Here is a 72,089-nt window from a genome sequence, read left to right on the forward strand (position 1 = left end):
ATCTATTTGTATCTGTTAAAGTATCCGATTGTTCTAAGTTTAGAAGTTATTTAGTTATTAAGTTTAAGAGGTATGACTGCTGGGATCCCTTCCCAGTCCTCCTATTCTAATGAAGCGACAGGCATCCCTGGACATAGCTGACTACAGATCTCCCACCAATCATGAAGTTATCCCCTTTCCTATTGAAACTTGTTACAACCACTTTAAAGATAGGCATTTCTGTCCTTTGTTTAAATATAAACATTATCATGGGTGTATCATATCCACTGATATATGAATCGTACATGATAATACAGTGATAGAGTAAAGCCCCTTACACAGTTATTCGTACCTTTCGCGTCCTGTGTTGGCCCTGTCTTCTGTAGCTGCAGATTTCATCTCACTGTGGGTCTGTACCGGTTTGTCTTACCTATCTTCTATTTAACTCAAGGATTTTAAGAATTCAGCAACACTACGGACAACGCTTTTAAGATTCTTTAGCTGCTAAGACACACCCAATGGACTTTCCCACAGCATCAACTATGTGCACCTGATAGGCTTGGTCCTGTTGCCCTACAACACAACAACAGTCTCCAGGATATAAGGATGTAATAACTTACGGATTGCAATTTCAAAATACAGTGTTGGCCAAAAGTATTGTCACCCCTGCAATTCTGTCAGATAATACTCATTTTCTTCCAGAAAATGAATGCAATCACAAATTCTTTGGTATTAATATCTTCATTTAATTTATCTTCAATGGAAAACCACAAAAAGAATTGTCAAAAAGCCAAATTGGATATAATTCCACACCAAACATAAAAAAGGGGGTGGACAAAAGTATTGGCACTGTTTGAAAAATCATGTGATGCTTCTCTAATTTATGTAATTAACAGCACCTGTTACTTACCTGAGGCACCTACCCTGTTTCCCCGAAAATAAGACAGTTTCTTATATTAAATTATCTAACGAAATATATGACCTTTCTTATTTTCGGGGGATGTCTTATGCAGCGGCTCGAGCGGGGAACAATCGGCAGTCATGCTGATGCTTCCTTAGCGGAGCGCCGGCATGACTGCTGGTTGTATGTGATCCAGAAGGTGAAGGGGGTGTCTTATTTTCGGGGAAACAGGGTAACAGGTGGTGACAATAACTAAATCACACTTGCAGCCAGTTGAAACGGATTAAAGTTGACTCAACCTCTGTCCTGTGTCCTTGTGTGTACCACATTGAGCATGGAGAAAAGAAAGAAGACCAAAGTACTGTCTGAGGACTTGAGAAGCAAAATTGTGAGGAAGCATGAGCAATCTCAAGGCTACAAGTCCATCTCCAAAGACCTGAATGTTCTTGTGTCTACCGTGCGCAGTGTCATCAAGAAGTTTAAAGCCCATAGCACTGTGGCTAACCTCCCTAGATGTGGACGGAAAAGAAAAATTGACGAGAGATTTCAATGCAAGATTGTGCGGATGGTGGATAAAGAACCTCGACTAACATCCAAACAAGTTTAAACAAGTTTAAGCTGCCCTGCAGGCTGGAGTTTGCCAAAACTTACCTGAGAAAGCCAAAAACGTTTTGGAAAAATATTCTCTGGTCAGATGAGACAAAAGTAGAGCTTTTTGGGAAAAGGCATCAACATAGAGTTTACAGGAAGAAAAAAGAGGCCTTCAAAGAAAAGAACACGGTCCCTACAGTTAAACATGGCGGAGGGTCCCTGATGTTTTGCGGTTGCTTTGCTGCCTCTGGCACTGGACTGCTTGACCATTTGCATGGCATTATGAAGTCTGAAGACTATCAACACATTCTGCAGCATAATGTAGGGTCCAGTGTGAGAAAGCTGGGTCTCCCTCAGAGGTCATGGGTCTTCCAGCAGGGCAATGACCCAAAACACACTTCCAAAAGCACTAGAAAATGGTTTGAGAGAAAGCACTGGAGACTTCTAAAGTGGCCAGCAATGAGTCCAGCCCTGAATCCCATAGAACACCTGTGGAGAGATCTCTTGATGGCAGTTTGGAGAAGGCCCCCTTCACATCTCAGGGACCTGGAGCAGTTTGCCAAAGAAGAATGGTCTAAAATTCCAGCAGTGCATTGTAAGAAACTCATTGATGGTTACCGGAAGCGGTTGTTCGCAGCTATTTTGTCTAAAGGTTGTGCTACCAAGTATTAGGCTGAGGGGGCCAATACTTTTGTCGGGCCCATTTTTGGAGTTTTGTGTAAAATGATCAATGATTTGACTTTTTTTCATTCTCTTTTGTGTTTTTTCATTGCAAGCAAAATAAATGAAGATATTAATACCAAAGAGTTTGTGCTCACAATCATTTTCTGGAAGAAACGGAGTATTATCTGACAGAATTGCAGGGGTGCCAATACTTTTGTCCAACACTGTATAAGCTCAAATTTTATCCAAATACGATAATAGATGAATGAAGTATGAAAAACCTCTCACTGGACATGACACAAAACAGACGTGAACTAGATTTTTGGATGAGATCACATATACCCTCATATCACGTATCAGATATATTAGATCTGCTTACATTTTATAAAAGGATAACCTTGTTTTCAACTTTTGACTTTCATGCTCCATATATTATCATTTTATAGACAGTCATCTTGGCTCTTTCAAACATAAATGTGACTTGCAACTATTCAGCATATGATTAGTTATGCAAATTCTTGTCATGTAAAATTAAAATTTATATTATTTTGGTAGTATTTTGTAAATCCACCTTTGGCTTTCAACTCTGACTGAATCCATCTGGATATACTCTTCATCAGATTTAAACATGTCTCGACCAAAATCTGATCCCAGGTCTGTTCTACATGTTCCCAATGTTGTTTCATACTGGTCGACTCACTTGGGTAAGAAAACAGCTTATGTTTGAACTCTACCATCAAGTGTTCGATTGAGTTGAGACTGTGGGGGCCAATCCAGAATCCCTATTATATTGTCTTTGAACCATTTGTTCTCTAATCTCGATGTATGTTTTGGTTCGTTGTCCTACTGGAACATTATTGGATACATGAGCATCGATCCTGGTCAAGTATCCAATGCCTTTGGCTGTGAAACAACCTTAGATCATTAGGCTTCCTCCACCAAACTTGACAGTTCCTTCAATTTCATGATCCCATAGCCCCCTTTTCTCTTGTTCCTTCCAAACCCATTTGTACACATCAGAGTCCAGTCTATTGGCTTTCTTCTCATTCATTTCTAATCTTGTACTATCCACTACTGTTGTAGTAGTTGCAGGCAATGTTCCCTCTAAGCCCTGGAAGCTGCTGAGCGGAACAGCTAGTGAGCTGGGCAAGGCTCCGTCAATGATGGGCGACCTGATGGCCAAACAGTACCACCAGTAGTAAACAAGAAAACGCTAATCTAGTGTATAGATAGTATAATGATCCTTCCTTAGTCACCCCTCCCCCACACACAGATTGGTGCTGAGGAAAGTGACGGGCCGACCCGGCACTCAGGGCTCAGGAGGACAGACAGCAATATGGCGGGTGCCAAATTAAACAACCGTTGGTTGCTGCCTGTCCTCCTGAGTGCATACCTCCCAACTTTTGAAAAGTCGAAAGAGGGGCAAATTTAGTTCTGCTACTTTTATGTTGACTCTGCCCATTCTCATTCATTTTTCACGTGCTCCCACACAGTATAATCCTCCTACAGTCACCCGTAAATTATATGTCCCCCCTCTATCTCTCCCCCAGTTTCATATACACCCTTCATCTGCCCCCAGTTTCATGTCCCCCTCCATCTCTGCCCCCAGATTCATGTCCCCCCATCTCTGCCCCCAGATTCATGTCCCCCCATCTCTGCCCCCAGATTCATGTCCCCCATCTCTGCCCCCAGATTCATGTCCCCCATCTCTGCCCCCAGATTCATGTCCCCCCATCTCTGCCCCCCAGATTCATGTCCCCCCATCTCTGCCCCCAGATTCATGTCCCCCATCTCTGCCCCCAGATTCATGTCCCCCATCTCTGCCCCCAGATTCATGTCCCCCCATCTCTGCCCCCAGATTCATGTCCCCCCATCTCTGCCCCCAGATTCATGTCCCCTCCATCTCTGCCCCCAGATTCATGTCCCTTCATCTCTGCCCCCAGATTTATGTCCCCCCATCTCTGCCCCCAGATTCATGTCCCCTCATCTCTGCCCCCAGATTCATGTCCCTGCCATCTCTGCCCCAGATTCATGTCCCTCCATCTCTGCCCCCAGATTCATGTCCCCCCATCTCTGCCCCCAGATTCATGTCCCCTCCATCTCTGCCCCCAGATTCATGTCTCCCCATCTCTGCCCCCAGAATCATTAAACTTACCTTCTCTTCGCTCCCCCACCGCTCTCTCCGCACCTCTCTCTCTCTCGCACACAGTTGTAGGCGCGATGTGACGTCATCACATCGCATCTACAGAGCGACTAGCCGTAATGCAGCGGCAAAGCAAGGAGCTGAGCTGTGACAGCTCCTTGCTTTAGTTGCGTCTGTATTCAACTCCTCCGGACGCAGATCTGAGTTGTGTGCGCGGGCATTAATTCTGGCTGAGCGGGGCGGCTGCAATAGGTGAGCGGCTGCCCACACGCGCACGCTATTGGGAACAGTGGTTGCAGGAGCCAACCTGTTCCTATGGCAGCTGGGAGCCTACTGAAGGATCCCATGCATATCTTAGGAATATTATTTTCGAGAATGGTCTATGACCAGGCTCAATAGTAACATAGCAAAAGTCTCAGAGTCCCAATACAGTTGTATTGCAGTCTATGAGACCTGCAATCAAAAGATTACAGGTTCAAGCCCCCGTGAGGTTCTAATGAAAAAATTAAAAAAAATCAATAAAATACTAAAAGTTCAAATCATCCCACCTTTCCCTAGAATACATAGAAAACTAAAAATTTACTGTGAAACACATCTTATCCTTTTGTTCATCAATGTAAATTGCAAATATATGCAGGCAAGCTGGATGAACGCTGCCTAACAACAGGGAGTGAAAATTACTTACAGGAGAGACACCTATTGGCAGTAACGAGAATAAGAGAGGTTTGTCAGGCAGAAAGCAGCCACATTTTTAATTAAAGTGCATTACATACTGGTTCAGAATCACATGTTCTATGAAATAAGACTAAGAAAAGTTAGTGACTATTTGCATTTAATTTAAAATCTGACGCTGAGAAGTGTATACTTCTGCATCAAACTCACATTTATACAGCACTGTTGTCAACGTACAGTATGTATCCAAGTAAGATTATTAATTTCAGACAAATTTCTATTTAAATTGAATGAAAACATTGCTGAGTGTGTCACTGCCTGCTGGTTTATTGTTCAGAATCAAACGTGTACTTATATAGTGCTACTGTATGTAACTTCAGTCCTTGTCCAAGTGACATTTTATTCATATACCCAGCACAGAGAATAAGCCGTGGACACTCAGGCACAAATGTAGGAGCTATGGCTCTCTTTCTGCACCTGAAGTGCCCTACCAGCTCATGTGACATAATTACTAGCCAATTTAAGGAACTCTCTCCTTTTCTTCTGGCCATTCTAGTAGCCAGGCCACAGTAGTACATGGTCTTTGTCATCATCACTGTCTGCTTCTTCTCCACTCCATCTATAACAGAATGTCTGGGACACTATGTCTTTTACGACCCACTGGATCAATGTTTCCCAAGGCTAAGGACTAAAGATTAGTGTTGAGCAAACCAGTTAAAGTTCGCGTTCGATGAGTTCGGACAAACTTTGCCCAAAAGTTTGGTTCAGGTATTTGAACTTGACCTGAACCCAAACCTCCATTGAAATCAATGTAGACCTGAACTTGGTGACCCAAAAATGGCTGTAAAATGGGAATAGTAAGGAGTAGAGGGCTACAAAATGGGGGCAATAACAGAGTAAGTGCCCTGCAAAAAATGGGGTAGGGAAAGTACTTAAGATAACAACATAAAAAAATAAATAAATTAAAAACAAATAAATAAAATAATTATTTTGAAACAGGTGGTAGAAGTGGAGGAGGAGGTGGAGGTGGAGGAGGATGTGGTGGTGTAAGTGGAAGAGGCGGAGATAGTCAAAACTTTAAACACTCACTCAGGCACTGGCACAGCCAAGTCGTGTAGGATCCATGCCTGGTTCATCTTAATGAATGTATGTCCACATTGGCTGTGGATAGGCGGATCCTATTGTGGGTGAAGATATCTGCTGCAGTGCTGAACACACCTTCTGATAGGACAATGAACCAAATAGATAGGAAATAGGAAGGGCACTCACCCATTAAGGATCTTCTTCTAAAAAAAACGTCCTTTATTAGGGTAACCGAGTACAATTAAAAAACACACAACCTTCTGGGAGGGAAAGACAGCATATATGGCGACAAGAAAAGGCAACAGCTGTTTCACGCTCCTCTGAGCGCTTTTTCAAGCCTCCAATGCGAACACAAAATGCATAAGAATGCAGGTTTTTATACATACAGGACATAATCATCCAAATTTGAAAACGCTGACCCGGCTTCACCGACAACCAATCCCAATTGCAAAGCCTCCTTCTACCGACCTCATCTCTCCTCCCCCTGCCCTTCCTCTCCCCTCCCCCACTGGACCAGAATGGAAAAAGCTCGGCACGTCGGCCGGTCTGTGATAGGTTATACACACTAAAAGCCGGTTCTATCGTGTTGCCTGATACATAATGGTGTCGTTCATCATTCGATAGGCTATACATATGGATTGCTGTTTCCATTCTGGTCCACGGGGGGGGGGGGAGAGGAAGGGCAGGGGGAGGAGAGATGAGGTCGGTAGAAGGAGGCTTTGCAATTGGGATTGGTTGTCGGTGAAGCCGGCTCAGCGTTTTCAAATTTGGATGATTATGTCCTGTATGTATAAAAACCTGCATTCTTGTGCATTTTGTGTTTGCATTGGAGGCTTGAAAAAGCGCTCAGAGGAGAGCGAAACAGCTGTTGCCTTTTCTCGTCGCCATATATGCTGTCTTTCCCTCCCAGAAGGTTGTGTGTTTTTTAATTGTACTCGGTTACCCTAATAAAGGACGTTTTAATAGAAGAAGATCCTTAATGGGTGAGTGCCCTTCCTATTTACTATCTATTTGGTTCATTCTCCACATGATGCTTTTTGGATGTTGAGCACCGCTGGGACTTCTAAAATCAGTCATTTCTCTGTGGACCTGGGTTCTAAATACAATCATATAAATTTATAAATATGCAAACAGAATCAGCAGTGCCATCCTAATCCTTTCTACTACATATTTTTTGGACTTCTGATAGGACACTTATCACAGGCAGGCCAGCACAGTATACAACCCCGTTTTCTGTCCTTCTCCCCACAGTATATGGCACCCCCTCCCCCTCACAGTATATGACCCTCACAGTAAATGACCCCCATTTTGCCTCCTCCCCACAATATGTGACCCCCTTTTCTTGGCCAACCCCCACTGAAATATGACCCTCTTTTTTGTTTACCTCCCCACAGTATCTGGCACCAGTTTCTTAGCCCTCTTAGCAGTATCCCCAGTTTATCCCTTGAAGCGCCACCTGAGGCCTTCACTGATGCATCACTTCTATGCCAGTTATGGCATACATCGCAGTGTAGATTCCCTCTTTTACTTGATAGAAGAGAATAATTTTAGCGCTTATTGTTGGGTATTTTTTCAGGTGTTAATAATGTTATTTCATGTATAAATAATAAGAGGATTATGTAATAAAAACGCAAAAATATTTTATTATAAATAAATAAAAAAAATAATATTGTGTCCCTTCCTGAGGATATACAGTATTTACCATCATTAAACTAAGAATATTCTGTACATATAGTAAATTAATTTATACATATTCACATATAATATAGTACAGAGAAGAAGCTTTATATGATGTGGTAGCTGAAAAGATAAATTATACAAAGAAGAATACATGTACTGAGCGGTTAACATGTATTATTATTTAGCTTTCATTACTAGTCATGTGATTTATTGTTTTTTATTAGAATTTTCCATTCACCTGTTTCACAATATTCTGTGCAAATGTGCCAAACCCATATAAATGTTATTTTTATGCACATTAGATACCTATCTGCCAATCAGCTACTATACAGTTAGGGCCAGAAATATTTGGACAGTGACACAATTTTCGCGAGTTGGGCTCTGCATGCCACCACATTGGTTTTGAAATGAAACCTCTACAACAGAATTCAAGTGCAGATTGTAACGTTTAATTTGAAGGGTTGAACAAAAATATCTGATAGAAAATGTAGGAATTGTACACATTGCTTTACAAACACTCCACATTTTAGGAGCTCAAAAGTAATTGGACAAATAAACATAACCCAAACAAAATATTATTTTTTTCAATATTTTGTTGTGAATCCTTTGGAGGCAATCACTGCCTTAAGTCTGGAACCCATGGACATCACCAAACGCTGGGTTTCCTCCTTCTTAATGCTTTGCCAGGCCTTTACAGCCGCAGCCTTCAGGTCTTGCTTGTTTGTGGGTCTTTCCGCCTTAAGTCTGGATTTGAGCAAGTGAAATGCATGCTCAATTGGGTTAAGATCTGGTGATTGACTTGGCCATTGCAGAATGTTCCACTTTTTTGCACTCATGAACTCCTGGGTAGCTTTGGCTGTATGCTTGGGGTCATTGTCCATCTGTACTATGAAGCGCCGTCCGATCAACTTGGCAGCATTTGGCGGAATCTGGGCTGAAAGTATATCCCGGTACACTTCAGAATTCATCCGGCTACTCTTGTCTGCTGTTATGTCATCAATAAACACAAGTGACCCAGTGCCATTGAAAGCCATGCATGCTCATGCCATCACGTTGCCTCCACCATGTTTTACAGAGGATGTGGTGTGCCTTGGATCATGTGCCGTTCCCTTTCTTCTCCAAACTTTTTTCTTCCCATCATTCTGGTACAGGTTGATCTTTGTCTCATCTGTCCATAGATTACTTTTCCAGAACTGAGCTGGCTTCTTGAGATGTTTTTCAGCAAATTTAACTCTGGCCTGTCTATTTTTGGAATTGATGAATGGTTTGCACCTAGATGTGAACCCTTTGTATTTACTTTCATGGAGTCTTCTCTTTACTGTTGACTTAGAGACAGATACACCTACTTCACTGAGAGTGTTCTGGACTTCAGTTGATGTTGTGAACGGGTTCTTCTTGACCAAAGAAAGTATGCGGCGATCATCCACCACTGTTGTCATCCGTGGACGCCCAGGCCTTTTTGAGTTCCCAAGCTCACCAATCAATTCCTTTTTTCTTAGAATGTACCCGACTGTTGATTTTGCTACTCCAAGCATGTCTGCTATCTCTCTGATGGATTTTTTCTTTTTTTTCAGCCTCAGGATGTTCTGCTTCACCTCAATTGAGAGTTCCTTTGACCGCATGTTGTCTGGTCACAGCAACAGCTTCCAAATGCAAAACCACACACCTGGAATCAACCCCAGACCTTTTAACTACTTCATTGATTACAGGTTTACGAGGGAGACACCTTCAGAGTTAATTGCAGCCCTTAGAGTCCATTGTCCAATTACTTTTGGTCCCTTGAAAAAGAGGAGGCTATGCATTACAGAGCTATGATTCCTAAACCTTTCTCCGATTTGGATGTGGAAACTCTCATATTGCAGCTGGGAGTGTGCACTTTCAGCCCATATTATATATATAATTGTATTTCTGAATATGTTTTAGTAAACAGCTAAAATAACAAAACTTGTGTCACTGTCCAAATATTTCTGGCCCTAACTGTATATCTTCTGATAAGGCTGTACATTTATAGTAGTTTCAGCAAACTTATTATTATTTTTTATTTTTTTTTTAATGTAGATTGTGAGCCCCACATAGAGCTCACAATGTACATTTTTCCCTATCAGTATGTCTTTTTTTGGAATATGGGATGGAAATCCATGCAAACACGGGGAGAACATACAAACTCCTTGCAGATGGTTTTTTGCCAAATCTCAGGATTTGAACTCCAGGACTCCAACGCTGCAAGACTGCAGTGCTAACCACTGAGCCACCGTGTGGCCCCCAGCAAACTTATTATTGGTAGGGGTAGTTTCATTTCCAAATTGGATTGGTCATTTTCAGCACAAGACATAGCAACATAAGAGCGCTCCATAGCAAAGATTATAATGGTGCCCAATTACGTTGTTGGGTTCTGTTTTCCCTAACAAAAGGGACCATTGTTTTTATTTATGGACTTTGGGTCAATTCTTAACCCTATTGTTCGTTAAAAGGAACCTGTCCGAACGATTTGGGAATGGTGTCCCAAATTTCCCTGCTGTGATGTCCCCTGTACCCAAATTAAAAATAAAAACATATACTCCCAGCGGGTGTACTCCCAGTACTTTTGCAGTTCTTCAGTAATGATGGAGTAGTACACCATAGGTTCAGTGCACATGGGCCAGACCTTCGCTAAGCCCCACCCCCTTTCGAGGTACCACGCCCCTCCGCTAAGCCACGCCCCCGCTCCGCCCCCTCATGCCGGCGGGGGGGGGGGCGGCTTTCTGTACTTCGCTCAGGCGGCGAAAAGGAGCAGGTTCACCCCTGCCTTGGGTTCATGGTCAGTGAAAATGGAGTGCAAAGCAAGACTATTTGGGTGGTTTTGTGTCTCAACAGGCACCCTTTAACAATGAAGTTTCTGTGGAGAGGGTCTCAAAGAAACCACATGACTTAGATCTATGGTATGTACACTTTTGGCCTAAAAAGTTCGATATAAAACCATGAGTATCTACTTATCTTATCTACTGAAGTATGATACATTTCTTAGTATAATTGCTCATAAAATTAGATAGAAGTCTACAATTAGATGTAATTTGTACTTTCCATCGTATCTATATCTATCCACAGTAGAAGACATGGATTGCAGAGGACCCTCATACAAGGACAGTATTTGGGGCCCTTGATCTTGCATAGCTCAGCACAAGGCATTCCCCATAATGTCTCTCTCACCATCCACCAGTAATGATGATTGTATGAAATGCTTTACCTCAGTCCATAAATCCATTCTAATAGACTCTAAGAAACTTATTTTTACTTTTTAAAATGTTTGGTCCACAATAGTTCACTATACTGGAGTTCTGGAAGGACCAGCCTGTGACACAGTTGTTGGTCTTCTCTTTTTAGCCCTGATTTCAGGTTGTACCCAAGAATTCTAGCTGAAAAAGGCTGATATGGAACCATTGATTTATCTCTTAGTTGATATGGCTCCACATGGTCATCCAGACATTTCTCAGAAACCTGTGCTCTCCTTCTTCTTAGTTCCTCTACTTCCTTCTCCATACGTTCCTTCCCAAACCTCTCCACACGATTCCAAAATGAATTATTAAAGTACATATACAGCTGCCAGTCCAGCTGGTTCCAGCTTTTTATCTTCTCTTCAGTCTCAACAGAAAGAACACGTCTACTCCTGTCACTTCTGGTATTAAGTGGGATTGATAAGACGTCATCTAAAGTCCAGCAGAGGGCATCTTTAAGGAGCACCAAGGACTCATCAAAGTATTCTGCTATCAAGACCAGATTAAACATGGTGTCTACTGCTCGCCAAAGCAGCTTAAATTGCTTCTCTGACTCAGGTCCATTGTGGTTGAATCCAAGATCAAATGTCATGAGATTCCTGGCATAACCACCATCATAGTTCATATTTTGATAATAACTGTTGGTGTTATTTAAAAAGGTTTCTATATTTTTAGCTCTAATGAAGGAAGACGAGTCCCTGTAGTAGGCAAAGGAAGATTCCATAAGGGTGACTGGATTTCTCAGGATGGTAAAATAAAATGTATCACTGGGCATGACATTTTCCACCTGTAAAAGAGAAAGATATTATTTTACCTGTTATGACAACAAATTCATTTCTCAATTCTATTCCTTTTAGTAACATTTGTAGCCATAGATTTTACATATGAGTGAACCAGTTTGGAATAAGGGTTGGTTCACACTAGCACTTGTATTCCGTCCAGAAGGAGTCCGCATGGACACCCCCATGAATCATTCGTGCGGGCAGTGCGCGGCAAGCACACAGAGCCCATTACAGTCTATGCGATCCATGTGCTTTGACAGCACATCGCTTCCAATTGCGATTGTATTCTGTTCAGGGGGTGTCCATGCGGACTCCTTCCGGACAGAATACAAGTGCTAATGTGAACCAACCCTAACAAGGGTAAACCCAAACTTTCCAAAACTTTCCAGTGCGACCTTTCTAAAATGGTGATCATCATATGAAAGCAAAGAAGAATCATCACATGTTAGTCCTGACTCCAACTCACTTGATGACATAATGAAAGGTCCTAGGCTAGAACCATTCATTTATTTTTGATACTGCCAAAGCTGAAGGCTTTTGAGGATCGGCTACATAGAAAGAATTCTTACACAGTCCTCTCCATGCTGAAAAGTAAAATGCTTGCTCAGTTTCATTGTTTTCACAGGTTAGTATCAGACAGGGAGGAAGAGTGATTGGACAAAGCACTTTATCAGAACAAATCATTAAAATAGTGGTCAAGGGGGCCTGGCACTAAAGGAACTTCCAGTCTGCACAATGTAAGAAACAGGCACTGATTTGTTCTTAATATAAAGTGTGTCTTATAATCAGAAAAATACAGTAAGGGCTCATGCCCATGCATCCGACTTGAGAGCCAAGTTTATCACGGAAAGCTGTTGGATGACACTTGGAGTGATATCTGAGTGCATTCTGTGACTCATTCACATCTATGGGTAGTTGGAATCTATTCCGTTCCAATAACATGGAGCTCAATAGGAGCTGTTTTATAATTATCCGCATTATAGGAACGGCATGGAGACAGGAGGATTGGAAACAGCCTACATCCACAGAAGATCTGTGCTTAGTTCTACAAGATGTTTGGAATAACCTTCCTGACTTCAAAAACTGTCTGCAAGTGTACCTAGAAGAATTGATGGAAGGCAAAGGGCAGTCACACCAAACATTGATGGATTTAGTTCTATTGTTCCTTCACTTAAACTATTAGCAATTCTATTCTTAAAATCATTCTTACTTTGCAGCATTTTTTCCACACTTGCCTAAACATTTGCACAGTACAGTATATTTGTAACACAAGTATAAATACCTCAGCCAGATAGAAGCGCATGTGGTGGCACATGATATTGTATTTCGGCTTATTTTTTGCAGAAAAACCAAAAACACTCCGGGTTGAAAAATAACTTGGGTAGTCAAAGTGGTATTTAATGACGGGAAATGCAAATTTCAGGTTATGAAATTCTCCATAGCGGAACAGGATATTCACTATGGTACTGCTGGCTGTTTTGTGTGTTTTCAGGAAGAAGATGTTTGTGCGAGGTTTACAAGAGCGCCATTTGCTTTCCTGAGCTTTTATGCTGAAATCCAATTTTTGTTGGCGCCACAAGTCCAGCATTTGCTGCAGTTCCCTCCAGTCTGTTTCTGGTAGCTGCATACTGATTTTTTTTGCCAGCCATGATAAAGCAGGAAATTCATCTTCATTGTATCTGTGTAAGGGAGACAGACTTATTAAAATTGTACACAATATTCTCGATAAGTATATTGTGGATATAACTAGGTAGTAGAAAAAATATGACACGTCTTTGGCGCATTGTGGTGCAATGAGGAACTTCTTGGCACATCTAATTTGGGCTATAATTTTTCAATATACTAGACATGTGGATGTGGATTGTCAGAAAAAGGGGCATCATTGCCAAAAAAAAAAGAGCCAAAATAGTGCCTGCCATAAAGTAAGCCAACTATAAATAGTATAAATGCAGTCTATACAATCTGAAGATATGCCAAATTTATCATCCTCTATCAGTCACTGTGATAAATCTGAACTATTTTCAGACTGTCTTAGGGTCCATTCACACGGAGGAAACGGGAAAAGTATTATCAATGTCCTTTTATCATATGTCTGTTTTACAGTCACTAACCTCTGTTGTATATGGATACTGTGAAATTGCAAGGTGATCAGCAATATTCCAAAGAGAATGACAGCACCGTATCCCAGCTTCACATAGTAAATATTTCTGATGGAGAAAAAACTATGGTTTAAGAAAATTGTGCATCAAATTCTAAAAGCATTAAAAGCACCTGTCTAGTTTAGATTTCATGTTTGGTTAAAAATGCAATTTTTTAATCCTGGTCCATCAGATCTTGTGACATAGCATAGTAAATATCTAACCCACATGGCTATAGCATATACATGCAAACCCAACTGGATTGTATTTACTCTTGGGGGTGTAATGGTTTTCCTATATGTCTGGATAATTTGTTACAACTACCTTGTCAATTCCATTGTCTTAAATGTGACAGGTAGAGACAGACTGCAGCCATGATGTAAAATCATCCAGCACCTGTGGAGTTAAAGCTCTAACAAAAGAGACAGGAAGTGGTCACTGACACAGCAGGGTGTGCTGGGAGGGAGACAGTGATCCAGAGGAGTAAAATAGGAAAAAGGAAAGAGACACCATGTTGGTCCTGAAGCAAAGCTAGAAACTCAGGACTGTAGAACAGAACAGTGAGAACAGAAGGGAGTTTAGCTGAGCTGCTGAAGGCCAGAACTGATTGAGACATCCATCTTTCCCAGTGATAAGTACAACTGCCAGTATACATGAGTCCCCCTGCGAACTTCCGGTTGGCACATGCGCAATGGAAGGGCGGCAAGAAGACTTCCTGTTCCTTAGTGAATTAACCAGGGCTGGGTATGTACTTCAGGGTATGGTCCTCGGGTTACGACGAGCCTGCTGCAGAACCTCATTTTCTGAATGCTATACAGTGTATAGCATTCGGCAAATGAAGGCTGATTGTGTAGCAGGCTCGTCCTTGCTACAAGCAGGTAAGTATGCTGTTACCAGTTGACTTTTTCTCATTGAAATGAATAGACCAGCGTTGATTGGCCAGTTGCCAGTGATTTGGCCAATCAACGCTGGTTCTGCCAGAGGCTCGTCTGAGGAGGCGGAGTCTAACATCGGACTATTCATTCCAATGAGAAAAACTCTTGCCTGCCCGTGGCAAGGACGTGCCTGCTGCAGAATCAGTGTTCATTTGCCGAATGCTATACATATATATAGCATTCGGCAAATGAATATATATACTGTATAGCATTTAGCAAATGAGGTTCTGCAGCAGGCTCGTCGTAACCACGAAACAGTATGCCTATACCCCTGCTAGACATGGCAAACTCTCAAAACCGGAAAGAGATCTTCGACCGGAAATAGGAAGGGCGGGACTTAATCCTTTGTTATTGTTGTCAAAGGGGGACTCATGTATACAGTGATATCTGTTATGAAAGACTCATGTACTGTATGTGATAGCTGTGGAGACTGTGTGAAGAGAAGAGAAGTAAAACCTTAACAACAACTGCTGTCTGGGATTGTCCCTTCGTCTGAGCTCTCTAATATCCAAGAACTCATATACACTATGTCCTACCTCGCCCCGCTGTGAGACGGACATACGACATAAACCAAGACATTTTGTTATATACTGAAACATATCTCTTCATGTATTTTATATGTTTTAGGGCTAGTTCACACGGGGACATGGACGCTGATTTTGACAGCGGATTTCGCGGCCAAATCAGCGTCCATACAATGTATCCCTATGTGAACTGCTCGCTTTTTTTTTTCTGCTAGCTCGCTAGCAGAAAAAGAAGTGACATGACCTATCTTTCGGGCGGAAGCCGCTCGCGATGAGCCGCGGCTTCCACCCAGCCGCAGCGCCCTCCATGTCGGCTCATTCATCTGAGCCGACAGCGGAAGTGAAAGCCATGACCGCGATGGTCGCGGCGGGAGCAGTTCACATAGTGTGGACATTGTATGGACGCTGATTTGGCCGCAAAATCTGCTGTCAAAATCAGCGTCCATGTCCCCGTGTGAACTAGCCCTTATACTTTCAATGTTAAAATGAGAAAAAAAACAGGTTTAAGAAAGAATCACCCAATGTGTTCCCAAAGCTCGCATTTGCATGTTTTGCACATCTCTATACACAATCCCACCTGGACAAACTTTCAGCACCCTGTAACACCAATGTCAGACCTCATCCCGTCTTATCACCCTTGTACTTCTACAAAATCCTCGTGATTGTCTCTAATATTTATATCCAGTGGTGTAACAACTGGGGTAGCAGGGGTAGCGGCTGCCACTGGGCCCGGGATATTATGGGCTCGGCGACAGCCGCTCGCTACCGCTGCGGGGGTTTTTTTTTCTGTGATTTTTCTATTTACTGCCAGGATCGGTAAGTGACGCCATGGGCCCCACAAACACTTTTATAATACTTGGGGGTATTTCAGACCCACGAGAATAATGATCAGAAGCCCGGGAGAGGTAAGGTAACATAAAAAACATCTACTTACCTCTCCACGCTCCATACAGGCATCGGGCCTAGTTGTGTGACATCCCTGACGTCACTTGACCGGTACCTGCGGTCCCTGTCAAGACCCCAGACGCCAGAGTATAATAATTGTTCATGGGTGTTCATGGGGCATAATACTGTGTGCAGGGGCCATTATGGGGCATAATAGTATGTGCAGGGGCCACTATGGGGGATAATACAGTGTGCAGGGGCCACTATGAGGGATTATACAGTGTGCAGGGCCACTATGGGGCATAATACTGTGTACAGGGGCCCCTATGGGGCATAATACTGTGTTCTGGGGCCACTATGAGGAATAATACTGTGTGCAGGGGCCACTATGGGGCATAATACTGTGTGAAGGGCCACTATGTGGCATAATACTGTGTACTGGGGCCACTATGGGGCATAATACTGTGTGCAGGGGCTACTATTGGGCATAATACTGTGTACTGGGGCCACTATGGGGAATAATACTGTGTGCAGGGGCCACTATGGGGCATAATACTGTGTGCAGGGCCACTATGAGGCATAATACTGTGTGCAGGGGTCACTATGGGGCATAGTACTGTGTGCAGGGGTCACTATGGGGCATAATACTGTGTGCAGGGGTCACTATGGGGGATAATACTGTGTGCAGGGGTCACTATGGGGCATAATACTGTGTGCAGGGGTCACTATGGGGCATAATACTGTGTGCAGGGGTCACTATGGGGCATAATACTGTGTGCAGGGGTCACTATGGGGCATAATACTGTGTGCAGGGGCCATTATGGGGCATAATAGTATGAGCAGGGGCCACTATGGGGGATAATACTGTGTGCAGGGGTCATTATGGGGCATAATACTGTGTGCAGGGCCAGTATGGGGCATAATACTGTGTGCAGGGGTCACTATGGGGCAAAATACTGTGTGCAGGGGCTACCATGCAGCATAATAGAGTGCGCAGGAATGCAGGGGGGCGGTCAGTCGAGGTCGTCTGTGTCGGTGTGTGTGGGGGGGGAATTATGTCAAAAGTTCACCATGGGGCCCTGCTGTTCCTAGTTATGCCTCTGTTTATATCCTTGCTCTACCTGAAGCAAATTCTTTCTAAAACTGAGCTTCTTGTCTTTCCAGTCCACCATCTACATACCTAGCTGATGTTTACATCTCTATCTACTACTATTACTTGCCTTGGGGTCCTGTTTGTCTCAGACCTTTCCTCCACTCCTGATCTTCAGCCATTCACATACTTTTGTCACCTGCACCTAAAAACATCACCTGAAACCACCCTTTTCTTAGTGCTGAAACAGCAAAAACTCTTATTGTAATTTCTCATACCGTCTGTTCATGTGTCTTCTGATGTGTAAAGTGCTGTGGAGTATGTTGGTGCTATATAAATAAAGTTATTATTATTGTTGTTATTATTATTAATTAAATACTAATCGAATTAATCTAATACTAATAAATAATAATATTTTTTTTGCCTGATTTATTCCCATTTTGATGACTATTTTCTCTTCCCCTCACTTAATGTTACCCTATACAATCTATCCTGAATGCAGCAACCAGACTTGTCTCTCTGTCCAGTCACTACACCGATACCTCCAGTCTGTGCCAGTCACTACACCAATACCTCCAGTCTGTGCCAGTCACTACACCGATACCTTCAGTCTGTGCCAGTCACTGCACCGGTGACTATATCAACTAATCCACTAGATAATAGATTTTAAACTTCTTAGTCTTACCCACAAAGATCTCCACGGTGCTCCACCTATTTATGTGTGCTTCCTCATAAATCTCTAACCCCTCCCTGTGCTTTCTACTCTTCAATTTATATCAGACTAAGGGGGAGTTCACACGATGTAACGTGCCGCGTGATGTGGCACGTGTATGCCGCGGGACCCTTTGCGTGCCGTACACGCTCCCATTGATTTCAATGGGAGCGGGGATTGTATGCGGCGCGCTAGTTTGCGGCCGTGAATAAATGCACGGCCGCAAACTAGCGCGCCGCATACGATCCCCGCTCCCATTGAAACCAATGGGAGCGTGTACGGCACGCAAAGGGTCCTGCGGCGTACACGTGCCACATCACGCGGCACGTTACACGGTGTGAACTCCCCCTTATATCCACCCTAATCCGAACCTCACAGCTGCACCAGTTCTCTGGAATATTCTAGCCTAGGCAATCAAGACAATTTCTAATATTGGCAGTTTGAAGCATGCTCTTATACAGGACCTTTCATGTCCTGCACATGTGGTTTAATATACCACTAGAAAGCCGGCAGTATGCTGAATTCAGTGCTGAACGCCCTTCAGTACTAATCTATGGATGAGTACAGTCAGGAGGGGGGACATTCCTCACAGCCCAGCAACACTGTCAGGAAAGCTTGTTCTGACAGTGGGCAGAGATTGGTGCCAAAACTAACGGCACCAATATCTCCAGCCCAAGGGCACATAATTGAGTTGAACTGAATTCAGCGCGCTGTCGGCTTTCTTGCAGTATATAAAACCGCATGTGTCTGAAGACATGAAAGTAGTCTTTAAAAAAAACCTTTTTATGCAAGCCTATGACATTCCTTAATCTAACTCTACTCTTATCTTCTTTAATCCAGCTGCTCACCATTTACTCTCCTTCTTCCCTAGTCCTCAGGACCTGTTTCTTCCATCCACCAGTTACCCCTACACTCCGCACATTCAGATGCACTTGAAGTCTTGGCATAGGCAGATATCAGCAGACTGCCTCACACTAAGGACTATTCTGTGTATCATAAATCATGCCTGGTCCATTGTAGAAATCACACACTTTCACCTTATGCATTACCACTATACCTTCATATTTTGTAAGCTCTTATAAGAAGGGCCCTGACTCCTATTGTTTGATATACAGTCACCGGCCACTTTATTAGGTACACCATGCTAGTAACGGGTTGGACCCCCTTTTGCCTTCAGAACTGCCTCAATTCTTCGTGGCATAGATTCAACAAGGTGCTGGAAGCATTCCTCAGAGATTTTGGTCCATATTGACATGATGGCATCACACAGTTGCCGCAGATTTGTCAGCTGCACATCCATGATGCGAATCTCCCGTTCCACCACATCCCAAAGATGCTCTATTGGATTGAGATCTGGTGACTGTGGAGGCCATTGGAGTACAGTGAACTCATTGTCATGTTCAAGAAACCAGTCTGAGATGATTCCAGCTTTATGACATGGCGCATTATCCTGCTGAAAGTAGCCATCAGATGTTAGGTACATTGTGGTCATAAAGGGATGGACATGGTCAGCAACAATACTCAGGTAGGCTTTGGCATTGCAACGATGCTCAATTGGTACCAAGGGGCCCAAAGAGTGCCAAGAAAATATTCCCCACACCATGACACCACCACCACCAGCCTGAACCGTTGATACAAGGCAGGATGGATCCATGCTTTCATGTTGTTGACGCCAAATTCTGACCCTACCATCCGAATGTCGCAGCAGAAATCGAGACTCATCAGACCAGGCAACGTTTTTCCAATCTTTAATTGTCCAATTTCGATGAGCTTGTGCAAATTGTAGCCTCAGTTTCCTGTTCTTAGCTGAAAGGAGTGGCACCCGGTGTGGTCTTCTGCTGCTGTAGCCCATCTGCCTCAAAGTTCGACGTACTGTGCGTTCAGAGATGCTCTTCTGGCTACCTTGGTTGTAACGGGTGGCTATTTGAGTCACTGTTGCCTTTCTATCAGCTCGAACCAGTCTGGCCATTCTCCTCTGACCTCTGGCATCAACAACGCATTTCCGCCCACAGAACTGCCGCTCACTGGATGTTTTTTCTTTTTCGGACCATTCTCTGTAAACCCTAGAGATGGTTGTGCGTGAAAATCCCAGTAGATCAGCAGTTTCTGAAATACTCAGACCATCCCTTCTGGCACCAACAACCATGCCACGTTCAAAGGCACTCAAATCACCTTTCTTCCCCATACTGATGCTCGGTTTGAACTGCAGGAGATTGTCTTGACCATGTCTACATGCCTAAATGCACTGAGTTGCCGCCATGTGATTGGCTGATTAGAAATTAAGTGTTAACGAGCAGTTGGACAGGTGTACCTAATAAAGTGGCCGGTGAGTGTATGAATTAATCTGTGTGTCTGATTGTTCTTTGTGTGACATGGCTGAATAAGTCTCATTCTATTTAGCATCACATTCTTTTTCTACCTGTTTTCAACCACTCTCCCTGTCTCCATTTGCATGATCACCATTAACCTTTGTACCATCAGCTTTATCCATGATATAATGGCGAGTACATGTGGGTACAAAAGAAGCCACAATTTCCACTGCGCCCTTCATTATTTATGGTATAAATATTTTACTGTGTAAATGTAGTATGTTATGTAATGGTATGCTGTCATGTGATGGTATGCTGTTATCTGATAGTATGTTATGTGATGGTATGCTGTCATGTGATGGTCTGTTATGTGACGGTATGCTGTCATGTGATGGTATGTTGGTACACTGAGAAGGAAGGGGGACACTACTTTGATTTTTGCTATGGAGTTGTATCTTCTCTTTGTATACTGATCATACAGCAGAAATTATTAACCAGAAGTGGTTTCAGAGGTACTCTGTGACAGTAGATGGAAAAGTAATTATTACTGTGGATAACACAAGACAGATTACAGTGGATTTTGGTAGGAAGGAGTATCGTATTGTGCCTGTTACTATTGATGGACAATAAATGAGCCCTGTAAGATCTAGGTGTATATGTGGACGTGGATGTGAAGCAGGACTGGACGGCACACACAGGGTGTTTTATCATGCAGCTGGATTAGAGGACACACAGAGAAGGGCATGTCGGAATATGTTGGAGATATTTCTCAGGCAGTAATAGGTGGCTCTGTGGTCTCTTTTCAGGAGTTCATTGGGGTGAGACTGCAATGGCAAACAAAGTTGCTAGGTTAAATAAACTTAATAGGAAGCTCGGCTTGGTAGTCAGGTGTCGTTTACAAAATTTGGAGCTTATTTCAGGTTCTGATAAAGCCAGGTCTGTTATCTCTCTATGTAAACACACAACTAACTCTCAGTCCATTGTGTACAAGCATCTGCATATTATCTGATCTGCTCCAGGCAACATGCTGACACACTGGATGGGAAAACACTGTTAATCCAAATTGGCAATTTGCAAATTCTAAACATGTCGGGAAAAAGAAAATCTAACTTGTCACAAAATTCTAAAATAACAAGAGCTGCTATGAAGGTAGCCAGAAGTCAACAGAGTTTTCCTAAAGCGGAGATGATGGGGATCATCGACGCCAACAACACGCTCATTATATGGCATCCCAGCTAGCTGCTGAGATGCTGGAGCAATCACGGGCATGGCACAAGGAATGAGTTCAGCAGAAGGACAGCTTGAGAGCTGTCGAAATGCCAGAGCATGCGAATCATCGACGCCAACAACATGCAGACGAAGTAGCAGGCAGAGACTAGTATCTAATAAAATATACAATCATAAAATATATAAATATATCTTGAATGTCAAGACAGGGGTGGAGTAAGATATTTATTCTTGTTATGAAATACAAAGCAGCGTGTTTTATGAATAATTTTCATATTTAGTACATTTTGTAAAGGTCATACTTCGCTTCTAGACAAAATATTAACAACAAGTATTCATGCCGCTTTGCATCAATAAAAAAAAATATGTGTGCATATAAAAATATATAAATATAATAGGGGAATTTATCAAGACTGGGGTTTTGTACGCCAATCTTATTTTCCTGGCTGGTGTGAGATGAGCCTGAATTGTTAAGAGAAAATGAAATCTAAGCCAGTCACAAAGTTCTGTAGATTTCAGGTATAACTTACGTCATTTTTCCAGCATGAGTATTTTATCATCCAATAATGAGGAAAAATTTGTGACAGATCAAAACAATGGCAAGTGAATGTAGCCTAAGTCTACCTTCGCACAACAATGGTGCAAAACGGCTTTGAAAAAAATACATTTGTCTCGGCCGTTCTGACCCAGAATGGACTGTTTTCATGTATGTATAAGAAATACTCGTCTGTCAGCATCTTCATCAATGAAACCTTGATGGAATATCTTATTGGAGCCGGAAAACAGCAAGGATCGGTCCACAAAGGGGCCTTTCTCAAGTGCAATCACATAGGCAACAATAATAATACAATAATAATAATAATACAATATATCGATCATATCTCATAAATAAATAAATCTCCATAATATAGATATGTTATATCTATGTGTATATACAGTACTCATACACACATGTTTAATGGAAAACACCATGAATTATGTTTAGAAGCAAAGTCATACTGTTACAGCAAATATACCATTATACTAAATATGAGAATTATGCGGCTTCCATCCTACTTCTTTCTTGATATTGATAAATCATGAAAACGGTTAAAAATAAAAGTTATCAAACGTTAGCATAAGTGATAAAATAAGGTATTCAACACCTGATAATCCAGTAATAGAGAATGTTAATAGCTACTAATAACATAAGTACCTTTGATGTCCTAAGCAGACCATGTCTCGTATAGCAGCAGATTCCATCGTGGGTCTGTACCGGTCTGTCTCACCTATCCTCTGGCTAACTCGAGGGTTCTAAGAATTCAGCAAAACGAGGACAATGCTCTTAAGATTCTTTATCTAAGACACACCTCATGGACTTTCCCATAGTATGAGCAGGGTGACAGTCATCACTTGGTAGGCTTTGTCCTTCTGGCCTACACCACAACAATCCACAATATGTAATAACACAAAGATTTTAGTTTCAATGAATTTATAGCGAGAAATTATCACCTTATGACTTAAGGGGGGTGACATAGAAAGTAGAGTAACATATCGAGACAGAAATGGAATGTTTTATACATTGGATGCAAATCATAGCAATAAAGACTCCTGAAAAACTGAATTTGAAAATTCCCCTCATGTTCACAGCACTTCAAGCAGCACTTTTCTCTTCGCATATTTTGTGCAAAAACCACATGGACCCCTTTATAGTCTATGGGGTCCATGTTGTTTCTTAGCTAATCGCTTTTTAATGCGTATAGGTTTCCATTGGGGGTCCCCAAGCAGACTCCCCAAATGGAATACCGAATGCAAATGTGAACCGGGCCTAACTCTGCATGTCTTTGAGGGGTTAAGGAGCTACACAACATTATGCAGCTGCAGAAACGCAAAGCCGGCTGTTACAAGAGTGAAGGCAGGAACAGTTTATTTCCATAGCTGCTTTCCCGAATGCAGTATATACAGTGCTCATTAAGCACTGTGTACACAGATATAGGAGCCACTATGATGTGTCATATGATGCTGGGTCCTAGGGAACCAATATTAGTTCTGTAGTGTAGCTGAGAAGGCTACAGTCCTGAAACTGTACCTGTACTGTACTGTTTTTTGCACAGAAAACTCCTTTCATTGTAGTTTGTGCTATTTAAAAAAATTTAAAAAAAAAAACAGGAAAAAACCATTTTCTTGCATATTAAATAAATAAATGTAAAAATATAAATTAGGTGAAAATAAAGCTCAATTTATTACCAAAAAGACTCAGAAATGATTTGCAAAACCAAAAGAAAAAATGTTATCGCCCTCAAAACCATATGTCCAACAAAACACAAACATGTACAGTGGGGCAAAAAAGTATTTAGTCAGTCACCAATAGTGCAAGTTCCACCACTGAAAAAGATGAGAGGCGTCTGTAATTTACATCATAGGTAGACCTCTACTATGAGAAACAAAATGAGAAAACAAATCCAGAAAATCACATTGTCTGATTTTGTAAGAATTTATTTGCAAATTATGGTGGAAAATAAGTATTTGGTCAGCTACAAACAATCAAGATTTCTGGCTCTCACAGACCTGTAACTTCTTCTTTAAGAGTCTCCTCTTTCCTCCACTCATTACCTGTAGTAATGGCACCTGTTTAAACTTGTTATCAGTATAAAAAGACACCTGTGCACACCCTCAAACAGTCAGACTCCAAACTCCACTATGGTGAAGACCAAAGAGCTGTCAAAGGACACCAGAAACAAAATTGTAGCCCTGCACCAGGCTGGGAAGACTGAATCTGCAATAGGCAACCAGCTTGGATTGAAGAAATCAACTGTGGGAGCAATAATTAGAAAATAGAAGACATACAAGACCACTGATAATCTCCCTCGATCTGGGGCTCCACACAAAATCTCACACCGTGGGGTCAAAATGATCACAAGAACGGTGAGCAAAAATCCCAGAACCACGCGGGGGGACCTAGTGAATGAACTGCAGAGAGCTGGGACCAATGTAACAAAGCCTACCATCAGTAACACACTACGCCGCCAGGGACTCAGGTCCTGCAGTGCCAGACGTGTCCCACTGCTTAAGCCAGTACATGTCCAGGCCCGTCTGAAGTTTGCTAGAGAGCATTTGGATGATCCAGAAGAGTATTGGGAGAATGTCCTATGGTCTGATGAAACCAAACTGGAACTGTTTGGTAGAAACCCAACTTTTCGTGTTTGGAGGAAAAAGAATACTGAGTTTCATCCATCAAACACCATACCTACTGTAAAGCATGGGGGTGGAAACATCATGCTTTGGGGCTGTTTCTCTGCAAAGGGGCCAGGACGACTGATCCGGGTACATGAAAGAATGAATGGGGCCATGTATCGTGAGATTTTGAGTGCAAACCTCCTTCCATCAGCAAGGGCATTGAAGATGAAACGTGGCTGGGTCTTTCAACATGACAATGATCCAAAGCACACCGCCAGGGCAACAAAGGAGTGGCTTTGTAAGAAGCATTTCAAGGTCCTGGAGTGGCCTAGCCAGTCTCCAGATCTCAACCCTATAGAAAACCTTTGGAGGGAGTTGAAAGTCTGTGTTGCCAAGCGACAGCCCCAAAACATCACTGCTCCAGAGGAGATCTGCATGGAGGAATGGGCCAACATACCAACAACAGTGTGTGCCAACCTTGTGAAGACTTACAGAAAACGTTTGACCTCTGTCATTGCCAACAAAGGACATATAACAAAGTATTGAGATGAAATTTTGTTACTGACCAAATACTTATTTTCCACCATAATTTGCAAATAAATTCTTACAAAATCAGACAATGTGATTTTCTGGATTTGTTTTCTCATTTTGTCTCTCATAGTTGAGGTCTACCTATGATGTAAATTACAGACGCCTCTCATCTTTTTAAGTGGTGGAACTTGCACTATTGGTGACTGACTAAATACTTTTTTGCCCCACTGTACCTGGTCTTGAAGCAGGAAAAATGGCCAGAAGCCAGAATCCACATGCCCTGCAATATTATCGAAATCTAATAATCTATACTATCTAAGGGTGCAGAAAAAGGAATCCATTGAAGTCAATGGGAGGCTTTTTTTTCAGCACTGAAATTCCACACCAAATTCCTCACCATTTTCCTCCATGTGAATGGCCCTAAGAGCTTCTCACAAAGCAGAATAGACCCAGTGTTTTGGAGGAGGTCACCTCTGCCCTTATAATGTGTAAATACCACAGATGCCTTCATAACAATGAGCTAAACACTTAAGACAGTGACATCCACAGATCCTCCATAACAGTGATCCTGCTCCCGATAACCAAATAAAAGTCCATCAGCCATAGATGCCCCTTAAAGTAAACCCATCACCATTAAAATGCATCCAGCATGTTATAGAGCAGGAGGAGCTGAGCAGATGGATTGGTGGACATTGGGAGGTGGCGATCATATGCTACACTGGCTTTTCTCTGGCTACACAACTTTCTGGTTTAGCAACAATTCAATACAGGGCACAAATTTTCAGACAAATTGCTATAATTTTCTTTTACAAATTGTGGCATGAATTATAACCAATGGTGAGGCCCAAGGTGACGACGACTGAGAAGATGTGATATATATAAATAAGCGATGTAATAATGAGTAGAGATGAGCGAATAGTATTCAAACCTATAGTTTTGAATACCTCGCTCCCATAGGAATGAATAGAAGCGGCCGAACAGCAAGGGGTTAAGCACCGGCCACTTCCATTCGTTCCTATGAAGCGAGATATTTGAAACTATAGTTTTGAATACTATTCACTCATCTCTAATAATTAGACATTCTGTGGTACTCCGTCCTCACTAGAAATCATATAAGGTGAAAGCAATGAAATCTGGAAGGAATGTCTCACTTTCCTTTGCCTAGAGCTAGCATCATTTACAGATAATTGATTCCGTCAAACCTTGCAACGTTTTGTCGAAATTAGAAATGACTTTGCAAAAACTGGGTGACAATGTGATGGCATATCAAGTTACAATATGTTTCTCCAATAAGGTGCAGTTTACAGACTGATGGCATGCAGTAACTGCGTCAAAATGCAAAATACCCGTATAAACAGGTCCTAATGAAGGTTTTATTTATCTGTCATAGGAAAATATTTTTATCCTATTGACTTAATAAATACAGAAAGGAAACTCTCACTGCTGGAAGTGAAATATAAAGCGGCGGAGACCCTCAACAATAAGATTGACAAGTTCAAATATTAAAACACAGGGATCATCAGAGAGAAATGATCAATTCCCGTATTTGTAGACCAAGAAATCTTTGCAATAACGTTAGGTTGGGGATGCTTCATATTTGTGAAGAAAAGTTAAATATAGGATATACAATATCCTAATGCTATCCTATACCATGTTCACCTTTGGAAGCATTTTTCATGATTGCCTTGTGCTTATGGGCAGTTTGCATGATTTCATATACATTGCAGGTTGCCGTGCCCATTCTCAGTAAAATCTGCCAAAAGTAGTTGTAACAATTTGTTCTTACTAGAGATGAGCGAACACTATTCGAAACAGTCGTTTTGAATAACACGCTCCCATAGAAATGAATGGACATAGCCGGCACGTGGGAGGTTAAGCGGCCGGCCACCGGCAAAGTATGTGTGCCGGCCGCTTCCATTCATTTCTATGGGAGTGTGCTATTCGAAACGGCTGTTTTGAATAGTGTTCGCTCGTCTCTAGTTCTTACCGCACTGATTTCTACTTTAACATAAGCGCTTGACTGGGCTTTTAAGAGCCCCCTGCAAAGCAGAGAGAGGGATTATAGACTGAGCCGTCCGAGAGCTCCTCTGATGAGAATGCCACATAGCAGCTTGCAATGTATGTGAAAGCACCTGAAAATTGTGAAAATGGTTAGTAAAGACCAGTCGCAAAATGTTGATTTTTATTCTACAGTAAGTACACTGCAATAATTAACCAATTCAGTGCCGGGCCAGTTTATGGTTCAGGACCAAACACATTTTTGGTTTTTTTTGTATGTGTGGTTTTAAGGGCTGTAACATTTTTATAATTTCTGCGTCATTTTTCGGTGACACATAGGGCTTAATTTTTATGTAGTTTTTTTTTTATTTTTGCATGTTTTTTATTTTTTTATAGATTTTTTAAAAAATATAAACAAAAGAGGAGGGAAATTGTGTCTATTTTTCACTTTCTTTTTATTTATTACCACAAAGTGCTCCAAAAAAAACTTCTTAAAATAGTTTTTCCTCTCTATTACAGGAATTTTTTATGTTGTATGATGTCATCAGGGGTGGGGCTATAACCTGTGTGTTTTTCATGTATTATTTTATTTATTTGTTAAATTATTTTATTTTTTTTCTATTTTTTTTTTTTTTTTACATTGTGTCCCCATGAGGTTGTAACAGATCCAGCAGCTTTTACGGACTCTGATTCTGGTGTGATCATGTGACCACCGGATCAGAGGGTACCTGCACCATGGCGGCGCCCATAGCGGTGTACACAGCCCTCATTTATTGCTGTGTATACAGTGATTGGTTTGGTTTCTATAAAAACTACAACTCATCCTGTAAAATACAAAATCTCATACAGTTAAATTGAAAAAAAAAAAATATAATCTCAATAATACAGAGGGAGGCAAAATGTTATTGGCCCTTAAAGCATACGTGAGTTTTCATGAAAAGTTGAAATAAATTCTATGGCTGCATAAGCCTACATACATGGTGTTCTATCAGTATTTCTGCTGCTAATAATCCCATTATGGCTGTGGTACTGAATTATAAAGATCAGTCTATCCCCTCCCCTATCCTTTATAACTAATTTGATATGTTTTCATGTATTTCTGCCAGTAGCAACTGTACTAGAGCAAACAGCTGAGAAAATCCCAAGTGAACATAATATAGGATACCCAAGAACACTGCAAATATAGGGAAGATGCCTGCAGGTACCCACACCATTCTAGCTTTTACCATGCAGGCATGAAACAAAAAAGCAATATATGAGCAAAGTCAGGAAAGCTGCTTGGTGTCTTTGTATAATATCCTGACTCTAATTACAGGAGCAGTCAGAAGTAGAAGAGGTACGTAAACAACTTTTTTCTTACAGTTTGCAACCGTGTGTAGAGGCTTTGAGGAGAATCAATCCCTCCCATCTGCATTCACTGTGTGAAGAGACCAGGCCCTCTACCAGAACTCACAGTGATCTGTCTCACATCTATGATGACAAACCTAGCCTAGCAACAGAGAGGAGCTGAGCTACAATATATAGCCACATAATGTCTGCTTCTGGCTCTGTGGGCTGTATGAATGGGGAGTTGCTGCCACTGATCAGTGGGGTACTGACTTTCAGACCAAAGGATAGGCCATCAATATCAACTCTTGGACAGTCCCCTAAAAAGGCTAAAATTTATACATCACAATACTGGCAGTCACTTAAAGGGGTTTTCCAGGGAAAAATATTTTTTTTAAAAAAGGTCTGTTAGTGCTATTAATGGGTTAATAAATCCACCCATATATTTTTAGCAGTGTTTTCAGTGATTTCTGGGATTCTCTGGGAGCTCCTGGCATCTTCTGCATTTATTTATAGCTTCCTCCTAGTGCATGCCCAGACCGGATGTACCCGTGACGCCTGTGCAGTAGAGATGGAGTGCCATCTCTAATGTGCATAAGTCGCAGACCCCTCCAAACTGCGCAAGCACTTGCAGAGGGGAAGAGGCGAGGAGACGTTCCCAGAGAGTAAGTAATGATAATGAGGATCCCATAAGTATTGATGCAGTTGGGTGGAGTTCAGGGAGTAATGGTAATGTTCCATTTCAGAAACGGGGAAACAGAACATCACCGGATTATCAGAAAGTTTCCCTGCGGCAGTCATATGGGTAAGTAGAGATTTTTTTTAATAAAAGTAAATTAGAAGTTAGGTGGGGCAGGGGATTTCGTTTAGGGGTTTATTCTTATTTCATCCTGGACAACCCCTTTAAGGCAGCTGAGATGGGCAATAACTGTGTTTACGCAAAATAAAAAATCTAATCTATAATGAAAAGTAGAATTATGGGAGGGTTTTTACAATGTAATCGTGAGTTTTAGATGGTTACATAAACCTGCTAATTCATTTCTTTCAGGTAACAAATAGGTAGGCACTTGTATTACAAATGCAGCTTAATACACAAGGTTGTTAGAGTGTAATAATGCAGAACACTAAAGTAAGAAGTACAACACAAAGACTACACAGTACTACACACTTGTGCTCGTGTTCACCCAGTGTTAATTCACCGGGTTTCCGTCCTCAGCCCTGGCGAAACTGGACAGGGGTCGGCTTCCCAGCGCTCAGCTTTAAAACCTATTCATTTGAATGGGTATTAAAAGCAATCTGCCGATGTCCACCTGCGGTCTCTCTGTGGGGAAACCGTTTTTTTTCGGCTGGACACAAAGTCCTGCATGACCCACACAGGGAATGACACAGGGCAGACATGGGCGCAAGTGTGAACGCCCCCTTATCCAGTTCAAGCTTGGATAGACATATTGCCAGTATAGCCTGATCTGCTGCACTTCACATACTTTTGTTGACTTTGTGTATATATGATACAAAGATGAGCCTTTAGGTAAAGTACACAGTGCTATGAGAATAGAAATACATGTATGTAAGGCAGAGGGTAAGATAGATCATATGACTTCAGGCAGCGGACTTTCCAATAATGACTCACAAACTGCTGGTATATTATAGGCCAAGGGTCGGCAACCCCCAACACGCATGCCATAGGTGGCATATGATCCATATTTGTGTATGTGATGAAGCAGGCATAGCTAACACTTACAAGAATTACGCCACATTCCCTACCCTGACGTCAGTGCTGGTATCAGAACGTCCTCAGTGGTGTAATGCTTGTAATTGTTACCTCCACCTCCTTCGTCATTGGACAAGTGCAACCATGACGGACAAATGTGATTGTAACAGTGGAAAGCTCAGGTCGCACGCATGAAAGTAAAGGTATGGGACCTGGGGGCTTATTTATTATTGAGGGCGCCCTGGCTAGGGGCTGTAATGTTTATTGCTGCTCCCTTCATACTTTACAAAGGAATGCATATTGCGGCCACGACTGTGTATAGTATGCAGGTAGAGGCAACAAAAGTGTAAAGTACTGAGACAAGAAGAACAGGTAGCAGCCCTTTGTATGAAAAGAAGGGGGTCCTGACTACAGGAGGCCACAGTAGTGAGCCGGGCATTTTACTGCGCATGCTGAATTTGTCAGGGTTTTTTTTTTAACCAGCACCAGGAATTTCCAGTGCTCACATGACCACGACATTAGGTTAGGTTAACACGGCTGTAATACTGAGGTGATCTGTGCTCCGTATTACAGCCGTAAGCCCCATTGTGTGACCTTCAAGTGAAAAAAGAAAAACATTTTAACAAAAATTAAAATTTTTTTAAAAATAAATATAAAGATTTAAAAGTTCAAATCGCCCCCTTTACCTAGAACTAATATCAATACAAAGTAAAACATAAACACTTTTGGTATCCCCACATATGGAAATGCTTGAACTACAAAGTTATTAAAAAAAAAAATTCCCTTACAGTGAACGCCATAACGGGGGGGGGGGGGGGGGATCAACAGCCGTATTGTTGTTTTTTTCACTGTTTTGTCTCCCATAATATGTGAATAAAAAGCAATCGAAACATCAATCATTCCCATGAAAAATTGTATAATTCAAAATTCCATCTGGCCCTGCAAAAGTCCATCCTCCCGTGCGGCGGGTCCTTATTTCAACTCTATCTGAATCCTAAGGATATTATACTATATCTGTGTACAACACATTCCTACTCCTCTTCCACCTTGAGCCATATTATATTGTGTGGGTCTGCTGGGGAGCATATTATACCATGTAACACATTATATTGTGGGGGGCTCAAAATTTCTGCTGGCAGTCCTGTGTGCTATGTCTGTCATTTCCTATACAGTCCTGTGCATGAACTGACCATGGAGCTATTTGGGCCTGCACAGTACTATAGGGGATGACTTTACAGGTAACATACTCAGTAACGCTGGATAGTCAGCACATATATAAGATGTCATTGAAGGAGCCATGGTGTAGGCTCTTAGCAGGAAGCTATAGGGTGGGCCCCCAGAACAAGTTTCTCTAGTGGGCCCTAGGCCCTTCAGTCAAACACTGATTCTGACCACTATACAATGCAAAGTTCTAGTCTCTTGTTAGCTCAATTTGCCTTGTTAGGTGGCTACATGGCCCCCTGTTGAATATAATGTGACAATCATTCTGCCTCTAAAAAAGCCAAGCAAAGCCGACACAGTGGCGCATAGATCTTTATTAGAGATGAGCGAACAGTGTTCTATCGAACTCATGTTCGATCGGATATTAGGCTGTTCGGCATGTTCGAATCGAATCGAACACCGCGTGGTAAAGTGCGCCATTACCCGATTCCCCTCCCACCTTCCCTGGCGCCTTTTTTGCTCCAATAACAGCGCAGGGTAGGTGGGACAGGAACTACGACACCGGTGACGTTGAAAAAAGTAGGCAAAACCCATTGGCTGCCGAAAACATGTGACCTCTAATTTAAAAGAACAGCGCCGCCCAGGTTCGCGTCATTCTGAGCTTGCAATTCACCGGGGACGGAGGTTTCCGTCCAGTTAGCTAGGGCTTAGATTCTGGGTAGGCAGGGACAGGCTAGGATAGGAAGGAGAAGACAACCAACAGCTCTTGTAAGAGCTAAATTCCAGGGAGAAGCTTGTCACTGTAACGTGGCACTGACGGGCTCAATCGCCGCAACCCAGCTTTCCCAGGATCCTGAATGGAATACACTGTCAGTGTATTCCCGTATACCCGATATATACCCCCGATACCCGTTCCAACGGTGTGCCCCCCCACCTTCACCCCAGAAATACCCTGCAAGTCCCCTAGCAATAGGATTGGGGCTATATACACCCACTATTTTTGCTACTGCCATATGGTGCCATTGTCTCACTGGGAATTCAAAGAATATATTGGGCTTACATATAACTTCAATTCCAGGGAGAAGCTTGTCAGTGTAACGTGGCACTGACGGGCTCAATCGCCGCAACCCAGCTTTCCCAGGATCCTGAATGGAACACACTGACAGTGTATTCCCGTATACCCCATATATACACCCCAAATCCCCGTTCCAACGGTGTGCCCCCCCACCTTCACCTCAGAAATACCCTGCAAGTCCCCTAGCAATAGAATTGGGGCTATATACACCCACAATTTTTGCTACTGGTATATAGTGCCATTGTCTGACTGGGAATTCAAAGAATATATTGGGGTGACGTGCACCCACAATTTTTGCTACTGCTATACAGTGCCATTGTCTCACTGGGAATTCAAAGAATATATTGGGGTTATGTGCACCCACAATTTTTACTACTGGTATACAGTGCCATTGTCTGACTGGGAATTCAAAGAATATATGGGGGTTACGTGCACCCACAATTTTTGCTACTGCTATACAGTGCCATTGTCTCACTGGGAATTCAAAGAATATATTGGGGTTATGTGCACCCACAATTTTTACTACTGGTATATAGTGCCATTGTCTGACTGGGAATTCAAAGAATATATGGGGGTTACGTGCACCCACAATTTTTGCTACTGCTATACAGTTCCATTGTCTCACTGGGAATTCAAAGAATATATGGGGGTTATGTGCACCCACAATTTTTACTACTGGTATATAGTGCCATTGTCTGACTGGGAATTCAAAGAATATATGGGGGTTATGTGCACCCACAATTTTTAATACTGGTATACAGTGCCATTGTCTGACTGGGAATTCAAAGAATATATTGGGGTTATGTGCACCCACAATTTTTACTACTGGTATACAGTGCCATTGTCTGACTGGGAATTCAAAGAATATATGGGGGTTATGTGCACCCACAATTTTTACTACTGGTATACAGTGCCATTGTCTGACTGGGAATTCAAAGAATATATGGGGGTTACGTGCACCCACAATTTTTGCTACTGCTATACAGTGCCATTGTCTCACTGGGAATTCAAAGAATATATTGGGGTTATGTGCACCCACTATTTTTACTACTGGTATATAGTGCCATTGTCTGACTGGGAATTCAAAGAATATATGGGGGTTACGTGCACCCACAATTTTTGCTACTGCTATACAGTTCCATTGTCTCACTGGGAATTCAAAGAATATATTGGGGTTACGTGCACCCACTATTTTTAATACTGGTATACAGTGCCATTGTCTGACTGGGAATTCAAAGAATATATGGGGGTTATGTGCACCCACAATTTTTGCTACTGCTATACAGTGCCATTGTCTCACTGGGAATTCAAAGAATATATTGGGGTTATGTGCACCCACAATTTTTACTACTGGTATATAGTGCCATTGTCTGACTGGGAATTCAAAGAATATATGGGGGTTACGTGCACCCACAATTTTTGCTACTGCTATACAGTGCCATTGTCTCACTGGTAATTCAAAGAATATATGGGGGTTATGTGCACCCACAATTTTTACTACTGGTATATAGTGCCATTGTCTGACTGGGAATTCAAAGAATATATGGGGGTTACGTGCACCCACAATTTTTGCTACTGCTATACAGTTCCATTGTCTCACTGGGAATTCAAAGAATATATTGGGGTTACGTGCACCCACTATTTTTAATACTGGTATACAGTGCCATTGTCTGACTGGGAATTCAAAGAATATATGGGGGTTATGTGCACCCACAATTTTTGCTACTGCTATACAGTGCCATTGTCTCACTGGGAATTCAAAGAATATATTGGGGTTATGTGCACCCACAATTTTTACTACTGGTATATAGTGCCATTGTCTGACTGGGAATTCAAAGAATATATGGGGGTTACGTGCACCCACAATTTTTGCTACTGCTATACAGTGCCATTGTCTGACTGGGAATTCAAAGAATATATTGGGGTTATGTGCACCCACTATTTTTAATACTGGTATACAGTGCCATTGTCTGACTGGGGATTCAAAGAATATATTGGGGTTATGTGCACCCACAATTTTTACTACTGGTATATAGTGCCATTGTCTGACTGGGAATTCAAAGAATATATGGGGGTTATGTGCACCCACAATTTTTAATACTGGTATACAGTGCCATTGTCTGACTGGGAATTCAAAGAATATATTGGGGTTATGTGCACCCACAATTTTTACTACTGGTATACAGTGCCATTGTCTGACTGGGAATTCAAAGAATATATGGGGGTTACGTGCACCCACAATTTTTGCTACTGCTATACAGTGCCATTGTCTCACTGGGAATTCAAAGAATATATTGGGGTTATGTGCACCCACAATTTTTACTACTGGTATATAGTGCCATTGTCTGACTGGGAATTCAAAGAATATATGGGGGTTATGTGCACCCACAATTTTTGCTACTGCAATACAGTGCCATTGTCTGACTGGGAATTCAAAGAATATATTGGGGTTATGTGCACCCACTATTTTTAATACTGGTATACAGTGCCATTGTCTGACTGGGAATTCAAAGAATATATTGGGGTTATGTGCACCCACAATTTTTACTACTGGTATATAGTGCCATTGTCTGACTGGGAATTCAAAGAATATATGGGGGTTATGTGCACCCACAATTTTTAATACTGGTATACAGTGCCATTGTCTGACTGGGAATTCAAAGAATATATTGGGGTTATGTGCACCCACAATTTTTACTACTGGTATACAGTGCCATTGTCTGACTGGGAATTCAAAGAATATATGGGGGTTATGTGCACCCACAATTTTTACTACTGGTATACAGTGCCATTGTCTGACTGGGAATTCAAAGAATATATGGGGGTTACGTGCACCCACAATTTTTGCTACTGCTATACAGTGCCATTGTCTCACTGGGAATTCAAAGAATATATTGGGGTTATGTGCACCCACAATTTTTACTACTGGTATACAGTGCCATTGTCTGACTGGGAATTCAAAGAATATATGGGGGTTATGTGCACCCACAATTTTTACTACTGGTATACAGTGCCATTGTCTGACTGGGAATTCAAAGAATATATGGGGGTTACGTGCACCCACAATTTTTGCTACTGCTATACAGTGCCATTGTCTCACTGGGAATTCAAAGAATATATTGGGGTTATGTGCACCCACAATTTTTACTACTGGTATATAGTGCCATTGTCTGACTGGGAATTCAAAGAATATATGGGGGTTATGTGCACCCACAATTTTTGCTACTGCTATACAGTGCCATTGTCTGACTGGGAATTCAAAGAATATATTGGGGTTATGTGCACCCACTATTTTTAATACTGGTATACAGTGCCATTGTCTGACTGGGAATTCAAAGAATATATGGGGGTTATGTGCACCCACAATTTTTACTACTGGTATACAGTGCCATTGTCTGACTGGGAATTCAAAGAATATATGGGGGTTATGTGCACCCACAATTTTTACTACTGATATATAGTGCCATTGTCTGACTGGGAATTCAAAGAATATATGGGGGTTATGTGCACCCACAATTTTTACTACTGGTATATAGTGCCATTGTCTGACTGGGAATTCAAAGAATATATGGGGGTTATGTGCACCCACAATTTTTACTACTGGTATATAGTGCCATTGTCTGACTGGGAATTCAAAGAATATATGGGGGTTACGTGCACCCACAATTTTTAATACTGGTATACAGTGCCATTGTCTGACTGGGAATTCAAAGAATATATTGGGGTTACGTGCACCCACAATTTTTACTACTGGTATACAGTGCCATTGTCTGACTGGGAATTCAAAGAATATATTGGGGTTATGTGCACCCACAATTTTTACTACTGGTATATAGTGCCATTGTCTGACTGGGAATTCAAAGAATATATGGGGGTTATGTGCACCCACAATTTTTGCTACTGCTATACAGTGCCATTGTCTGACTGGGAATTCAAAGAATATATTGGGGTTATGTGCACCCACTATTTTTAATACTGGTATACAGTGCCATTGTCTGACTGGGAATTCAAAGAATATATTGGGGTTATGTGCACCCACAATTTTTACTACTGGTATATAGTGCCATTGTCTGACTGGGAATTCAAAGAATATATGGGGGTTATGTGCACCCACAATTTTTAATACTGGTATACAGTGCCATTGTCTGACTGGGAATTCAAAGAATATATTGGGGTTATGTGCACCCACAATTTTTACTACTGGTATACAGTGCCATTGTCTGACTGGGAATTCAAAGAATATATGGGGGTTATGTGCACCCACAATTTTTACTACTGGTATACAGTGCCATTGTCTGACTGGGAATTCAAAGAATATATGGGGGTTACGTGCACCCACAATTTTTGCTACTGCTATACAGTGCCATTGTCTCACTGGGAATTCAAAGAATATATTGGGGTTATGTGCACCCACAATTTTTACTACTGGTATACAGTGCCATTGTCTGACTGGGAATTCAAAGAATATATGGGGGTTATGTGCACCCACAATTTTTACTACTGGTATACAGTGCCATTGTCTGACTGGGAATTCAAAGAATATATGGGGGTTACGTGCACCCACAATTTTTGCTACTGCTATACAGTGCCATTGTCTCACTGGGAATTCAAAGAATATATTGGGGTTATGTGCACCCACAATTTTTACTACTGGTATATAGTGCCATTGTCTGACTGGGAATTCAAAGAATATATGGGGGTTATGTGCACCCACAATTTTTGCTACTGCTATACAGTGCCATTGTCTGACTGGGAATTCAAAGAATATATTGGGGTTATGTGCACCCACAATTTTTACTACTGGTATACAGTGCCATTGTCTGACTGGGAATTCAAAGAATATATGGGGGTTATGTGCACCCACAATTTTTACTACTGATATATAGTGCCATTGTCTGACTGGGAATTCAAAGAATATATGGGGGTTATGTGCACCCACAATTTTTACTACTGGTATATAGTGCCATTGTCTGACTGGGAATTCAAAGAATATATGGGGGTTATGTGCACCCACAATTTTTACTACTGGTATATAGTGCCATTGTCTGACTGGGAATTCAAAGAATATATGGGGGTTATGTGCACCCACAATTTTTAATACTGGTATACAGTGCCATTGTCTGACTGGGAATTCAAAGAATATATTGGGGTTACGTGCACCCACAATTTTTACTACTGGTATACAGTGCCATTGTCTGACTGGGAATTCAAAGAATATATGGGGGTTATGTGCACCCACAATTTTTACTACTGGTATATAGTGCCATTGTCTGACTGGGAATTCAAAGAATATATGGGGGTTATGTGCACCCACAATTTTTAATACTGGTATACAGTGCCATTGTCTGACTGGGAATTCAAAGAATATATTGGGGTTACGTGCACCCACAATTTTTACTACTGGTATACAGTGCCATTGTCTGACTGGGAATTCAAAGAATATATGGGGGTTATGTGCACCCACAATTTTTACTACTGGTATACAGTGCCAATTTCTAACTAGGAATTCAAAATGCGCAAGGCTCCCGGAAAGGGACGTGGACGAGGCCGTGGGCGAGGTCGGGGGAATGGTTCTGGGGAGCAAGGTAGCAGTGAAGCCACAGGGCGTCCCGTGCCTACTCCTGTGGGGCAGCAAGCATTGCGCCACTCCACAGTGCCAGGGTTGCTTGCCACATTAACTAAACTGCAGGGTACAAACCTTAGTAGGCCCGAGAACCAGGAACAGGTCTTGCAATGGCTGTCAGAGAACGCTTACAGCACATTGTCCAGCAGCCAGTCAGACTCTGCCTCCTCTCCTCCTATTACCCAACAGTCTTGTCTTCCTTCCTCCCAAAATTCCGAAGCTTTACAGAACAATAACCCAAACTGTCCCTGCTCCCCAGAGCTGTTCTCCGCTCCTTTCATTGTCCCTCAACCTGCCTCTCCACGTCACGATTCCACGAACCTAACAGAGGAGCATCTGTGTCCAGATGCTCAAACACTAGAGTCTCCTCCATCTCCGTTCGATTTGGTGGTGGATGACCAGCAACCCACCCTCATCGACGATGATGTGACGCAGTTGCCGTCAGGGCATCCAGTTGACCGGCGCATTGTGCGGGAGGAGGAGATGAGACAGGAGTTGGAAGAGGAAGTGGTGGATGATGAGGACACTGACCCGACCTGGACAGGGGGGATGTCAAGCGGGGAAAGTAGTGTGGATGTTGAGGCAGGTGCAGCACCAAAAAGGGTAGCTAGAGGCAGAGGTCAGCAGCTTAGGCGAAGCCAGGCCACACCCGGAATCTCCCAAGATGTTCCAGTTCGTACCCAGCCCCGAAAAACTCCCACCTCGAGGGCACGTTTCTCGAAGGTGTGGAGTTTTTTCAAGGAATGCGCCGAGGACAGATATAGTGTTGTCTGCACAATTTGCCTCTCGAAATTGATTAGGGGCTCTGAGAAGAGCAACCTGTCCACCACTTCAATGCGCCGTCATTTGGAATCCAAGCACTGGAATCAGTGGCAGGCAGCAACGGCAGGACAAAGGCCGCCTGCCGTTCACGCCACTGCCACTGCCTCTGCCACTGCCTCTGCCTCTGCCACTGCCACTGCTGACTGTGCTGGCGATGCACTCCAGAGGACGAGCCAGGACACCACTTCATCTGCCTCCGCCACTTTGTTGACTTCTCCCTCATCCTCCCCTGTTCCTGTCTTATCTCCTTCTCCTGCACCATCAAAGGCACCATCAGGCGCTTCTTTACAACAACCCACCATCTCTCAGACATTGGAGCGGCGGCAGAAATACACTGCTAACCACCCACACGCGCAAGCCTTGAACGCCAACATCGCTAAACTGCTGGCCCAGGAGATGTTGGCGTTCCGGCTTGTTGAAACTCCCGCCTTCCTGGACCTGATGGCAACTGCGGCACCTCGCTATGCCGTCCCTAGCCGTCACTACTTCTCCCGGTGTGCTGTCCCCGCCTTGCACCAGCACGTGTCACTCAACATCAGGCGGGCCCTTAGTTCCGCGCTTTGCACAAAGGTCCACTTGACCACCGACGCGTGGACAAGTGCATGCGGACAGGGACGCTACATTTCACTGACGGCACACTGGGTGAATGTAGTTGAGGCTGGGACTGCTTCCCAAACTGGCCCGGTGTACCTCGTCTCCCCGCCTAACATTCCTGGCAGGGACACGAGAAGAACACCCCCCTCCTCCTTCTCCTCTACCGCCTCCTCCTCCGCCACCGCCTCCTCCTCCGCCACCGCCTCCTCCTCCGCTGTTAGATTGACCCCAGCTACGAGTTGGAAACGTTGCAGCACTGGCGTTGGTAGACGTCAGCAGGCTGTGCTGAAGCTGATCAGCTTGGGGGACAGACAGCACACTGCCTCCGAGGTGAGGGATGCCCTCCTCGATGAGACGGCAATATGGTTTGAGCCGCTGCACCTGGGCCCAGGCATGGTCGTTTGTGATAACGGCCGGAACCTGGTAGCAGCTCTGGAGCTTGCCGGACTCCAACATGTTCCATGCCTGGCCCACGTCTTCAACCTAGTGGTGCAACGTTTCCTAAAGAGCTACCCCAATGTTCCAGAGCTACTGGTGAAAGTGCGGCGCATGTGCGCCCACTTTCGCAAGTCGACAGTAGCCGCTGCTAGCTTAAAATCTCTCCAGCAACGCCTGCATGTGCCACAACACCGGCTTTTGTGCGACGTCCCCACACGCTGGAACTCAACGTTTCAGATGTTGAATAGAGTGGTTGAGCAGCAGAGACCTTTGATGGAATACCAGCTACAAAACCCTAGGGTGCCACAAAGTCAGCTGCCTCAGTTTCACATCCATGAGTGGCCATGGATGAGAGACCTTTGTGACATCCTACGGGTCTTTGAGGAGTCCACAAGGAGGGTGAGCTCTGAGGATGCGATGGTGAGCCTTACAATCCCGCTCTTGTGTGTTCTGAGAGAATCCCTGATTGACATCAGGGATAACTCAGATCACACAGAGGAGTTAGGGATAGCATCCGATCCGTCACAGCTGGAGAGTAGGTCCACACATCTGTCCGCTTCACTGCGTTTAATGGAGGAGGAGGAGGAGGAAGAAGAGTTGTCCGATGATGTGATGGTGATACAGGAGGCTTCCGGGCAACTTCGAATCGTCCCATTGTTGCAGCGCGGATGGGTAGACATGGAGGATGAGGAGGAAATGGAGATTGAACTTTCCGGTGGGGCCAGAGGAGTCATGCCAACTAACACTGTGGCAGACATGGCTGAGTTCATGTTGGGGTGCTTTACAACCGACAAGCGTATTGTCAAAATCATGGAGGACAACCAGTACTGGATCTTTGCTATCCTTGACCCCCGGTATAAAAACAACATCTCGTCTTTTATTCCGGTAGAGGGGAGGGCCAATCGCATCAATGCTTGCCACAGGCAATTGGTGCAGAATATGATGGAGATGTTTCCAGCATGTGACGTTGGCGGCAGGGAGGGCAGTTCCTCCAGTAGGCAACCAAGTTCTCACCGGTCCACACAAACGAGGGGCACACTGTCTAAGGTCTGGGACACCTTGATGGCACCCCCTCGCCAAAGTGCCGCCACGGAGGGTCCTAGTGTCACCAGGCGTGAGAAGTATAGGTGCATGTTGCGGGAATACCTTTCCGACCACAGCCCTGTCCTCTCCGACCCCTCTGCGCCCTACACGTATTGGGTGTCGAAGTTGGACCTGTGGCTTGAACTTGCCCTATATGCCTTGGAGGTGCTGTCCTGTCCTGCCGCCAGCGTCCTATCTGAGAGGGTGTTCAGTGCAGCCGGTGGCATCATCACTGACAAGCGCACCCGTCTGTCAGCTGAGAGTGCCGACCGGCTCACTTTGATAAAAATGAACCACCACTGGGTAGAGCCGTCATTTTTGTGCCCACCTGTGTAAAGCACCCCAACATGAAACTCCATGTCTGTACTCAACCTCTCCAATTCCTCCGCATCCTCATACTCATCCACCATAAGCGTTGCACAATTCTGCTAATACTAGGCTCCCTCCACCCTGATTTCCCCCAACTCTGCTGGTTAGAGGCTCCCTCCACCCTGATTTCCACCAACTCTGCTGGTTAGAGGCTCCCTCCACCATGAATTGGTCCAAACTGGGCTGTTTAGCGGCTCCCTCCACCATGAATTGGTCCAAACTGGGGTTTTTAGAGGCTCCCTCCACCATGAATTGGTCCAAACTGGGGTTTTTAGAGGCTCCCTCCACCATGAATTGGTCCAAACTGGGGGTTTTTAGAGGCTCCCTCCACCATGAATTTGCCCAAACTGGGCTGTTTAGAGGCTCCCTCCACCATGAATTGGTCCAAACTGGGGTTTTTAGGGGCTCCCTCCACCATGAATTTCCCAAAACTTGGCTGTTTAGAGGCTCCCTCCACCATTAATTGGTCCAAACTGGGCTGGTTAGAGGCTCCCTCCACCATGAATTTGCCCAAACTGGGCTGTTTAGAGGCTCCCTCCACCATGAATTTGCCCAAACTGGGCTGGTTAGAGGCTCCCTCCACCATGAATTGGTCCAAACTGGGTTTTTTAGAGGCTCCCTCCACCATGAATTGGTCCAAACTTGGCTGTTTAGAGGCTCCCTCCACCATTAATTGGTCCAAACTGGGCTGGTTAGAGGCTCCCTCCACCATGAATTTGCCCAAACTGGGCTGTTTAGAGGCTCCCTCCACCATGAATTGGTCCAAACTGGGGTTTTTAGGGGCTCCCTCCATCATGAATTTCCCAAAACTTGGCTGTTTAGAGGCTCCCTCCACCATTAATTGGTCCAAACTGGGCTGGTTAGAGGCTCCCTCCACCATGAATTTGCCCAAACTGGGCTGTTTAGAGGCTCCCTCCACCATGAATTGGTCCAAACTGGGTTTTTTAGAGGCTCCCTCCACCATGAATTGGTCCAAACTGGGCTGTTTAGAGGCTCCCTCCACCATGAATTTGCCCAAACTGGGCTGTTTAGAGGCTCCCTCCACCATGAATTTGCCCAAACTGGGCTGGTTAGAGGCTCCCTCCACCATGAATTGGTCCAAACTGGGTTTTTTAGAGGCTCCCTCCACCATGAATTTGCCCAAACTGGGCTGGTTAGAGGCTCCCTCCACCATGAATTGGTCCAAACTGGGCTGGTTAGAGGCTCCCTCCACCATTAATTGGTCCAAACTGGGCTGTTTAGAGGCTCCCTCCACCATGAATTTGCCCAAACTGGGCTGGTTAGAGGCTCCCTCCACCATGAATTGGTCCAAACTGGGCTGGTTAGAGGCTCCCTCCACCATGAATTTCCCAAAACTTGGCTGTTTAGAGGCTCCCTCCACCATGAATTTCCCAAAACTTGGCTGTTTAGAGGCTCCCTCCACCATTAATTGGTCCAAACTGGGCTGTTTAGAGGCTCCCTCCACCATGAATTGGTCCAAACTGGGCTGTTTAGAGGCTCCCTCCACCATGAATTTGCCCAAACTGGGCTGTTTAGAGGCTCCCTCCACCATGAATTTGCCCAAACTGGGCTGGTTAGAGGCTCCCTCCACCATGAATTGGTCCAAACTGGGTTTTTTAGAGGCTCCCTCCACCATGAATTTGCCCAAACTGGGCTGGTTAGAGGTTCCCTCCACCATGAATTGGTCCAAACTGGGCTGGTTAGAGGCTCCCTCCACCATGAATTTCCCAAAACTTGGCTGTTTAGAGGCTCCCTCCACCATTAATTGGTCCAAACTGGGCTGGTTAGAGGCTCCCTCCACCATGAATTTGCCCAAACTGGGCTGTTTAGAGGCTCCCTCCACCATGAATTGGTCCAAACTGGGGTTTTTAGGGGCTCCCTCCACCATGAATTTCCAAAAACTTGGCTGTTTAGAGGCTCCCTCCACCATTAATTGGTCCAAACTGGGCTGGTTAGAGGCTCCCTCCACCATGAATTTGCCCAAACTGGGCTGTTTAGAGGCTCCCTCCACCATGAATTTGCCCAAACTGGGCTGGTTAGAGGCTCCCTCCACCATGAATTGGTCCAAACTGGGTTTTTTAGAGGCTCCCTCCACCATGAATTGGTCCAAACTTGGCTGTTTAGAGGCTCCCTCCACCATTAATTGGTCCAAACTGGGCTGGTTAGAGGCTCCCTCCACCATGAATTGGTCCAAACTGGGTTTTTTAGAGGCTCCCTCCACCATGAATTTGCCCAAACTAGGCTGGTTAGAGGCTCCCTCCACCATGAATTGGTCCAAACTGGGCTGGTTAGAGGCTCCCTCCACCATGAATTTCCCAAAACTTGGCTGTTTAGAGGCTCCCTCCACCATTAATTGGTCCAAACTGGGCTGGTTAGAGGCTCCCTCCACCATGAATTTGCCCAAACTGGGCTGTTTAGAGGCTCCCTCCACCATGAATTTGCCCAAACTGGGCTGGTTAGAGGCTCCCTCCACCATGAATTGGTCCAAACTGGGTTTTTTAGAGGCTCCCTCCACCATGAATTGGTCCAAACTTGGCTGTTTAGAGGCTCCCTCCACCATTAATTGGTCCAAACTGGGCTGGTTAGAGGCTCCCTCCACCATGAATTGGTCCAAACTGGGCTGGTTAGAGGCTCCCTCCACCATGAATTGGTCCAAACTGGGCTGGTTAGAGGCTCCCTCCACCATGAATTTCCCAAAACTTGGCTGTTTAGAGGCTCCCTCCACCATTAATTGGTCCAAACTGGGCTGGTTAGAGGCTCCCTCCACCATGAATTTGCCCAAACTGGGCTGTTTAGAGGCTCCCTCCACCATGAATTGGTCCAAACTGGGGTTTTTAGGGGCTCCCTCCACCATGAATTTCCCAAAACTTGGCTGTTTAGAGGCTCCCTCCACCATTAATTGGTCCAAACTGGGCTGGTTAGAGGCTCCCTCCACCATGAATTTGCCCAAACTGGGCTGTTTAGAGGCTCCCTCCACCATGAATTTCCCAAAACTTGGCTGTTTAGAGGCTCCCTCCACCATTAATTGGTCCAAACTGGGCTGTTTAGAGGCTCCCTCCACCATGAATTGGTCCAAACTGGGCTGTTTAGAGGCTCCCTCCACCATGAATTTGCCCAAACTGGGCTGTTTAGAGGCTCCCTCCACCATGAATTTGCCCAAACTGGGCTGGTTAGAGGCTCCCTCCACCATGAATTGGTCCAAACTGGGTTTTTTAGAGGCTCCCTCCACCATGAATTTGCCCAAACTGGGCTGGTTAGAGGCTCCCTCCACCATGAATTGGTCCAAACTGGGCTGGTTAGAGGCTCCCTCCACCATTAATTGGTCCAAACTGGGCTGTTTAGAGGCTCCCTCCACCATGAATTTGCCCAAACTGGGCTGGTTAGAGGCTCCCTCCACCATGAATTGGTCCAAACTGGGGTTTTTAGGGGCTCCCTCCACCATGAATTTCCCAAAACTTGGCTGTTTAGAGGCTCCCTCCACCATTAATTGGTCCAAACTGGGCTGGTTAGAGGCTCCCTCCACCATGAATTTGCCCAAACTGGGCTGTTTAGAGGCTCCCTCCACCATGAATTGGTCCAAACTGGGTTTTTTAGAGGCTCCCTCCACCATGAATTGGTCCAAACTGGGCTGTTTAGAGGCTCCCTCCACCATGAATTTGCCCAAACTGGGCTGTTTAGAGGCTCCCTCCACCATGAATTTGCCCAAACTGGGCTGGTTAGAGGCTCCCTCCACCATGAATTGGTCCAAACTGGGTTTTTTAGAGGCTCCCTCCACCATGAATTTGCCCAAACTGGGCTGTTTAGAGGCTCCCTCCACCATGAATTTGCCCAAACTGGGCTGGTTAGAGGCTCCCTCCACCATGAATTGGTCCAAACTGGGTTTTTTAGAGGCTCCCTCCACCATGAATTTGCCCAAACTGGGGTGTTTAGAGGCTCCCTCCACCATGAATTTGCCCAAACTCTGCTGGTTAGAGGCTCAATCCACCCTGATTTTCAAAACAAATGTTGGTGCCAACCTCAACTTACTACAAGGGCCAAATTCACTGCTGGTGACAAGCTCTCCTCACTGCAAGTGCCAAATACACATGTTTCAAGGTGTTTTCCTACTGTCAGAGAGGTGGTATTGAGTGTATAAAGTGTGTAGTTGTTAGGCTGTGATGTTGGGGTAATAGAGGGTCTTTGGTGTGTTAGATGCCCCCAGACATGTTTCCCCTGCTGTCCCAGTGTCATTCCAGAGGTGTTGGCATCATTTCCTGGGGTGTCATAGTGGACTTGGTGACCCTCCAGACACGGATTTGGGTTTCCCCCTTAACGAGTATCTGTTCCCCATAGACTATAATGGGGTTCGAAACCCGTTCGAACACACGAACATTGAGCGGCTGTTCGAATCGAATTTCGAACCTCGAACATTTTAGTGTTCGCTCATCTCTAATCTTTATCACTGCCATGTCATATTAGTGATTAATAAGGGACACAACAATTGCATCTTTGTTGATCAGCTACATCCTGCTGTGATCTCTGCCTCCCATTGAAAACAGCGGGAAGCGGATGCAGGGAGGACTCTACCCCGGATTCGGGGGCAAATTCTGCCCCAAATTCGTGGCAAATTCCTCCGTTTGAACATACCCTAAGTGTTTTAGACATGTTCTGTCAGTTTCTGCACCGTGCCCTACATATTGATGTGTCACATATAACCCCCACCTGGAGACGCTGAGAGGAATTACACGCAAACTACATCCACCACTACAAAAAGACAACCATCTAAAATCCATATTTCCAGACCCCCCTCTCCTGTGCTACAGACAGCCACCAAACCTCAGGAATATGGTTATTAGCAGCTCACTGTCACCTCCAACTAACACAGGAACATTTCCATGCGGACAGAAAAGGTGCAAAACCTACCCCCACATACTAACTACGGATAAAATAAAGATCCCGAATTCTGATCAAAACTACAAGATCCCAGGTAACTTCACCTGCAGCACACCTAGTGTGGTGTATTTAATAATATGTACCAAGTGTCCTGGGGGCCTGTAGGTGAGACAGGACAGACACTGAGGATGAGGATGAACTCACACAGACATACCCCCCCAATCTGATATTAATAATAATAAAAACAACAACACCAATAGTAGTAATAATAATAATGATAATAATAATAATAATAATAATAATCTTTATTTATATAGCACCAACATATTCCATAGCACTTTACAAATCAGAAGACACAGGATCAGACAATATGAAACATTACAATGTGACAAAGAAATAAACATATCAAACAGTAGGAGTGAGGGCCGTGCTCACAAGAGCTTACAATCTATGAGGAGGTAGGGGGACACAAGAGGTCAGAGAGCTTGTTTGCTACAATGGTCCAGCCATATTTTAATAGAAAAGTAACAGAATTAAATTAATAGAAATATTAATAACCTATCCCAAGGATAGGTCATCAATTATGAAGTCCTGGACAACCCCTTTAATCTTCCAAGTTTTTCTCAATTCTAAACTGAATTTCTTATTTTTAGCCATAAGGCATAAGAGCATAGTAGGTCCACAGCAAAGAATAAAATGGCCACACATTATGGTGCTGGTTTCTGCCATCCATAATAGAAAGGCTTATTGTTTGTTGCACTCATTTTAAGGACTTTGGGGCAATTCATCACTGTATTGTTTGCTATCAATGAAGTTCCAATGCAGACGGTGACAAAGCAACTACATAGCCAGAAATGTCCTAAACTAAGCCATATGTATTTACTCATCTTATTGGCTGAAGGCTAATATATTTCTCATAAAATGACTCAGTAGATAAGTCCTCAATTAGATATAATTTGTAATTTCCATCGTACCTATATCCATCCACAGTAGAAGACATGGATTGCAGAGGACCCTCATACAAGGACAGTGTTTGGGGCCCTTGGTCTTGAGCTCAGTACAAGACATTCCCCATAATGTCTCTCTTACATCCACCAATGATAATAGTTGTATGAAATGCTTCAGTCCTTAAATCCATTACAATGTCTTTTAAGGTGATACCTCCCCAGTTTTGTAATGTTTGGTCCACAATAGTTCACTATACTGGAGTTCTGGAAGGACCAGCCTGTGACACAGTTGTTGTTCTTCTCTTCTTAGCCCCGGTTTCAGGTTGTACCCAAGAATTCTAGCTGCAAAAGGCTGATATGGAACCATGGATTTATCTCTTAGTTGATATGGCTCCACTTGGTTATCCAGACATTTCTCAGAAACCTGTGCTCTCCTTCTTCTTAGTTCCTCCACTTCTTTCTCCATACGTTCCTTCCCAAACCTCTCTACACGATTCCAAAATGAATTCTTGAAGTACATATACAGCTGCCAGTCCAGCTGGTTCCAACTTTTTATCTTCTCTTCAGTCTGAGCAGAAAGAACATGTCTACTCCTGTCACTTCTGGTATTAAGTGGGATTGATAAGACGTCATCTAAAGTCCAGCAGAGGGCATCTTTAAGGAGCACCAAGGACTCATCAAAGTATTCTGCTATCAAGACCAGATCAAACATCGCGTCTACTGATTGGCAAAGCAGCTTAAATTGCTCTTCTGACTCAGGTCCATTGTGGTTGAAACCAAGATCAAAAGTCATGAGATTTTTAGCAAAAGCGCTATCATAGCTCATATTTTGATAATATCTGTTGGGGTTGCTTAAAAAGGTTTCTATATTTCTAGCTCTAATGAAGGAAGACGAGTCCCTGTAGTAGGCAAAGGAAGATTCCATAAGGGTGACTGGATTTCTCAAGATGGTGAAGTAAAATGTATCACTGGGCATGATCTTTTGCACCTGTAAACGAAAAAGACATTATTTTACCTCTTATGACAATAAACCAATTAAAAAATAAATATATAATGTATATTAATATTAACAATTGTATCCATATATATGTATTGGTCTATATTTCTGGTACAATAAATGTACACTTTTTTACATATACAATGCTTTGGTATAGGTGTGTCTTTTTAATGTAGATTGTAAACCCATATAGGGATCACAATATACATTTTTTTCCCTATCAGTATGTCTTTGTAGAAAGGGAAGAAATCCACACAAACATGGGGAGAACATACAAACTCCTTGCGGATGTCGTTCCTGGCAGGATTCAAGCCCAGGACCCCAGTGTTGCAAGGCTGCAGTGCTAACCACTGAGCTACCATGTTGCCCTGGTATAGGTGTGTCTTAAAGGGTTAACAACTGCTCCCAAGTCTTTTTTAAAAGATAAGCAAGGATTCCTGATAAGTGATGGATTTTTCACATAAAACTATGTTATTAAGTTGATTAATCACAGCAGTGACTATCGGGCCCTGGAGTCTACGTGGGCCCAAAACCCTCTCTGCAATATAAGAAGACATCAGTATTATAGATAGCATATGGTAAAAGGGTGTCCTGGTACAGAAATCACATTAGGATTCATGAGCTTCAAGTTAGTTTGTTAGTTTTTTACAATTCATTTTTTATTAGAATGCTTTTCCTATATAATTTTGAACCAGTTTATGTAAAAAAAAAGTCTGAGACTCATAAGTGATATGATAAATCCAATAAAGGTACATACCTCTGGCAGATGGAAGCGCATGTGGTGGCACATGATATTGTAGTTCTGCTCTTTTTCGGTAGAAAAGCCAGAAACATTCAACGTTGAAAAAAAATTTGGGTAGTCATAATGGAATTTTATGGTGGGAAAAGCAAACGTCAGGTTATGAGATTCTCCGTAGCGGAACAGGATATTCATTATGGTACTGCTGGCTGTTTTGTGTGTTTTCAGGAAGAAGATGTTAGTACGAGGCTTATAAGAGCGCCATTTGTTTTCTTTAGTTTTTGATGTTATCTCGCTTCCATCTGTTTTCGGCTGCTGCATATTGAGTTTTCTTACCAACTGTGATAAAGCAGGAATATCATCTTCAGTAAATCTGTATTAAGAAGAAAATATTTATTAAAATTATACACAACATTCTCAAGTACATTGGGGCAACTTAGCTAATGAAAATGTGGCAGGATTCTGAATGGAGTAGAAGGGTAAGCTGCCACCACACACCTAAGAACTTATTCACACATGCTGTTCCAGCTGACATATGATGTCCATTTAAATCATGGACGGAATGTGCACTCGTTGATTTTAATGGGTGCATGCGAGCATACGATTCCTTTTTCACCTGACCAATGGTGGGTTAAATCATGGCTAGCACACTGATGACGGCTCCCAGGTCTGCTATAGCAATACAGCTATTGAAACTGGTCTATGACGAGCCTCAATAGCCGAGTAGCAATTGGCTACATTGTGAACTCCATAAACATCAAAGCCTGTAAGAGAGTTTTTGTCTAATTCCACCCCATTCTGATTTTTTTTTCCAGCTTTCCAGTACATCATACATAATATTAAATGGTACCATTACATCGTACAAGTCGCCCTGAAAACAGTAAGCCCTGATATAGTTCTGTGAACGAAAAATAAAAAGTTATGGGGTTTGGAAGTCAAAACAAAAATTGAAAAATGCCTGAGGTAGGAAAGGGTTAAAAAAAATTGTACAACTGAATTTGTAAGGCGTGCTATGCCAAAAGCATGCTATATTCCCCAAATGCAGAACAATTACAACACACTGGCCATTATTGCTGACTATGTTGCCAAGATGTAGTTGGGGGGAGACATCTAGAGGGCAGAATTTGCTGCTTGATGCAGAAGAGCAACTGCCCCACTGTGTGGCATTTCTCGCTCAAGTTCATGAGATGTTAGACAACATGTCAGTGTTTTAGTTTGCACATATGAAAGTAGGAAAGTGGAATGAACACAATACACTGCCCTGTTGTGTTGGGGAAAGGAAGATTTCCATCAAGGAGGACATGGAGGAGATAGATAAGCTCCTGGTGTTGGAACCAGACCTGCATAGCCTTAGAGTGCCACAAGTACCTGACCTCCTTGCTGTGGTGCTTCATCAATGCCAAACATTGATAAGGTGGGCAAAGAAAGATATGTAACGTCCTTGGCTGTAATTGGTGGTATACACCTTTCTGTACAGCGGTAATTCCAAGGAGTAGTCCACATTCTCTGCCTTGTGAGAGTACATATAAGGCTAAGATCACATCTGCACAGCAGACACCCTACAGACAACCAGCAGGTCCCATTATCGTATATGGGGTCCACTGGTGACCAAGGGTAACAACTGCTTTAGCGGTCTTGCTCTCCGTCGTTCAGGTTCCCCAGCAGATCTGAAGAACAGAGAGCCGGTCGCAGTTGTGAACCTAGCCACCTAGCCTTAGTGGGTACAACTATTCCTGTCTATAGGAAACGCCTAGAATTGCAGCTCAAGTGAATGAGACTGAAGTGCAATACTAGACACAGACCATGGGCAAGAATTGCTCTGTTTATGGGCAAGTATAGGGATAAATATTGCATGACTGTTTCTGGGGAGAAAAAAAAATCATCCAATTTTCATATATCGTTTTATTGTAACTAACCTTTGTTTCATATTGATGTTATAAAATTGCAGGATCATCAATGATATTCCCAAGACGATGACAACGACATATCCCAACTTCAGAAAACTCATATTTCTGTTAGAATAAGCAAAAAAAAGTGTTTGAGAAAATTTTGCTTTAGATTGAACTCACAAATTGTCCAAAGAATGATTGTCTGTAGAACATAAGATAATTGTGACAATTGTTTGCTTACTTATATATTGCCATCAGCGCTTTATAGACATTGTCAGTCACTGTCCCATATAGGGCTCACAATCTACATTCCCTATCAGTATGTCTGTGGAGTGTGGGAAACCGGAGTACCTGGAGGAAACCCATGAAACACGGGGAGAACATACAAACATACTATTTTTTGTTCCCGGGAGATGAAATAGTCAGAAAACATCATTCCCTGTCGTCCTCAACAGCGGCACAATGTGGGGTATTTCTGCCCCTGTGTGCTGGTAGGACAGGCGGATATTTAATTAGCCAATCAAATGCGTGGCAGGCCCTATAAGAGGGCACAAGAACCTCCCCTCTGCGTGTTTTTTTCTGTCCTGTGTGGACAGAGGACAGGTGGGAGGACTTGTGTCCTCTTAGAGAAGCTCAGCAGGATCACTCACCTCCTGAGCGGTTGTTTTCTTCTTGTCACCTTCTGTGCCCTGCGGGGAGAACGTGCTTGTTAGCCATGTGTGGCTACCCCCCTCTATCCCCCCTCCCCCCCTCTCCTCCGCTTCCCCTGCTCCTTGTGACCTACCTGACATTTTGGTGAGAGTCCGGGGACTCCGCATGCCGCCTCTGGTGGCCGTGCGGACTGCCGTCGGGTGGAACCACACTGTTGTGTATCCTGTTCCCCGCCGGCCGCTGTAAGCGCGCACTTCCGGTTTCGCCGGAAGTATCATAGCGCCTTGGCAACGGCCTGGCGCTGGCGGCCGCTCACTCAGGGAAGATTCAGGCCTTATTAAAGGCCGGAAAAGACGGGGAGATGTGGGGGTAAGTGCCCGGGTTAAGGGCCTCTTGGTGGGGGGGAATGTATATCTTTGCAGACCCCTGATTACAGGGTTAGTTGTCTGGGCAGGTTGCCTCACCTGCTTTGATTGTGGCTCCGCCCACTTCCAGCCGGCCAGAATTAAGAGGCTGGCTGGCCTGGTGTCAGAGACCTTCCTGCAGTATCTGCTGAAGGCGTGCGATTGTGGTGTTCATTGATCTTGAACTCTTTTCCAGTTTGCAAACTTTATTGGGAAAGGGGCCACACGGTGGCTCAGTGGTTAGCACTGCAGCCTTGCAGCACTGGAGTCCTGGTGTTCAAATCCCGCCAAGGGCAAAGGACCATCTGCAAGGAGTTTGTATGTTCTCCCAGGTTAAATCCGTCACCTCACTGTCCGGTCTACTGGACCTGGTAAGATTTACCCTTTTTTTTTTAAAAGCTGGTATGATGTCATGGTGACAGTGTTGCATGGTCTATTATCTCTCTCTGTAGGATATGTCATCCTCTACTACCCCTCCTGGGGATGGTAGGAGGAAAACCTCTTCCAAGAGGAAACATCTTTCCTGCTTCGATTGCGACACACCGCTCCCTGATGGTAGGTAGCGGCTTGAAAGGTTGTGCCCTGCCGGGTACTACTGGTCCTATAACTTGCCTATTTTCAGGCTATGAGTGGGCCCGTTGTCGCGGGTGCAGAGGTCCTCCACCTGTGGAGCCCTCTCCCAGAGATATGAAAGCATGGGTCAAGGAGATGGTGAGTTTGGGCATCGCTTGGGTAAATAGTTTTTCCCTTGCTTGTACTCTCCTTTTTGTTTTGCAGGATGATTCCCTCAAAGGGATCCATTGCACCTTGTCTCAGCTCACCAGGAGACCATGCTCTGAGCTCCGTTCCTCGTCTCTCCCCCCCCCCCCTTGTAACACCTGCGGGGGGCAGAGGATGATTCCTCCGAGGACGACTCAGTCATTCCAGCAGAACTGCGTTCCATTATGAACAAACGGGCAGGCTGCTGAAGTCCATCCGGTCTACAGTGGGCCGAGATGTTGACGGGGAAGCCTCCACGTCTGCCTCTGGGGGACATATTGCCTTCCATGCGGACGCCACGCTGACCGACCTTATGGCGCAGCAGTGGAAACAGCCAGAGAAAGGACATTCGCTTCCAGGATCTTCAAGAGTTTGTTTCCTGTTAACACAGCCAGGACGAGGTGGCCGAGTGGTTAAGGCGATGGACTGCTAATCCATTGTGCTCTGCATGCATGAGTTCGAATCCCATCCTCGTCGATTCTGTCTGACGTTTCCCACTTGGAAACTTGCTTTGCTGAGCCTCTTTAAAAAAAAAAAAAAAAAAAGCAGTGGGATTCCTGGGGGCCTCCCCCGAAGGTGGATTTGGCCGTAGCAAAGCTGTCCCGCAGAACCCTGGTGCCCTTGGAAGATGGTTCAAATCTTCAGGACCCTCTGGATCGTAGGGCGGACTCCGTTCTGAAGAAGGTCTACTCAGCTTCCTCCGCGCAAGCCTCTGTGGCCATAGCCTCCTCTATGGTTGGTGACTTTTTGCGCAACCGCTTAGCCGCCTTGGAGCGGGATATAGACTTGGGCGTAGACAGAGATGAGATTCTGGCCTCTATGAAAAGAGTTCATAGGGCTGCAGATTATTTGGCGGAATCCTCCTGCCATCAATTAAAAATCTCCGCCAAATCTATGGCGTTGTCTACTGCGGCCCGTAGACCCCTTTGGCTAAAGCCTTGGCGGGCAGATTTTGCGTCTAAAGCAGCTCTCTGTGCTCTCCCCTTTGAGCCGGGAAGGGTGTCTGGCCAAAGCTTAGTCGCCATTATGGAGGGATTAGCTGAAGGTAGGGGAAGGTCCCTACCTCAAGCATCCAGGGGCAGACGTGCTCCCTCTAGAGGCAGAGGTTCTTCCTCTAATTATAGACGCCCTTCCCAACAACGGCGTTTTAGATATCGCCCTAGGGGAGCTGGTCATGGCGCTTCCAAGGAGGACACCAAGAGGAAGCCTGAGTTTTGACGTGGGGCAGCTCCCTGTGGCCCCCCTTCCTGTGGGAGGACGTCTTTCCTCCTTTTCCAGAGCATGGTTCACCCATATCCAAGACCCATGGGTGTTGAAGATCATACAACACGGGTATCACATCGACTTTCATCTTCCACCTCCAGATCGGTTCGTTTCCACCCAAACTCTTCCACCTTCTCAGCAGGCCAGTCTAGAAGCCTTGGTTGCCGAATAGGTTACCAAGGGCGCCCTGGAGAAGGTACCAGCCTCAGACCTCGGTCTGGGAGTCTACTCCCCCGTCTTTCTGGTCCCCAAGTTCACCGGGGGCTGGAGGATGATAATAGACCTGAGGTACCTCAATCGGTTTATCAGGAAGAGGTCATTTCGAATGGAAACCGTGGATTCCGTGGCTGTGTTTCTTCAGCCAGGAGAGGTGATGGTTACCCTCGATTTGAAGGACGCCTATCTACATGTCCCCATTGCTCATTTCCACAGGAAGTTCCTCAGGATTGCCGTCGCTATGGCCGGCCACAGGGAGCACTATCAATTCACAGCTCTGCCATTCGGCATCACATCCGCCCCACTGGTATTCACCAAGGTGATTTCTCCGGTCGCTGCGGCCCTCAGACTTCAGGGTCTTTTCATCGTCCCTTATCTAGACGACTGGCTACTGAAAGCTCAGTCTCCTGCTGCCCTCCTCCAGCAGCTCAACCTTGCCATCAACTTCCTACAGGAGTTAGGATTATCAATTGGGAGAAGTCCGAAATCGTTCCATCCACCCGAAGAAAATTCCTCGGATTTATAGTGGATTCAGAAGCGATGCAGATCTTCCTCTCCGGTCCAAGGAAGGAAAGAATCCAAGCCAGTGCACGATTCCTATTGCGCACTCGGCAGGTACCATCCGGACCGCCATGAGAGTCCTGGGCCTGATGTCATCCTCGGCCAGGGCGGTGCCTTGGGCTTTATGGCATTTGCGTCCCCTGCAGATGGAAGTGTTGAGAACCTGGAACAGGTCTCCACGGGGATTGCACAAGAAGATCTGCCTTTCTCCCGCTACCCGTCTTGCCCTCAGATGGTGGATACACCTGAAAGACGGAAGGTCCACGGTCCCGACAGTGTGGACCCTGTTGACAACAGATGCATCCCATTGGGATGGGGAGCCCATTGTCAAGACAAAACTGTACAAGGACGATGGAGATGTCCGGAGCTGGGGTCATCCAATCTCAAGGAACTCAGAGCAGTGTACCTGGCCCTAGTACACTTTGCCCCAGAATTGAAAGGCAAGTCTGTCAAAAACCGGTCAGACAATATGATGGTGGTAGTCTATATAAACAAACAAGGGGGCACCAGGTCACCAACCTTGCTGAGAGAGACGAATCTCATATTTGCCTAGGCGGAGAAGAATCTGGTCCAGTTATCCGCTGTTCACATAAAGGGCTCCCTGAACATAGTAGCGGATCAGCTGAGTCAGGGTATTACCGTATCAGGAGAATGGTCTCTCAATCCAGACGTATTTCAACAGATCGTCCAGAGATGGGGTCTCCCGGAGGTCGATCTTATGGCTACCCGACTCAACGCCAAGGTGGGGACCTTCTGCTCTCTGTACCAGGAGGACAATCCCTTGGCGGTGGATGCCCTGTCCATCCCATGGAGGTTCAGGCTGTTTTACATATTCCCTCCAGTTCCAATCATACCGAAGGTATTGATAAAAATAAGACAGGACCAAGCCTCGGGAATAGCCATAATCCCGTTCTGGCCAAAAAGGGCTTGGTTTGCTCAGCTCATACAAATGAGTCAGGGCATATATTGGAGGCTTCCCCCACTCCCAGACCTGGTAACCCAAGGAGAGTTGAGATGCCAGGATCTGAGGAGACTCAACCTGACAGCCTGGAGGTTGACCAGTCCCTATTGAGAAATAGAGGACTGTCACAAGCCGTCTTGAAGACCCTATCCAGCGCCAGAGCAGATTCGACTAACAGGAACTACCGTCGAATAGGTAACAGCTTTAATGCCTGGTGTCTGCAGCATCAAGTGGACTCCACCGATCCCCCTACGGAGGCGATCCGGGACTTCCTTCAAGACGGACTAGACAGAGGTCTTGCTGCGGCCACACTCAAGGTACACGTAGCGGCCCTGTCCGCCTATCTGGGGAGGCGTTTGTCTCAGGATCCTTTAGTGAGCACCTTTATTAAAGGGGCAACTAGGCTGAGACCGGTGGTAAACACCCCTGTCCACCAATGGGACCTTATTCCGGTCCTGAACGCCCTATGTGGCCAGCCATTTGAACCTCTGGAAGAGGTCTCCCTCAAGTCGCTAACCGGCAAAGTGGCGCTGCTATTGGCAGTCACACCTGCCAAACGCGTTAGTGAACTACAAGCTTTGTCCGCTGAGGAGCCATATACCACCTTTTTCTCTGACCATGTACAGCTTAGGTTCCTCCCTGGGTTTCGTCCCAAGGTGCCATCTGCTGTAAACAGGAACCAACTGATTTCCCTTCCAGTATTTTTTCCGTTCCCTTCTTCTGCTGAAGAAGAAAGATGGCACAAGCTGGATGTGGTCAGATGCCTGCAGATCTACTTGCAGCGCACTCGCCCCTTTAGGTGGACTGAAAACTTGTTGGTCAGCTACACGGGGAAAAACAGGGGCGCCAAAGCCGCCAAAGCTACAATATCCCGGTGGGTTACCGAGACTATTAGAGTCGCCTATACCGCCCAAGGGCTGTCGGCTCCATCTTTCCTTCATGCCCATTCAACCAGGGCAATGTCCACTTCACAGGCAGGAAGAAGTGCTTTGTCTGTGGACCAAATATATGCAGCTGCCTCTTGGGCATCTGAATCCACCTTCATTCGGCATTACCGCCTGAAGGACTAAGTGGCAGATTCCACTGCCTTTGCAGTGTTCGGTCATGGGTTTGTCCCACCCATCTTGGGGACCTGCTTGCTATATCCCCACATTGTGCCGCTGTTGAGGACGACAGGGAACGAGTGATTATGAAGATAATCTTGTTTCCCTTAGTCCTAACAGCGGCACAAGATTTCCCACCCTGGGAATCATATCTTATGTATAAAACTGTATATAAATGTAATGGAGGTACTTTTGTATTTACACGCAGAGGGGAGGTTCTTGTGCCCTCTTATAGGGCCTGCCACGCATTTGATTGGCTAATTAAATATCCGCCTGTCCTACCAGCACACAGGGGCAGAAATACCCCACATTGTGCCGCTGTTAGGACTAAGGGAAACAAGATTATCTTCATAATCACTCGTTCCTGGCATCTCAGTTTTAAGGTCTATCATATAGAATAAATAACATACTAGTTTTAAGTTAGAGGTTGTTACTGATGTGGTGAAACCGATTTTGTGTTTTGGGGGGTATTTTATTAGCAAAGGAAAAAAAAGTCTGTTTCCTTTTTTTCAGTAAAGCAACTTAAAGCTTAAATAACGCAGTAGAATCAGCAACAAAAAAAAGCTGTGTTTCCGTAACGTGGGGCCTCAGCCTTATAGTACTATCTGGATAATATAATACACCTTATAAATGATCAAAAACGGATCAAACTATTGAGAAATGCTGAGAGGATGTGACCAAGTTTAATATATTGTCCTTATATAACTCAGTTTTGACTCTCCATTAAAAAGTTCACTTAGATAGTATTGAGGTTACCATACAAACCATACAAACCATATAAACACAGGGCAACACGCTGGCTCAGTGGTTAGCATTGCAGCACTAGAGTCCTGGGTTCCACTCTCGCCAGGAACAAAATCTACTGGGAATTTGTATGTTCTCCCCGTGTTTGCTTGGTTTTCCTCCCATTCTACAAAGACATGCTCATAGGGGAAAAAAATGTACATTGTGACCCGTATATGGGGCTCAAAATCTACATTTAAAAAAAAAACATATAAACATAAACCATATAAACATTAATATGCCATATCCTAATAATCGTCACAGCACCTATCGCGTACTAGCACACTCACCATAACCAACATAGATGTGCCCTGTTTTAGAAATCCACAGCCTTAATGTTTAGTATACATTTACTGAATGATGTTGCTCTTCTACTTTCCATTACATTCGCACTGTTCACTCTGCCGTTGTCTGTCCATTCTTCATAGGATCATAACAATGGATGGAAATGTTTCCATTATTAACCAATACAAATGGAAGATTTTCTATATGTTCCATTGACTTCGATGCTAAAATAAAAAAAGGGAAAGTCCCTTCTGTCTGGTTTTAATTCTGTAAAAATAACACTACAGCCTCCTTTATGTTTAAGCCTAAAATATATTAGCTTTTACTATTGCTATTACTATTTGCTATGACTAAATGATAACTGTAAATTAATTTCTAAATAAATATATAATAAATATAATAAATTAATTTTTGACCTAAACACGACTCATAAATGTGAAGAGAGGAGTGGAATAGAATTGTAATTTATACAGGAACAATTATTATTTGTATTTATATTTCCTTATTATACTTATACTGTATACCACCATCATATTCCGTAGCACTTTACAAACCTTGTTATATATAACTATATAGATTTTCTTCTGTATCTGTTCAAATTCTCAACAAAGTTACAAAAAAACAGATCACTTTTTTCTGCTGTAATTGTTTTTGTATAAAAATTTTTTAAACGAAATGGCGAGTCTTCCATTTTTATTTTGTTTCATTAGATTATTTGTTTCAAATATTTCATTTTTATTACCTTAATGTTATATTTCGTTTTTATTGTTCTATAAAACAGCAGTGTGAATGCAGCCTTACTATGAAGTTTTGCCTAAAACTAAAGAAGTCCCATAATAGGATACGACCCCATGTGATGTCCCACAGCAAAAAAGCGCTGCAAAAGAAGCCGTGGTGGCAACGCATCACGGTTCTTCCCGCAGCGCTTTACAGCGAAAGTTCACAGTGGTTTTCTCTGTGGACTTTCCGTTCTAATTATATCTATAGGGAAACTGCTGGCATTTCCGTAGATAGAATTGACATGCTGCGATTTCCCGATGTCCGCTTTGCGTTTTTTCCCGCAAAACAAAAATTTGCTAGAATCCCATCCACTTTGCTGTTACTGAAAAATGCCGCGTTTTTTTCTGCGGCGGAGCAACCGCTGTGTTTACACCACGTAGTGTCCTTGCCTGAATTAGGACTCTCATCCACTTCTCTCTCGACATTGGTCAATCATAGTAATGTTAAACATAACAGTTATTATGGAAAATAATACCGTAATAGAGAATAATGCTAAGAACCCCTCACACAGTTACTCGTACCTTTCTTGTCTTGCGCTGAACATGTCTCGTATAGCTGCAGATTTCTTGCGCAATGGATCTGGATGTCTCACCTATTCTCTACTTAACTCAAGGGTTTTAAGAATTTAGCAAAACTGAAGACAACAGTTTTAGGATTCTTTATCTGCTAAGACACACCTCATGGAGTTTCCCAGAGCATGAACAAAGTGTCAGTCATCACCTGGTAGGCTTGGTCCTTCTGACCTATACCAGACCTATATAGGGCATTAGTGATGAGCGAGTAGTACTCGATCCAATACCTCGCTGGCATAGGAATGCGTGTAATCGGCCAAACACCAAGGGGTTAAATGCTTCCAATATTCGATGCATTTAACCCCTTAGTGTGTGGCCGATTACACGCATTCCTATGCCGGCGAGGTATTCGATCGAATACTACTCACTCAACACTATAGGACATGAACACACAATTCAGCACAACTTATCCAGTTGTTTTTTTTCTGCCTCAACCTCCCCCACAGCCTAAATGCTGTTAACAAACTGATATATTTGCCATGAAAGAGTTTATCTTCTCTTTCTGACAGTTGAAGGCAGTGTATCATAAATCTCACTCAGCTCAACAGAGGACAGGGGTAATACATTTACGAGACTGACAGCCATCAAAGGAACTCAGAAAGGAGATCAAGAAGTCTTTCCAGCACTAGTGTGTTGACTTTGGCTTCTGAGCCCAGTACGACCACTGCGACCCCTATAGTTATATAACCAGAGTTCAGATACCTGTATACATCAGTGCACCGTTGTGCATCTATGCATCAACAGATTCCTCAGGAGAATACCACGATTTATAGACGAGGTCCATACATGGTCAACACGCTGCAAAATAACAGGGGTGCATTCTCCTGTAAGCTAAAAACAGAAAATATGCAGTGGATTTTCAATGTGTGAACATACTGTAATACTTGATTAATATGTCCATTGTCACGGACTGTCAAAATATAGGTCAGGTTCTATTTTTGGTCATTTTCATGGATCCCTACATACACGCAAATATATGGGAGACAGGGCCGCCATCAGGAATTTTGGGGCCCCATACAGCCTAAGTGTCTGCCCCCCCCCCCCCCCCCCCGCCATTTTAAAACTACTTTATTTTGCGACATACCAATTCTGTATTACATTTCCCTTTATTTAGCAGCATTACAAGGCTTAATCAGATTCTATTTGCAGGTAACATCTGCTACGTGTGACAGCGCCTATAGAGAGCCAACACCATCTATAAGAGCCCTCCTAATAAATCCTCAGGGCTTTTTCACATTGTGTTTTTGGCCTCCCTTGCCGGGATACGTTGGTAACCAGTCAGAATCAGCTGTCAACGTATCCCTGCACGAAGAACTGGCCATTAAAAAAAAAAGGGGGGGGCCTGCAGTTCTCCGTGCAGGGATAAGTGGGGAGCTGATTGTGACTGGTTACCAACGTATACCGGTAAGGAAGGCCAAAAACGCAATGTGAACACTCCTTTAAAGTGAAAGTCCCACCCCTAAACAGGCTGCTATGCTAGTAACATAGCAGCCTACATCATTATTAACACAAAGCACACATAGCTTTGGAGGTATTGTGTGCCTTGTAGTTCTCCAGCGAAAAACTTACATATTATATATTATTGCCCCAGTTCCCTCTCCGCAGTGCCGCACACCCGATGCCCCAACAATCCCCCCCCCCCGTCCATCTTCTAACATCTTTCCACTGCTCCCTGTACCCATACCTCCCAACTTTTGAAGAACCGAAAGAGGGAAAAAATGTGCGGCGTGCTCTGCGCGATGCAGCAAATTTAGCCCCACCCTTTTTTATGTTGACTCCGCCAATTCTCATTAATTTTTCATGTGCCCGCACACAGTATAATCCCCCTACAGTCACCCGTAAATTATATGTCCCCCCTCTATCTCTCCCCCAGCTTCATATACACCCTTCATCTGCCCCCAGTTTCATGTCCCCCCATCTCTGCCCCCAGATTGATGTCCCCCATCTCTGCCCCCAGATTCATGTCCCCTCCATCTCTGCCCCCAGATTCATGTCCCCTCCATCTCTGCCCCCAGATTCATGTCCCTCCATCTCTGCCCCCAGATTCATGTCCCCTCCATCTCTGCCCCCAGATTCATGTCCCCTCCATCTCTGCCCTCAGATTCATGTCCCCTCCATCTCTGCCCCCAGATTCATGTCCTCTCCATCTCTGCCCCCAGATTCATGTCCCCTCCATCTCTGCCCCCAGATTCATGTCCCCTCCATCTCTGCCCCCAGATTCATGTCCCCTCCATCTCTGCTCCCAGATTCATGTTCCCTCCATCTCTGCCATGTGACATGTGTCACGCAACTTGTCTGCAACTTACTATCACAAATTTTTTTTTAGAGTCATGATTTGGCTGTGACTACACAGTCAAGTCGTAGACCTGATGTATACACGGCACAGTTGTATAGTAAAAAAGTTGTATGCTACTTACGACAAAAATTCAACAGGTTTGGCAGTGGTGTAAGACTTCTATGGGATCCAGTGCAAACTCTCCTTGTCAATTGGCAACCAAACTAACTTGACATTCTGTAATTCACAGCCCTGATCTACAACAACTCCTCCAGAGCTTGTAGAACTGACTTAGCCAGCGCTCACCTCTAGCACTATCAGACACATTCTACATATATACATGCGTCCATCCCTTTCAACTCATAAATGTATATATGTCGCAGGGAAGTGATGAAACTAGGGATTTGATCAAATCCCAGAAGATGTTAAAATAACAACACTGTGGGGTCATTTCCCTAAAGAAAGTAAGTGATTTGATGAAATCCCTGAACTGTTTTAGTGAAATGATGAAATAATATTGTTTTAGATATGAAAAGTATTTATTTAGTAAACCGTGCATTATTACATGTAGAGTAGGTAATACAATAGTCATCGAAACGCAAATTATTTATTCAAAACTAATTAACAAAACAAATATTTACTTAAGCTGATATTTTTTTACTACCTAGTTCCATAACATGGTAATTTTTTCCATAATAGTCCTGTGTCTGTGTCCGCTGTAGTGTAGGTAGTAGTACTCATTTTAAATTGTTCAGTGACTGTGAAGCTTCTTCTATCCTATCACGAGTCCACAAAGGTTTTATCTTGCCGCTTGTTCAAAACATGTCCTGATAGTTTCATTAAACTGTTCTTCACATACAAATTTGGTCAGAGTTTGATTATATATATATATATATATATATATATATATATATATATATATATATATATCGCTGAACGTATTTTTCACGTGTGTCACGTCATAAGCGCAGTGCGCTGACTGACACGGACGCCGGAGGGGAGCGGTGAGGAAAAGGGGGAGTAGTAACACTCAAAATATAGAACTTGTGTTGTTTCCGGTGAGTGTTTTTCTTTTAGATCTGAACCCATTTTTCTTGTGCGTCACATGAGAAGAGCGGCGCAGAACGGTGAGGTAAGCCAGGTTTCACACAGGGTTTTTTGGACAGAATCCGCCTCAGAATCCGGCTCAAAAAACCGGCCACCATTGACTTCAATGGGATCCGTTCACTTCCTGTTTCCGCTAGCGGTTTCTTCCCACTTGCAGGAAAAAGAAGAGACCTGCCCTTTCTTGCCGCAGATTTCGCGGCGCGACACTCCCAACTAGGCGTATTCATTTGGGCCTAATCCAAAGCAGAATGTTGCAACTGTTGGAATGCCGCGACAGTTGCAGCTAGCCTAGGGAGGCGTTTTTTGGCGGCTTCCCATGTAAAAATCCTGTCCAAAAACCCCCCGTGTGAACCCAGCCTCAAGGGGGGAGTGGTAACAAGAGAAGCATAGAGCTGTGCGACTACTGACGTGTGTAATTTCATCATTTCACTGAAACAGTTCAGGGTTTTGATCAAATCACTTACTTTCTTTAGGGAAATGACCCCACAGAGTTGTTATTTTAACATCTTCCGGAATTTGATCAGATCTCTAGTTTCATCATTTCCCTGAGACATATACACATATTGTATAATATATCATATATATATATATATATATATATATATATATATATATATACACCACATATAGTCACGGCCGTAAGTGTTGACACCCCTAAAATTTCGGACTCATTGCTGGTAACTTCAGAACTCTCCAGCACTATGTTTCCATCCATTTCTGAGTGCTTTTTGGAATATGTTTGGGGTCATTGTCCTACTGGAAGACCCATGACCTAGGATGCACCTAACCCAGTTTTCTGGCAATTGGCCCTACCTTGAGATCCTAAATCTTTGGTAATCTTCAGATTTCATGATGACTTGCACACAGTTAATACACCCAGTGCCAGAGGCAGCAAAACAACTTCATAACATCTTTGAACCTCCACCATATTTGACTCATGCATTTTTTAACCTCTTTTCAACATCCACTGTGCTATTACAGTAGATGTCAGGGATTTATAAGTATTATACAGTGGAGACGTGGCAGTAATGTCCGGGATCAGTGCCGACACTGATTGTTGGCATTATCTCTCCTAAAGTCTGTGTCAAACATGACAGACATGCCATTTTCCCAGCGGCGCATGGGTGCCATAATTTTGGGATGGATAGCAACCCCGAGAGTGAGATCTGGGGCCAGAAATCTGTTAATGTGACATAAACGATAAAAAGAGATTAAAAAGAACTTGCCATTCCTTTCTCTAGAACACATATGAAAGTAAATAAATAAAGTAAAACACATACATACCAGGTCTACAGTACAAATTTATTGAAATTCCATACAGTGAATGCCAAAGCAGGAAAAATAAAAATAAAGAGTCAAACTGCTGATTTTTCAATGTTTTGCCTCCCATAAAAATTTGGATAACAAAGAATATTAAAACAATAAAAACAATAGACATTCCCCAAAATGGTATAAATAAAAAGTACATCTGGCCCCTTAAAAAAATGATGTTTTATGCATCCCCATAAACAGAAATATAAAAAAGGGTGTCAGGATATGGTAAAGTTTTACAATTTAAGGGGTCAAAATATTTCTTAAAAACAGCCTGCAGCGGCCATGTCGCACAGCTAAGCCTCATCCATCAACTGCTATCCTGCCAAGCCTGTAATAGAACTGCCTTCTACCGACACCTACCTGCTTCTTGTGGGGCCTGCGCAGTATCTCTGCTGCTCCATCTGGTTGGTACAGCAACCCCAAGAGCTCCACGCTGCTGACCTGGTCCTGCATCCAGGGTTGAACCTACCCCTTTCGCCACCTGAGGCGAACTACAGAAAGCCGCCCCCCCCTCCCGGGAGGAGGGGGCGTTGCCGAGCGGAGAGGGCGTGGTCCGTGAAGGGGGCGGGGCTTAGCACAGTTCGCAGGCAGAGAGCAGGCACGGAGAGGACCTGCTCTCTGCCTGAGCTTGAGGGGAGGCTGATGGAGCAGCGCTGCTCCAGTGGCCTCCCCAAACCACCGCTCGGTGCTAAGCCAGTCCAGGACAGCTTGTCCTGGACTGGCTTAGGTAATCAAAAATGCCGCCCTCCCTGGGGCCCTGACATAGCGCCGCCTGAAACGGTCGCTTCAGGTCGCCTCATGGGAGGTGCAGCGCTGCCTGCATCCCACCACTTTGAGAGGCCTGCCTGCCACGCTCTCGTATGGCCACATTGTCATTCAGCACACACACACGATTCATCAATTATACTTCTGCAGGAAACACACTTACAGGCAAAGGCCCCTCGTTGCAGAAACGCAGCATTTTTTGTTTCAGATTTAGCAGCGTTTTTTAAGCCAAAGCCAGAAGTGGATTGAGCAGAAGGGAGAAGTATAAGAGCTTCATATATATTTCATATATGTTTTGCAAAAATGGATGTCTGGGACTGATATTCCCCACCTGCATGTATCATTGCTCAGGCCTGGGATTTTAGAGGACTTAAGGCTTTGTTCCCGTGGAGTAACGCACCGCTCATTTAGACACATAAACACATGAGAGAGCGAGGCTCTTCCAAACAGATCCCATTGATTTCAATGGGTAGCACGCGTAAGCCGGCACCCATTGAAATCAATGGGATCAGTTTTGAAGCGCCTCGCTCTGACACGTGTTTATGTGTCTAAATAAGTGTAACTCCGTGGGAATGGAGCCTTAGAAGAGAGGGAAGCCTTCAGTTCCAGAAGCGGGAGAGGCCAGCCAGTTCCTTATGAATAAGCCGTACTGTTGTTCTGAGAAATGCGCACATTGGACCTTTTTGACCTAGTTAGTATCAAAGGTGGGAAATCTTCAGGTATGGATTATAAAGAAGCAGGAAATTGTTCAGAAAACATTTTGCCTCATTGAGTTTACCTTGTTTCAAAAACTCTGTCCCTGATTCTCATTCCTACACCTATCATCTTGGGCACTCCAACCACTATCAGGCTCAGGGAAGCTTACTATTACGAGGACATACCCCAGGGGAACACCACTAGCACCCATCAGACACTCTGCATGCCACTTCAGGGACCAGGAAAATATATGAGTGGGAGATAAAAAGAAATGTGTGTACTTCTGGATTTTGCTCAAAAAAACTGCATCAAAATTTGCAGTAGCATTTTTCCAAAAAAACATTGTGTATGAAACTGCCCTCAAACATACAGCATCAGCGTCTGTGGTGCTCTACCCTCACACACATAAATGTAAATATTAAAGGGGTTGTGTCTCAAAGTAAAGTCTGTAGGACTTTTGTCCCACTCCACATTCAATCTGACTGCAGCCAGGATGAATGTGGGTGGTAGGTGGTGGTCAGCGCTACTATTCACTTTAATAGAGGCAGTGGCATAACTAGAAATGGCTGGGCCCCAAGGAGAACAATTGACATGGGACCCCCCCCCCAACCCCGACTGACCCCATTCCTGCACAAACCTCATTCCTGCACACACTATTATGCCCCATAGTGGCCCCTACACACACTATTAAGTGCCATAGTGACCCCTGCACAGACTATTATGCCCAATAGTGGCCCCTGCATTTACTATTATGCCCCTTAGTGGGCCCCTGCATGCACTATTATGCCCCATATTGGCCCCTTCAGACCCCAGAGTATAATGATCGGAGACCCAGTGGAGGATACAAACATAAAAAACAATGTTACTTACCACTCCCTGGCTCCAGCGCACTCCCTGCTGATTTCGGCCATCCTCAAAGTTGGTACAGACATCAGTTGAGCCAGGCCTGCGTCGCGACGCATAACGATACAGGCCTGGCCTGTCTGACGTCACCAAACAGGATGCAGACTGCAGGAGTGCAGGAGAGGTAAGTAACAGTGTGTTATATGTTCCCTCACATCTGGTCCTTCGATCATTACACTCCGAGGTCTGAAAAGAACCCCAGAGTATAAAGATAGCAGTGTTTGTGGGGTTCGTGGGCCCACGGCCTCAGTTACCGATCCCTGCTCCTCACCACAGCTGCCTCCACTTATGCAGGGATGGGTAAATAAATAGGGTACGTTACCTGCTGGGATTACTTCAGAAGGTAACGGCCTATTAAAAAAAGAAAAAAAAAACATCAGGGGCCCGCTGGGTCCCCTAGTGACCCGGGCCCTGTGACAGCCACTACCGCTGCTACCCAGGTAGTTATGCCACTGAATGGAAGGGATGGAGATAACCAAAGTATAATGTTATCTCCGGCGCTCCTATTCACTTTACTACCAGTCCCACCCCCATTCAGCCTGGTTGTCTTCAGGTTGAATGTTGAATGGGACAAAGGTCCTGCAGGCTTTACATCATGGGATAACCCCCTTAGGTAAGATGAATTGAATGAAAGTTGGAAGGAATGTGTTGTTTGTTCCTTACAGCTAGCATAGTTTACAGATCACTGATTCCATCAAACCTTGCATTGTTCCCTTGGAAGTCGAAACTAAAAATGATTATCTAGAAAACTCACAAAGGTGAACATGTGATGATATACCAAGTTACAAGAAGATGCTATAATAAGGCACAATTTACAAACAGACTGCATACACTACATGGGCCAAAAATCCAAATATATTTACAATGGCAGGCATTCTGCAAAAATCCAAAAGCAGGCCCCGCCATCACTCAGGCTGTTACTGGATAAACTTGCTTTTCTCTATAAAATGGCCTGGACATTATTGCGAAAGGAAAAAAACTTGCAGAGCTGTTTCTTGTCACATGGTAAATCTTTATCTTGATATTCCTATAACATACTAAGCAAATAAGACAAAGCGTCCACAACACAGTTTGGTTTGAGGAAAGGATGTTGCTCGGGTGACTACAAATTTGATGGTATTCTATCACACTCTGTAAGGCTGTCTATAGCCCAATGGGGAAGGGGAGATGTTGGCAGGGGAACTTCAACTTGGAACTTGTTGATATGTCCATGAACCAGTGGCTTCACAGCTCACACAATATCCCAAGGGGTATTAGGGAGCAAAATAACACATATGTTGGAGCCATAGAGAGCAAGGCTGTCTGAGTTCCCTTTTGTCTATTACAGTTCTTTATATACAATGTGGGGGAAGTAGCTCGATAGGGTCACAAAATATGCAGCAAACAGGTTTATTTAGGAAAAAACAGGAAAATAAATAAATCTTCACTTCAGGCAATGAGCAAAACAAAATACAGCCTTAACTTCAGGCAAAAGCAAATCCTGCTCGTCTGAGCCACTAGCTAAACAGAAATGTTAACCTAATTATACGTGTGGCTTACTACCGGCCACACTAACAAAACAAGCACAACTTTGTCTGACCGGACTCAGGGTTACAGGACAGACCCATTACAGGACAGACTCCTCTCAATCCCTGAATCTGCACAGGAATGCAGGAGCTGAAACCTTTTCTGGCCCAGTAATGAGCCCAAGATATACACCTGTGCTGAGGCCTACTCAAAACCCGCACTGGACCACACATAAGTTAAAAACCTGGGGGAGATATAGCGAGATTCCAGCACTCTGCCTGACACCTTCTCACAATAGGTTGAATTTTTTTTTTTTAAATTTGTGGTTTGGTTAACTATTCACCCCAAATCCACCTTCCCTCCCTCTTTCCACCTTTTGGTGCAACATAGAAGCTGAACAGGTAATAACCATATAGACTCTGATGATAACAGCCACTGCCATGACACTGTTGGTGGGTTTTTTTTTTAACGTTTTAAAGCATTTTGAGAAGAGAAAAAAAACAAAAAAAAAACAGGATATACGTTATGCTTATTGTAGCCTATACCATATAGAGCTTTGGAATATTTTTGTATGATTGCCTTGTACTTGATCTCCTGTGGATGACCTCGTCTTATTTCCTGACTACTCCTGCTTGACTTCTGCTTGGCTACTCCGTGATCTCTTGTGTATGACCCGGCTCTCTTCACTACGCATTTGCTTCTCCCTCCTGCTACCACGTGACCTCCTGTGTACCGACACGGCTTGATTGACTTTGTTTTTGGCTATCCCTGGAACCTGTGAGACCTCCTGTGTACCGACCTGGCCTGTACGACTTCCCTGCGGTGCTTCTGCCACCTTCTGGCAAACCTTAGAACATCTCTCTCTGTGCTGACCAGCTGTCTCATTTATTCATCCGCTGAGGTTAGTGTTTCTGGGTTTTCTGGGTCCTCTAATACTTGGGGTGTGCTGAGTGTGCAACACTCTATGGGCAGTTGCGGTTCTGGGTCCAAAATTTACCAAGTCCAACTCCACCATCAGGGGCTATGGCGAAGACCTCTGGGAACTGGTTCCGCTCTGGTTAGGAGAGTGTTGTACACTCAGGACTGTTTTTGCCTCGATTTTTGAGGATTCTGGTTGTCTAAGACTTACTGTCCGTTATTGTCCCATCAATAAGTGGGTTCCAAACACTGGATTTCTGATCAGGAGCTTTTATCTCACATTCACACCAGGCCAAGTCAGAATATTACACATTTTACTCTGTATTTGCAGTGCAATATTCCTGAATCTTCTAAGTTATGGTCACACAGTCTTTTTTTAAGCAACTTGTTTGCTATTGTACAGTTACTCCTGGCAGAATTACATAAACAGAAACCAGCAGTATCAGTGATGGATAGGGGAGGGGGAGACTGAACTTATAGTACATCCCGACAGCCTCCAATACAAATAAAATATGTGCTGTGGCCATAATGGGGCTATTAGCAGCAGAAAGACAGATAGGACATCTTGCATGAAGTCTTATACAGTCAAAGAACAGAAATCCCAGCAAGACCCTGCAGATATTTCAACTTTTCATGAAAACTCAGGCCCTGAAAACGTTAGTGTGGCGGGGTGTTCACAATCTTCATACAGCCCGGGTACGCTTAATCTACCCCTGCCATTTTATGACTTGTAGGTTGTATTAGCAGTGACACCACTACTGGGAAGTTTCTTACAATTTGACAGTAACTTTAAGACTAAGGCGCCACATAGTACTCAGCAGCTAAAAAGCGCTGCGGGAAAAAAATGTGATATCAAAGCATCGCGTTTTTTCCCACTGAGCTTTTCACAGAAAGTCTGCAGACATTTTCTCTGCGGTCTTTTTGCTTCCATTACACCTATAGGGAACTTGCTGACGTTTCCGTAGGTGTAATTGACTTGCTGCGATTTCCAAAACCGTAAAAGTTTTGGAAATCAGTGTGTCTGCTACACCTATTTTTCCACAAGGTGTGGATAGGGTTTACTGAAATCCCATCCACCTTGCAGTGACTGTAAAACACTCCGTTTTGTCTGCATCGTTTCTGCCACGACCAAACCTCAGTTTTTATGCCTCTTGTGGCTCTGGTATTAGGGGGATAAGGAAACCTGCCAATTGATTTAATTGGTTTTAAAGGAACATATACCTAGGCAGTGGTATCTTAAAATAAGGTTGATGCTCAAACTGTTCAGGGTGTAGTAAAGCAGAACACGAATGTAAATTGTCTAAAACAAATACTTCACAGCATTACATACTAAATCCAGGTCAAGGTGGGGTAAACCAATTGCTAGGGAGGCCTGTTCTGGTGCATATGGTGCTTGAGGGCAGGGAATGTGCTGTAAGTTATATAAGACTTCACATACTGTACCTGCTTGTACTGTATATACTGTGCTGGATGTCACAAAGCTGAACCATTAAGTATAATGACGTGCATAGTGCTATGAGATAAAAGCGTCATATGTGTCACACTAAATTATTTCTGGTTTTCAATAAAATGTAATAATTGACAAAGCAAACACGTTTGTTTTTTCTCAGCTGTAGTAATAGCTAATGGACAGCAGGTGGCAGTGCTGATTCCAGATTTTGTTAGCAGACAGTACACAAAGCGCTGCTTTTATCTGATAAACATTCACAGTATATACAGTGTTTCATCCATAACACAAGGATCTCTGCAGTAACTGTAGGTAATAACTCCCCTCCTATGGTTAAATAAAGGATCCAAGCCTCTATAAGCGGGAAAAAGTTATTTTTCAGGGCTGCCAAAATTCAATGGTATCCCCTATCAAAACTTAAATCAGTGGGGGTCTGACCGCTTGGACCACCAGAGATCTCGATAATTAAATAGTTTAGTCTCACTATGGAACCTTACAGTGTAGGTTTTGCTTTCAGCGTTATCTTTTACACCTTATCTTATGACACCTAATCTCTATTAGGGTATAATAGGAGTAGTAAGATCATAACCCTGGAATTGCATATATATTATATATATATAAATTCTGAGCGATTAGCTGTTAAAACCGCTGTCAAGAATTTCAGATCTCAATTGTTTTCTCCAACAAATGGCTTTGGATCTGTAAGAGTATGTTCACATGGTGGAAAATGGTTTTCCGCTGTGTAAACTTTCACGTGGTTAGCTGCGACAGAATGCCAATGCAGTGCATCGGTATTCTGTCGCGGCATCCGCTCCTGTTTAGGCCGAATGAATGGGCCTAAACAGGAGCGTGTCTCGAGCCGCGGATGCCACGGCTGACTCAACCGCAGAATCCGCAGCAAGATAGGTCATATCGCTTCTTTTTTCCGCTACTAGCTAGTGGGAAAAAAAAACAAAAAACGAGTGACTCCTATTGAAGTCAATGGTAGCCATTTTTGCAGGCAGATTTTGAGGCGGATCTCATGTCAAAATCCACCTGCAAAAAACTCTGTGTGAACATAACCTAAGCTTGAAACAGCGCATTCAGCATGAAACAATTGGCTGCCTAGCCTTGCAAGAATCTTACTCTCTCCCATACACAGTTGTGGATGTTTTTATGGACATTTCTGGAACTTGAACTTCTGATTACTTGAACTTGTTTCAATTATACAGCAATGTTGGGGTATGAGCACCACTACTGAGAGCATTTTTCCTATTCTGTCCTCCAGTGCCGCTACTATTGACAGTGATACATCCTATAGGTTGTATATATGTTGTGAGAGAGTGAAGGGTGTGGTCTGGGAAAACCGGTATATTCCAGCCAGGCAGCTAAAGGGTGTATGGTAAAGACCCACACCAGGGAGGTCAGCTGGGTAATCAAGGCCTGATAATTGTGTGTGAGGACTAGGAGTGTGGCACCACACTGACAGAGCTGACCTGTCCAGACCAAATCTACAGAGCAGGTACTGTGCCACCCATTGTTGTTGCCAAGGTGGGAGTTGCCAAGTATAGTCAGGGAAAAGTTCCTTATGTTTAAGTGAGTTCTCAGCTGAGAAGGTTTTTTGTTTTTGGTTATTTTGTGCCTTTGCAAAGGCAATTAATGCACTGCAAGTGAATAAAGCCTGAACTTGTGAGCTACCCAGTGTCTGTGTCCCTGTTTCCTGCACTGCTACAAGCATCTACCTAAGCGATTCCCCACAATGTGTATATATATATTCTGTATAGTAAATAAATAACAGAAAAAAATTGTCATTTTTGGTCGCTTTGCTGTCAAATCAGTATCAATACAAATTACAGCTTGTCCTGCAAAAAATGAGTCCCTCTTAAATGTTTATTTTATTACAATTGTAAAACATAACAAAACTACATAAGCCTGAGGATCCACA

The 72,089-nt window shown here is 43.9% G+C and overlaps 2 protein-coding genes across 2 annotated transcripts; both read right to left on the bottom strand.

Moving 5' to 3' along the window:
* Positions 1–10,979: 10,979 nt before the first annotated feature.
* On the bottom strand, positions 10,980–13,393 carry LOC142198556 (galactose-3-O-sulfotransferase 2-like). The gene is made up of 2 exons (XM_075269588.1): positions 13,028–13,393; positions 10,980–11,750 (listed from the first exon to the last, which is right to left on the bottom strand). The coding sequence occupies exons 1-2, from the start codon at positions 13,370–13,372 to the stop codon at positions 10,980–10,982; spliced, it is 1,116 nt and encodes a 371-aa protein (XP_075125689.1). The 5' UTR covers positions 13,373–13,393.
* Positions 13,394–47,473: 34,080 nt separating this feature from the next.
* On the bottom strand, positions 47,474–49,202 carry LOC142198557 (galactose-3-O-sulfotransferase 2-like). Its single transcript, XM_075269590.1, has 2 exons — positions 49,026–49,202; positions 47,474–48,259 (listed from the first exon to the last, which is right to left on the bottom strand). The coding sequence occupies exons 1-2, from the start codon at positions 49,200–49,202 to the stop codon at positions 47,474–47,476; spliced, it is 963 nt and encodes a 320-aa protein (XP_075125691.1).
* Between the last annotated feature and the right edge of the window lie 22,887 nt (positions 49,203–72,089).

This window comes from Leptodactylus fuscus, chromosome 3 (assembly GCF_031893055.1).
Source record: "Leptodactylus fuscus isolate aLepFus1 chromosome 3, aLepFus1.hap2, whole genome shotgun sequence".
NCBI lineage: Eukaryota > Metazoa > Chordata > Amphibia > Anura > Leptodactylidae > Leptodactylus > Leptodactylus fuscus.

Excerpts from the sequence above, each read along its gene's own strand:
- LOC142198556 (XM_075269588.1), bottom strand. The coding sequence starts at position 13,372 with ATGCAGCTACCAGAAACAGACTGGAGGGAACTGCAGCAAATGCTGGAC. Across the intron at positions 11,751-13,027 it reads TGCGCTTCTATCTGGCTGAG|GTGGAAAATGTCATGCCCAG; the intron begins GTATTTATACTT and ends TCTCTTTTACAG.
- LOC142198557 (XM_075269590.1), bottom strand. The coding sequence starts at position 49,202 with ATGAATATCCTGTTCCGCTACGGAGAATCTCATAACCTGACGTTTGCT. Across the intron at positions 48,260-49,025 it reads TGCGCTTCCATCTGCCAGAG|GTGCAAAAGATCATGCCCAG; the intron begins GTATGTACCTTT and ends TTTCGTTTACAG.